The sequence below is a fragment of the Abramis brama genome (assembly GCF_963993115.1).
Source record: "Abramis brama genome assembly, chromosome: 14".
NCBI lineage: Eukaryota > Metazoa > Chordata > Actinopteri > Cypriniformes > Leuciscidae > Abramis > Abramis brama.
Genome location: NC_139976.1, coordinates 19821991 through 19882938, shown reverse-complemented (window position 1 = coordinate 19882938; position 60948 = coordinate 19821991). Strand labels below are relative to the sequence as shown.

At 43.1% G+C, this 60948-nt stretch overlaps 1 protein-coding gene across 7 annotated transcripts; it reads left to right on the top strand.

Annotated features, from left to right (window-relative positions):
* Window positions 1–1194: 1194 nt before the first annotated feature.
* mpp3b (MAGUK p55 scaffold protein 3b) lies at window positions 1195–57563 on the top strand. 7 transcript variants are annotated; one of them, XM_084134308.1, is made up of 20 exons: window positions 1217–1353; window positions 8398–8526; window positions 8924–9042; window positions 9125–9202; window positions 25388–25468; window positions 25994–26131; window positions 26304–26385; window positions 35606–35691; window positions 35808–35882; window positions 35976–36172; window positions 36442–36506; window positions 43234–43254; window positions 43851–43892; window positions 45027–45092; window positions 45400–45561; window positions 45705–45785; window positions 45992–46085; window positions 46396–46504; window positions 52707–52835; window positions 56663–57563. In XM_084134308.1, the coding sequence occupies exons 2-20, from the start codon at window positions 8502–8504 to the stop codon at window positions 56840–56842; spliced, it is 1830 nt and encodes a 609-aa protein (XP_083990434.1). In that variant the 5' UTR covers window positions 1217–1353; window positions 8398–8501; the 3' UTR covers window positions 56843–57563. The 7 variants fall into 7 exon arrangements, with proteins under 7 accessions (XP_083990437.1, XP_083990434.1, XP_083990432.1 ...); XM_084134306.1 differs by having other exon boundaries at window positions 45021–45092; XM_084134307.1 differs by lacking the exon at window positions 1217–1353 and adding an exon at window positions 1453–1544 and having other exon boundaries at window positions 45021–45092.
* Window positions 57564–60948: the final 3385 nt, after the last annotated feature.

Below are 60948 nucleotides of genomic sequence, written 5' to 3'. Positions count from 1 at the left end.
GAGGGAGATTGACCATCATCTTGAACTTCTTCCATTTTCTAATAATTGCGCCAACAGTTGTTGCCTTCTCACCAAGCTGCTTGCCTATTGTCCTATAGCCCATCCCAGCCTTGTGCAGGTCTACAATTTTATCCCTGATGTCCTTACACAGTTCTCTGGTCTTGGCCATTGTGGAGAGGTTGGAGTCTGTTTGATTGAGTGTGTGGACAGGTGTCTTTTATACAGGTAACGAGTTCAAACAGGTGCAGTTAATACAGGTAATGAGTGGAGAACAGGAGGGCTTCTTAAAGAAAAACTAACAGGTCTGTGAGAGCCGGAATTCTTACTGGTTGGTAGGTGATCAAATACTTATGTCATGCAATAAAATGCAAATTAATTATTTAAAAATCATACAATGTGATTTTCTGGATTTTTGTTTTAGATTCCGTCTCTCACAGTTGAAGTGTACCTATGATAAAAATTACAGACCTCTACATGCTTTGCAAGTAGGAAAACCTGCAAAATCGGCAGTGTATCAAATACTTGTTCTCCCCACTGTATATATTGTGTTTTGCCCTCACCCACCCAAATTTGTCAACAACTTACTACTTTGAATGTGAGTGCATTAGCAGGTAGTTGCTGAATCACATGAGTTTCATATATGAGATGAGGACATGCAGCTGGTGATGAGGCCGAAACTTGCACGTCCAGTGCAAATAGGCTTTGACTATTTAATTTTACTTAACTTTATTTTATCTCTCCGTTATATTGAATGATAATGGTTCACTTATGCACTTTTTGAGCACTTGAACTCAACTGAGACGTTTAAGAGGTCGTTGCGTCTACCTTCATTTATTCCAATTTAGAGGTGTTACACTTTATTTCGATTTTAGAAAATAAACTTGATTGCTCTCAGAAATTCAACAGTTTCTTGTTTTTCACTTGTTTTTTTACAAGTAAAATACTTAAGTACTGTTAAAATCAGATTCTCTAAGACTTTTACTCAAGTCATACTGTAATTGTCATTTTCTCATTTAAGGTATCTGTACTTTTCCTCAAGTATGATTTTCAGGTTCTCTTTACACCTCTGGTTAGGAACACCAGGTTTTTGAACTGTAAGTACACGACATTGTCCAGAATCAGGCGCTGCTGATCAGCTCCTGCCATATCACAGCGAGCATCATTAGAGGAGAGAGAGGAAGAGGACCAGTGGGGGGATGGTGATAGAGAAAGAGATTGAAGAGGGAGGGCTGAAGATTGTATGAGAGAGAGAGAGAGAGAGGAAGGGGGGAGGTAACGAAGAACCGAGACATAGATGCCGAGAGTCTTTCCATGAAAGCGGAAACGCTCTCACACACGCACGGGCAGTAAAAGGTAAGAGATACAGAGGCGTTCTCCCTTTTGCATGCTGGCTGTATAATCCGCTCTGCAGACAGAGTGAACAGCAGGGTGGAAGGATCCTGCACTTAAAAGGATCTCAGCATCCAGTGATGCATTTTTCACTGGCCACATTCCATGACAGACAGTTTTGGAGAGACTCTGGGATGCACGTCTGCTGGAATGAGGTAGAGGGATGCGGGGTGTCCCTTAATTTTTCTCAGATTCTCTTTAGGTTGTCACTGTAAATGCATTCAGAAAGCATTACTGAATTGAAAAAATAGTGATGTAAATGTATTTTGTGTGTTTTCTATTTGTTCCTCCTGAGCTTCTGCTTTTATACTGTCTTGAGCCATCTTGAAGGTGTTCCCTTGCACCTGTGATTTGTTGTCATGACTGTGTGTGTGTGTGTGTGTGTGTGTGTGTGGATCAGGTTTTACCAATATTGTGGGTATTAACCAGAACAATGTTTAAATAAACATACTAAATAATATCTTAGTGACAATATAAAATGCAAAAAAATTTTTATATGAGGTGTAGTGGATAGAAAATATAATTTGCTCTCTATAAGACCAATCTAACTTCTAATGCAGTTAGAAGTTAAAGTTGTGAGTGTGCATGATCATGTGCAACCTGTCAACTACTGAATCTGCTTGTAACACATTTGCAGGTGCATATACAGTATTGTGACATGTTTTAATTTGATGGACTGGCTGTTTTCTGATAATTTGCTGAATTTGAATGAATTTGGCTCCATAGGGTTCAGTGACTCCTGCTGATGTCAATTGTGATAATCTTCTCCAAAGAGATTTAATTTGATGTCTTTGCTGCCCATGCTTGTGTCCATACAAGCGTTTATGTGCACAATGCACACACACACCAAGAGAGAGCCAGAGCTGCCAACACTAATGGTGGCCTTTAGCAGTACGTGATAGTGAAAGGGACAGATGGTGCAGAAGAGTGGCTGATTGACCTTGTCCCCCAGCAGGGCACATTTTCAGACTTTCATGAATCATTCTGTAAGGGCGAGAACTGGGCAAAAGACCCCCTGTTCTTCTGGAGAAAGAGAGGATGATAAAAGGTCAGACAGAACAGGCCCAAGGTCTTCAGACTGCAAAACAAAAGGTGGTTTCACTGGGGAGAATAATTTGCAATTTGGCATTCGTAACAATTAGGTTTTGTGTTTGGTGGTGTTGGGGTGGCGTTTTGCATATGACACTTTCACCGATGGTATTTTCAAATGGTAAGCTGGGCTGCAAAGTACTAGCGAGATGACCCTGATCTGACCATATGTCTGGTGAGAATCCCCATAATGCAGCTGCAGCATGTGAGGAAGATGGAGAGACACACAGAGCAGCGTAATCTTTCCATCACGCACGTCATAATCAGAGCGAATGGGAAAGAGAAAGTCTTTTGAGAGAATCAGCACGGATTAGAGGGCTTTAAAAAAAAAAAAAAGTCTGTAGTAAGGTTTCAGCTGGTCTGGAACAAGCTGTACCAAAATTTTAAATCATGACACCCCTCAATATTTCATCCACTGTAGGGTTTCAGCTCCTTGTGTGAAATATTCAAAATTCAGAATGTCTCTCAGATCTAATCTTTCATCAGCACAACAAGGTTGTGATTTCTGAAACCATAGGCCTCATTTAATGCAATCACTTTATGAATTTAAGAACTTCCTGCTCTGATTTAAGAACTTTTTAAGGGCTTAATTTGTGTAAGGACGAATTAAGACCTGCAGAAACCCTGATATAGTGAAAAACGGTAAATGGTTTAACAGTGTATTATTTGTCATTTTACTGTAAAATACTGTTAATGGTATTTGCAAGTAAAATCTATGAATTATCATATAATTAATGGTGAAAACCAGTAGGTCTACATTCCAGGAATTTATATTTTATTTATTTAAATAAATGCATTTATTTAATAGCGTTATTGATTTATTACTTATTTATTTAAATAAATTTTAAAAAATCTGATTTTTACTATCAGTAATGCACATTATGGTCTTTTGTGTTACATTTCCTGTTATTTAGTTAATGTTGATTGCATTATTTTAGTATCACGTTTTCTATTGTACCACCTGTATTATAATGGTGATTATCAGTATATTTTAAGGTACAAAGCAGATTTTGTTATTTTAAGTACTATTGGTATATTGACATTATTTAACTTATATATGAAGAGTTCAGATGCAAAAACCTCTAAGTGCCATCTGAAATTTTCTTCTAGAATGATCATTTTTATCAAGCTCGTTTAAGTTCAGTTATTTCACTTAAATGGCAATAAATAGGTAATTTTCATTGCCATTTAAGTGAAATTACTGAACTTAAATATACAAGCTTCATAAAAATGATCATTCTAGAAGAAAATTTCAGATGGCACTTAAGAGGCTTTTGCATCTGAACTCTTCATACATACATATATATATATATATATATATATATATATATATAATGTTTTAATATATGTTTAAATATATGGTTTTAAGTTGTACAATATACAGGCAACAATATGCCTGTCACAATTACATTAGTTTGGACTCGTTATGTTTCGTCATCGTCTGCCTTCGTCCTTCATTTGTTGTCACAGACACTATGTTCAGCTGTGCACTCATCAATCACCATCATTATCACCTGTATATGTTCAGTACTGTTTCAGTTCAGTGTCCGCTGGTGTCGTCAGTGTTATGGTTGTGTTTGCGTGCCTGTCTATGTTTGGATTTACCTGTGGATACTATTAAAGCCTGTCTTGGATCTTCATCTTCTTTGTTGTGTGCTTAAACAACCAGCCTCGTGACAGAACACCGGACCAAACAAAGTAAATAGTGACGTGTTTGAAAGTTTTCTTTTCTTTTTTTGTGTTCAGTGTTTTTTTCCATTGTCACCCCTTCTTGCACCATGGACTTTCCAGCAGTGAAACTTTTGTGCCTTGAGCAGGGAGAACGCTCCCTTGAGAAAAAGAGTTTTTGGATCTCACCCATCAAACCACATTCCTGGAAGATTGCCTGTGCATGTACCTGCGTGTCGGTCTCAACACTGCCACGCGTGCATGGTTGTCCGGGGAGGTATTTTGAGGAAGCTTCGCAACATATGTGGAGTGGGTGCTTGCATCCTGCGGATCAGCGTTCATCATCGAGGATGCTGCCAGCCCTACTTCCCATCCAAAACCACCCAGACGATAAGGATTGAAGGCCTGAGCCCACGGCAGATAGCGCGAAGGTGACCAATATGACGTACGAGCAGGGCCCATCGCAGAGGGAGTGTTGGTGAGGAGTGAGCCCTGCCCATCCCGTCCGCTATTGAGAGTGAGTTTCTGTTGACTTTAAAGGACACTTGTTTTGCATTTGGAGAGGAGGATTCCCCGTCCCCTTTGATCCCGCCTGAATCAGAATCAGAATCTTCATCTTCAGACCTGCTAGCCCCTCCCAGCCCCCCTCTTCCACAACCTCTCCAGACTATTTTGAACGCTCTATTAATTATTATTATTATTATTTATTTATTTTTGCATTGGTTTTCAGTCTCTTCCCCAGTCTTCAGCCATCTGTGCCACCCAGTTATCACCGTCTCCCTTAAGTCCCTTGGTACCACCTCTGCCTCCTCTCAGTAGCGTGGCACCACCTCGGATCTGTAGGGAGCCATCTCTTCCTGGGCATGAGGAGCCCGAGGCTCCACCTCTAGCCTTGGTGCGCAACGCTATGTCTCGACCCGTCACCCTGGCTCCTGCGCTCCTTCCGCCCTCGACCTCAGCGTAGATCATCGGCCATTCGGCCTTCCCCTTTCCCTCGGCATGTTGGCTCCACCTGGGTCAGACATCGCTCTGTTTCCGCTGCTCTCTGGTCCGCCACCCCTTCGGCTGTGGCTTGCTCCACCCTTCCTTAGGTTCCGCCTCCATCCTCGGTCGCTCCAACTAGCCCTCAGACCTCTGGATCCCCTCCTCTATCTCGAGAGATCGTCGCTGCAGCTCCGTCGTGGCCACCAAGATCTTCGCCATCTCTCCACCACCTCGGCTCATCGACTGCGCGGTGGGCTCCATCTTCGCCGCCATTGCCTTCGGTCATCCCCCATGGCGACCCTGATCAGTGTTCCTCCATGGCTTCTCCCTCCATCAACGCCACTGTGGGGCACTCCCCTGGCTGTGGCCTAGATGAACAACCATCATACCCTGCTCAAGGTCATCCCCTGGCTCACTCCATCATCACCACCCTGGACTTGGTGGTTTGTCCTCCTCACGGTCGTCCGTCCACCTCCACAGCCTCCTCCTGCCTGTCTGTGACATCCCTTCGCCAGCCCTCTTCACCATCCCTTCACCAGGCCCCTTAACCATCCTCTCATCCTCTTCGCCGCCTCTTCTCCATGGCGCGAGGTCACGCCTACCCAGGAGGGGGCGTTCTCACAATCACATTTGTTTGGACTCGTTATGTTTTGTCATAGTCTGCCTTCGTCCCTCATTTGTTGTCACGGACACTAATTATGTTCAGCTGTGCACTCATCAATCACCATCATTATCATCTGTATATATATGTGACCCTAGATCACAAAATATATTTGTGGCAATAGCCAACAATACATTGTATGGGTCAAAATTATCGATTTTTCTTTTATGCCAAAAATCATTAGGATATTAAAGGGGACCTATTATGCCCCTTTTGACAAGATGTAAAATAAGTCTCTGATGTCCCCAGAGTGTGTATGTGAAGTTTTAGCTCAATTTTATTTACAGCACGTTTAAATCATCATTTTTTGGGGTCTGTGAAAAACGCACTGTTTTAGTGCTTCTCCTTTAATGCTAATGAGCTGCTGGTTCACGACACAGGGGGCGGAGCCTAAGCAGCCGCGATCAGAGCCAGAACAGGGAAGATGATAATAATAAAACAGACAATCACAGTAATGGTGTTCATTTCGACCATAAAAATGCCTACAGAGTCAGAGAATATATGCTGTATGGAGTTGGAACAGGTATAGTTTAGTTTAATTACGATTATAACCTATTTGGCATTGCTTGTATACACTATTAATGCAAGCCTGCTGTAGGACTCCGTCTGACGATCTGAATTGTCTGAATGATGACACAAAATATACTGATGAGTTTAATAAAGTTTACTGTATGTCACACAAAAGATGAAGCATCAGTTTTTCTTCAGAAAATCACTGTTAGAGCTGAGTAAACAGTATAAGAAGTGCATAAGTAACTTACATAAATTTCTGTAGAGTTGAGGGAGCATTTTCTTTGAAAACAAAATGAATCCACCTCGTCTTCAGTGGCTGGCAGATTTCAAGAGTAAATAGAGAGATCTATGTGAATGAATACATCCAGCTACAACACCTTCAGCGCTTGGGTGATGCTTCGACGCTTCTCGTGAGTGCATTGCTGCAGCAATGGCTGATGTGTACAACTCGCAGTGAACTCGATCAGGGCGGGTCTAAGTTATAACGGCAGTGTCAGTCAACACTCGTGGGCGGGGCCTGTGGCTTTAGTGATGTCACTAAAGCCACATTCTGAAAACAGGTCGTTTGGAGAGACTGCTTATGATTTATGGGGATTAAAAAAAAAGTGTGTGTGTGTTAAAAAGTGTGTTAAAAAAAAAGGAGTGAGTGGATTTTTATCACTGTAGGGTGGTTGTGTACACACACTGCCAACACACATTTATGTCCAAACACCATACAAAAGTGAATTTTGCATAATAGGTCCCCTTTAAGTAAAGATCATGTTCCATGAAGATATTTTGTAAATTTTCTTCCGCAAATATATAAAACATATATTTTTGTGAGTGAATGCAGCACAATCGCGAACATAAATGGACAACTTTAAAGGCGATTTTCTCAATGTTTTTTTTTTTTTTTGCACCCTCAAATTCCAGATTTACAAATAGTTGTATCTCGGCCAAATATTGTCCTATCAATGGAAAGTTTATTTATTCAGCTTCCAGATTATGTATAAATCTCAATTTCAAAAAATTGACCTATGTGACTGGTTTTGTGGTCCAGAGTCACGTATGTTCTGTTTCAGTTTGGTGTCCGGTGTCATCAGTTATGCTTCTGTTTGCGTGCCTATGTTTGGATTTGCCTGTGGATACTATTATAGCCTGTCTTGGATCTTAATTGTGTGTTTATATAACTAGCCCCGTGACATTGCCATTCCATAATACCTAATACCTGTCACACATTTTAACTTAAAAAGGGTTCTCCAATGTGATCATGGGAACATAAAAGGATATTGTATGAGAAATGTTCTCATATGGAATCTGCATTGCATTCTCAAGAAATCCTGTTTTCGAGCACTACATTCACAGAAATGTTTAGGGCTGTTTTATTTGATTTGTAAATGGGCTAAATTATTTAACCATGCTTGCAGAAAAAAACGAAAAGCATCAGTTTCAGACTCTGTTAACAAGACTTTAAAGTAGTGCAGCGTACACTGTTTCCTGTGATGTATCTCTGGATGAAAAGCAGTGATAAAGTATTGATTGTTGTTGCCATGGGGATTATTTCCCCGAGGACTCGTTTTCAAGAGAAGTGATCATATTTCTACTTACTTCACTCATTTATAGGGATCTGTGTAGACCACCAGAATCTATATCCCCTCTGAAGAGAGATGCTTTTCTTCAATTGACTCATCACAGCAAAATCCTATCCGGATTAAACTGAGATGACTAAGTGTAATTGAATTTAATGCCATGCCTAATGACTATTGTCACATCTTTCATTCTCCCCCTTTCCTCTCTTTTTTTCTCCTTGTTTGTGTAACCTTTCTATTTTGTCTCATCTTTTTTTAAAAGCAAAATTTCACCTAATGGTGGTTTGTTATACTTCATAACATTGCAAACCTAACCATGCAAACAGCAACGGCATTTAAAGCCAAAATGTAATGATCTAGTGAGCATAAAATATTATTACCCTCTAATTGTTATTATTTTGGATTTGCCTCATTGATTTGATGTGCCACATACTTATTGATGTGCCATATAACAGCTATTTACCATGAAATCCATGAAAGGAAAAATTAAAATGTTAACTTGCCAATTTTTTTCTCTCTCTTAAGGTTTTGTGGATAACAGGCTTTTCAGATGAGCCTGCATTTTGAATGATCTAAGAGAAGAGGAGAACCCCTTTTCCTGTGTCTCTCTGTCAGTCTCATGAGCAGCCATGCCTGTTCTCTCACCTACCACAGGTACTTCATACAGCAACTGTGATGCTCTCATTCAATAAACTCACTTGATCATCATATTAAAAAAACACACAAAAAATATTTATACACAAAAAATTAATAGTGAAAGATTTTTTTTTTTACAATCATGTAATTCACGTTTTATTTTACGTGGAAGCAACTGAATACTTTAATATTATAAAACATATTCTGAAACATGGCTAGAGTATTTTTTTTAATGGTATTGGTGACTAATATTTTAAACATAGCTAGAGTATTTTTTCAATGGTATTGGTGACTAAAAATATTTGTTTTTGTGTGATGTTACAGTACAAACACTAATAGGTGTCAGTTATCCTGATGTATCGGTCAACGCAACAACTATTATATTATTCATTATTCAAACTCTTGCATGCTGCAGGTCTACATGAGATGCTAGCCCTCCTCACCTCCCAGCTGCATCCAGAAGCTAATCATAAGGAGGACCTGGTCTTCCTCAGGGAGGTCTTCAGTGAGAGGAGCCTCAGCTATCTTATGAAAGTGTGTAATGCTGGAGAAAATGTCTAATATCTTAATAGTGTTTCTGTGAATGATTATCAATCTGTACTGACCTGTCTTGTAGATTCATGTGCGACTGAGGCAGTTCCAGCTCCAGAGTCCGACCCCAGTGTTCCATAGCGCATCCTGCCTGGCTGAAGACGTAAGTGTGTGTCATCTCTACCCTCATACTGCAAACAATCAAATCCTCATTATAACTAATATACACATGTCTTCATAAGATTATATACAATATACATCCGTTCAAACAGATACTTGACTCAATAGTCAAAAGTATTATTGATTTGACTGCACTTACACTATTGGATGAGAAATGAGCTGGACGATGACACTGTTTTCTGCAGAACTGCTTAAACGATGAAATTAACTTATTTAATAATTGATGATCTTTATAGTGGAACTGAATCAACACTGAACTTCAGCTGAACAATGACACTATTTTCTTTTAAAGCTGCTGTACAGCCGAAAGGAATTCTGTTTGCATCATTGAATCATTTTCCTGTCATTTTCGCTGTAAAGCTGATTTGAAACAATCTGTATTATATAAAACACTATATAAATAAAGGTGACTTGACAAGATATTAATTAAAATAAAAAAAACAGCAAAACAGTAATATGAATTTTTTACTGTTTTCTATTTTAAAACATTTTAAAACATTTTAAAATGTAACTTATTCCAGTGATTGCAAAGCTGATTTTTGATCATTCATTACTCCAGTCATCAGTGTCAGTGATCCTCCAGAAATCATCGTAGTATGCTCATTTGGTGCTCATGAAACATTTATTCTTATTATTATTAGTTGGTAACAATCTTACTGAACCCAAACTTTTTAATGGTTGTGTAGCCTATGTAAAACAGCAACACATTTTTTAAGCAATAAATTTATAAAATTGAAAAACAGTTACAATTTTTTTTTACAAAAACAGTAATTCAGAACTATTTCTATGGCAGAAATAGTAATAGTATGCTAGTGTGCATTTTCAAATTCAGCAAGTGATTAAGAAAAGTTTTTGTACAGGGGCGGATCTAGAAAATAATTTATTGAGTGGCAAGGGGGTGGCATGAGGACTGTGAGCGGTGGCAACACCAAAGCAAGCAAGCATTTAATTATCTACACTAAATCTATTGTCAGGGGGAATAACTAAACAGTTAAACAGTTTATTTAAGACAGCAAAAACAACACAAGAGAGTCAGGATGTCATGGGTGCAGATGTCAAATCCTCAGCAGCACCTGAGATTGCAATGGATGAGATGGAATAGAACCCAGGCAAAAAGTCCAGTGAATAAATTCACAACTGGCGAGGGAAGTATTCCAAGAACAGGCAGGAACTGGAACACAGGAAACAGGAGAAAAGAACTGCACAAGAAAAACAGGACGTGAGCACCACAATGATCCAACAAAGACAGAGTAAACACAGCAACTATAAATAGAGGAGCTGACGAAACACAGCTGACGCCGATAGCTCATCAGCAATCATGATTTGTCCAGCAACGCAGGTAACGGACACACACACAAAACCTGACAGGATGAACTCACAGCTGTGACGAAATCTAGTGCAATATGGGACCAAGGTCTCAAAGGGACAGGCAACGGCTGAAGGAGTCCCACCGGGGGCTGATTGGAAGTCTTACAACTAGCACAAACTCAGCAGGCCAAAACAAAACTATGAATGTCACGAGCCATAGATTGCCACTAGAACCACTGCTTAACCAGAAAAATTGTACGATTCACCCCTGGATGGAACAATGACCCCACCAGATGACATCAGACTGCAAACTCTCAGGCACAAACAAACAGCCCGGTGGGAAACCAGACAGAGGCTTTACCCTTTGTAAGGCATTGTGAACCTTCGACTCAATCTCGCAGGTGACCACAGAAACGATCAGTTTCTCTGACACAATAGAATCGGGAGAGGACGGACGTTCGTAATGATCAAAAATGCGAGACAAAGCATCAGGCTTGATGTATTTAGAGCCCGGACGATACAAAATGCAAAAATCAAAACGACCACAAAATAGAAACTTCCACTAAGCCTGCCTAGAGTTTAAGCGTTTAGCAGATCTAATGTACTCTAAGGCACCCCCGAGCCTTCCAACCACTGACGCAACTCCTCCAACGCCAGATTGAATAAAGAATTGGAATCTCTCCCAATGATTGCTTGGAAGACCGCGGGGGAGTTGGACAGCCCGAACAACATGACCAGATACTGGTGTCAAATACAGGTATTAAAAGCGGTGTTCCACTCATTCCCCTCCCTGATGCGGACCAAATGATACATGTTGCGGAGATCCAACTTCTTGAAAACGGAAGCCCCATGCAACAGCTCGAAGGCTGAAGTCATTAAAGGATATGTATTCTTTGCCGTGATGCTGTTCAAACCCCGATAGTCAATACAAAGGTGCAGGGATCCTTTTCCACAAAGAAGAATCCTGCACCTGCAGGGGAAGAAGAAGGGCGGATGAGTTTGGCTGCAAGAGAATCAGAAATATATTTCTTCATGGCCTCCCATTCTGAAACAGAAAGCGAATATAACCTGCCTTTAGGCGGAGACATACCTGGTAATAAATCTATAGCACAGTCATATGGACGATGTGGAGAAAGAGAAGCAGCCCGAGACTTACTGAACACTTCATTCAGGTCCAGGTACTCAACAAACAGTGATCTGTTGCCAATTGATGTGAGGGTTATGGAGGGAAAGCCAGGGGTGACCTAGGACTACTGGAATGAGAGGAGAATTGATTAACAGGAACCGTATTCAGTATGATTACCAGATGTGATGAGCTTCATCTGACCTGTAGAACTAGTGATGGATGGCAGAGCTTGACCAATGAGAGAGTTGACAGATATGGAATGAGAAAGTGTAACCACAGGAATCTTAAGCTGCTGAGCGAGAGTGACATATATGAAATTACCAATGTCTCTAGTGTCCAACAATGCTTGACTTGTATGGGGAGTGGTGGCCCATTGCAGTCTGACCAGGAGGAGAGTGGCTAAAGAGGATTTTTCAAAAGTCACACCACCCGTCAGTAACCTCGGAACCACCTGCATGGGTTCCGGATCTAGACTGACCGTAATACTGGAACACTTAGCATCTGGAACAAAATACTGATGCACACGCTGATCACGCCGTTATAGACAGGCATCATCTCGAATAGCCAGCTTGATAAGTCCATCCTGATCAGTGGGTAAATCCAGTGCAAATCGATGGCATGGTCTGTAACCGAGTGGTTGCCTTGATGTAAATCCACCAGCACCTGGGCTGTAAAGCGCTCAGTCAAACACCCTCTTCATCTCGTCGACGAAGGCCTGTAACGAGGAAAAGCCTGGATGTTGATTCTGCCAAACCTATGCTGTTGCAAGGTTGTTAATGAATGCTGGGAAAACGGATTACGTGACTCCTTTTTTTACTTTTTAGGATGGCTACCAGTACAATTTAGGATACAGTATAAGATTATGATGTATGTTTTTAAAGCACTTCACGGAATGGCGCCAGAATGCTTAGCTGAGCTTATTAAACCCTGTAGTCCAGGCGTAATACTAAGATCATTGAAAAAAGGTTCTTCTAACTATTCCATTTATTTCCATTCAAACTAGGGATGGAAACTGATATAAAAACATTAGGCTTAAAAGATTCCCTATCCTGTGGCTCCCTCTAATCGACAACATTAATATCACAGCCTTCATAATTCAGTTTAAATGGCTGATAGTTTAGAATTTGCAGTTAGCATCATAAATTCATTAGGGGTACAATTCACCTTTGTTGCTTGTACCCCTAATAACAAAATATCAATATCCAGGGCACCAAGACACTATTAATCACTACAACACATTCTTAAGTTCATTATAGGTCTATCACTACTACATAAAGGAGAGTTTATTAATATTATGTGGGCTACATGGATGACATACAAATCAGACATTTTAGTGCCTCAAGTTTACAAGGCCATACAAATTCCTTTATGCATGCATAACATGTTGTAGAAGACTCTTAAGAAGTCTTAAGACAAAGAGTTGTGAGAGAATGAGATGCATGTGAGATCAGTGTCAGCAGCGGCTGGTTTTAAAGGGCCCCTATTATGCTATTTTAAAGTTTCCTGTTGTTGTGGAGTCTCCTACAACATGTTTGCATGTTTGCATGCATCAAAGGTAAAAAAAAAAAAAAACTGTTTAATTTACTCATAATATACATTTACCCATCATCACATTTTCAATGACTCTCAAACGACTCTCAAACGACTCATCAAATGAAGCGATAAATCAGGCGATATAATCTGCTCTGATTGGCCAGACAGCTCAGTCTGTTGTGATTGGCTTGCCATGTACAGCGAGTCGAAAACAAAAACGCCCATTGCCATAACAACGTCAGCTCTGCTTGTCCTGAGGCTTCCTACACTGTAAACTAAACACAGTAACGAACACTGACGTCGATTTTACCATATCAATGCGAGCGCGAGTCCGATGATGAAACATTGGAATAACTAGTTATTCAACCCGAACCTCCATCGCAAGGACGACTCGAGCAGGATGCTACTCAGTGATACACTACTGAGGTACACTAGCCTGGCTAACGTCAGACCTCTTTCTCTTTGAGACGTGGTCTGGGAACCACATGTGCATTTTCTCGTATTTGAGGCGTGGTTTACGAATGCCCAGAGCCGTTTATTGGGCGCTTCAAATGTCTATCAAATGCGCCTGTACGTAGCTCATAGCCAATCGTTTAAATTATACCAGATGACGTTGTAGAGCGACAGATATTCAACGAAGAAGACGACGATGGGTCAGAGATTTATGTGTACACCAGAGTCCTGCATGGGTCCGATTTTGTAAATCCGCACCCACCCGTACCCGCAGTGCTTAAAACCGCACCCGACCCATTTTCCGACAGCAGCACTAATTAAAATCTGCACCCGACCCGCTTAAAATAGAACCGACACCCGACCCGCACCCGAAATAAAATCAGTTTAGACTATAACATTATAGACACACTTACAAAAAATGTTTATTGCCAGGTCATACAGAAGTTATTACACGACAATTAACACAAGGACAACTTCAGCCGAAGATGTCAAAAGGCCGATGCATGAAGAACATGGCTAACGTTACCACAAAACTGAGTAGCCTTGTAACATTTTACCAGTCGAACAGACGCGGCAACACTATATGCCACGCAATTTCGTCTAGCCTACATCTGACCATTTTGGGTTCAAACACGCCCTGCACACCACACATACTTAACAGTGTTAAATATGAAAAATACCATTCGATAGAACTGCTTTGTTACCACAGTTATCTGCGTGCTTCCTCAGGGATGAAGTTCCACATCTGCGGCTATCCAACACGAAAATGTTTGCAGCAAAGCCTTTCACAATATTTTCTTCAGATAACTCCAAATTTCTCCCACACACTGGACTTGATTTTTGATGACGTATTGTCGACAACTTTACATTCTCCACTAGCTATTCTTTTCTTCAACTCCTCAGCATCTATCTCGACGACTGCAAGCAGATCGCGTGCGCGTATGTTTAGGTTATGAAGAATTTTTAAAAATGAAAGTAGCCTAGGTAACGTTATAGATCCTGGGAGGGCGTGGCGTGTGGGCACAAATTAACTGATGTGGATTTTAAATTATTTTATCAACTTGAAATACAGGCATATTTCCTAAAAATATGCATATTTTTACGTCTGTCATGTTGGATCCATAGATATAAACAAACTGCTTTGGTGTGTCGCATAGATGTCGTCATCGTCTTGCTGCTCCCTCCCCGTTCTGTGATTGGTTCCCTAGCTGAGGCGAAAATCTGGTCCATGGTATCCAGGCTGCCTAGCAGCGTGAATAAAATCGCGCTGCGCTCAAGGCAGCATGGGGAAACCCAGGCTAGAGGTACACTATGAGATGTTGCAACTTAATTCCTCACCATCAGCATTAACAAGTGAATGTCCATCAACAAACCGATTATTTTACTTGTACTAATTTATTTACTAGAGTATTTTTCTAATATATTGTGGTGAACACGTGGAAACTGTATCAATAACAGTGCATGTATACATAAGCTGAGCTCTAGCGTGAATGATCTGATGTAACATAAACGTTGGTAAAACAAATATTTCCTCAAATTAGTGACGACAGACAATCTGCATTAATAGACACAGTTTTAGGTAATAGTGGCCCACAACTGATTAGCAGAAGTATTTCAAGACAGTGATAAAGTGAGTTAGCCAGTTAGCAGGAGACCTAACAGTTACACAATATAAAACTCAGAACTAAGTATTTTGAACACCATCTCGAATCCTTTTGGTTTGCGAATCCTGCATTGAACTCTGAGATTTGAGAAGCAGTCATCAGTGAAATAAAGGGAACACAGCAAAAGTTTAAGTTTATACTGCTGTGATATCGTGGTAAAGATTAACTTTAACCACCGATTCTTCACATGCTCGTCCTTGGGCAGTGAAAAAAAAAAAAAAAAAAACTGGCTTTACCTTAACATTATAGAGCACAACGCTGTCTTCTCGACATGATGCTATCCAGCATCCACAGGAATCAACTGCTGGTTTGAGGTTCAAGTTTTCCCTGGTGTCTGCACACGCAATAAGTGGGCGGGCAATATTCTAATGTTTCGTCTTGATGTCACAACGAAACGGCTAATGACTCGTTTGAAAAACAATTCATTTCATTGACTCAGAGTCGACTCTTCCTTTTGAAAGACAATAACTTTATATACGGTGCACTTTCAGATTTAAAACTTTGCAGGATGTTTTCATTCACTTACAGCTATGTTACACACTACATGAAAGGTCATTTTCAAAAATCCATAATAGGGGCCCTTTAAGACTGCTGTCCAGAATGAGGCTAGGACATACAGGATTAAATAGAACTTTATTTATAATGAAAAAGCATTTTGATGGAATATGTGAATATTGCAATAGTCAAGAGACAATTGAGCAAAGATTGATTTCACAACTTGGTGAGAACCAGATGACATTAAATTTACATGATATACTGCAAAGAGGATCTGGTGAAATTTGTTTTCATTTTTTGTTTTCTTTTTTGAAGATAACTGGGTTATTAAAAAGAATTTAAGTAAGTGTAGGTTGACCTCTTGATCCACACTCCAGTCCAGATGATGGCGGTAATGCACCAAAAAGCTGGTTGCCAACCACTATAGAAAAAGAATAATAAGAAGAATTTAAGACTGCTCAGTCTGCTCTTATGAGGATACTCGACAAAACGGACATTTAAGCATAATTGCGTGTGTTAGTATTTGTTCAACTTCAAGCCAAAACAGAACTCGATCAATTTGTCTTGGCTTGAATGGTTTAAAATTTGTATGAATAAAAGCGCATCATATAATGTAACGCCAGTCAAAGGATGACAGAGAAAACGGATGCAGCATTAATTGCGTTAAATATTTACCACTGAGTCTTCTTTTCCCATTTCTACCAGTGATTCAACTTCCCGCGTCTACTACCTGCACAGATATCAACAGCGCAACTGGGTTGTAGGTTGCCAGGTTGAGCTCACAAATGGGTTGAAATTTGTATGTGTTGATTGTGTGAGTAGGGTGCGTTTCATACAAGATCTGGCAACTGGACAACCTTGGAATAATATTGATGTGATTATTCATATAACGAGGTTTGGACCATACAAATTACGGGAGTTTCACGGGAGAAATAACAAAACAGGAGGGGGGCGGGAGATGGGTGTGAAATACGGGGAGAGTCCCGGGGAAAATGGGAGTGTTGACAGGTATAGCCAGCTCTGCCTAATTGTCTCATCTTTTTCTGCACATAGGCCTATGACTTGAGAAGCAAGCATGAGCGGCTCTCTAAAGTCTTACATGAATTCATATGAGAATTTTTTTTTTTGGTCTAGGGTTGCATCTTTGCTAAAGATCTTGTAGTTTGTGCATGTTATCAGCGTTGTGTAGTATGAGCTGCTAAGACAAGAAGTTGACAAGAAAATTTGTGTTAGTGTGAGCACCACGGCAACTCATGTAGTCTCATAGTTCTGTACTGTGAGCTTGCCTTTAGTGTGATTCCTTTGAATAAGTGCGAACGCTGCCATCCAAACACTGGTGCGCACCAAACAAGCGGACAAAGACTGCTGAAAATATGGGTTTCTGGGCATTTTCACACTGACAGTTTAGTTAGGCCCATGCACAGTTCGCATGAATAATTGGTAATGTGAAAGCTGTCTGTTAGGACCAAACTCAAGGCAGGAAGTTTGTTGCAAACAACCACAGCAAACGTGCCCAGTGTAAAAACGTCCTTGGTCTGCTTCCAAACCAACTTTGGTGCGGTTCGGATGAAATATGAACGCAACACGGATCAAAGACGTAAACGAACCAAAAACAGGAAGCCGAGACCCTAAAAAGGATGGAATGCTCACGCATAGGCCTACCTAATTTTCTCGTCATGATCGTGATGTTGCCATCAGAGTTCAGTACAGGCATCAGAACCGCGTCTCCTCGCGGCAGTATGGTGACCGGGAGGGGTACATGTTCGGTTCACTTAGTTTTGTCGTGGCCACAACATATTATCGTGGGAACGTGATATGTTGTTGCCACGAGATATTAATTCGTGGGAACGTCATATTAATTCGTGGAAACGTGATAATAAATCGTGGCCACGAGATCATTTTGTTGAGGTAACACATCATTATGTCGTGATATTCATTATGTCGTGACTTCATATTTTGAGAGAACGACATCTATTTCTCGTGGCCACGAGTTATGTTGAGGGTACCACACCGGCCAATACTGTAACCATATACATGAATGAAATACTCGGGTCACAAATAAAGTCCCGTTTAAGGCAATAAACAAAAACAAATTATGAGAAACTTAAATGAACAAATAACAAAGTAAATTATGAACGGGGTAAAAGGAGGAGAAGATTCGGTTCCCACATCATGTTATAAAACTGGTAGCCACGAGAAACAGATGTCGTTCCCTCAACATATGATCTCCTGCCCACGACTTAATATCACGTTCTGTTTCATTCTTACTGACCACCAGAGGCAGTGTAAACACTATGGATTATCGCAGCGCCAGCTAGATAGGTCGAGAGAATATACCAACAAAGTCACGTGGCGTGACGTATGCTGAGCCCTTCTGCCCGTTGTGTTTGGGTGTTCAACATCTGCGTGATGCTCTCACGGACTCGTGCATGCACTGCAGCCTTTTGCCTATGTCGGAACGACGGCTCCGTCTTGCCGAGTTAGACCCTAATTCAACAGTGAAACTTGGGCAGTTATATGTAGCCCCTTCGCACACTCGGAAGCGCAGGGCGTCGGCGGCAGCTGGTGCTCCCCTCCCATCTAAGAAGGCCAAATCGCGAGGTGATGAACAGTCACATGTTGAAAAAAGTTCACTTTCTATGATGGTGTTGGCACTTTCTTCAGAGATGGCAGAGCTGAAACGCCTGCTTCACTCGCTTCAGCCTGTCATATCTGCTACACCTGTGAAGATGACACAGGAGGATGAGAATGTTCAGAATCAGGGAGCTGGGGAAGAGTCTCTTGATTCCCCTTGTTTTTCTCATCGTTCAGAGTTTGATGTGCTTTCTACAAGTGCTTCAGATTCCTTTTTTCACGATCATGGGGTTACTATGGATGTTGCTGCACAACCATCACCTCAGGCTGTTTTCACTGGTTACCCAGCAGCGGAGGGGTCTAGTGGGGGGTCAGTTCAGTCATCTGGACAAGCTCAGTCCTCCTCCGATGATACTTTGGCTGTGCTTCGAATGGCAGTTGCTCGTCTAGGACTTGATGAGTCACCTGTCCAATCTGCCCAAACAAATGTGTTTTTCAGACAGACCACAGCTGCAACTTCTTTTGCCATGCAACCATGTAAGGATTTTGTGGCTGAATTCTCAAATGCTCTCACTGGTTCTGGTCAGCCTAAGCGGCGCTCAAAGATTGCTCGAACGCTAGCATCTATGGCTGAAGCAGATTCTATCGGGGTGGGTCGTGCTCCGGAAATAGAGCAGCCTGTGGCAGCTTTGGTGGTGTCTCCTGATGAGGCTCTATGAGGGAATGTGCGATGTCCCAGTGCGCAATGCGGTCATACAGATTCCTTGCTAAAAAAGGCATATGAGTCTGTTGCCTACATTACTCAAGCAGAAAACACAATCTGCCAGTTACTTCTTGCTGCCACCAGTACGCTGGAACCTGCAAATGCGGATCCCTCTATTTCACAATTTCTGCAAACTGCTCTGTTGGCAACAGGCCATGTGACCCGCGAGCTGGGTAGTCTTACAGCCACGCTTCTGGCAGCCCGCCGCCAAGTGTGGCTTGCCCAAGCACGACTGCCGGAGGACTGTAAGAAAACCTTGAGAGATCTTCCATTAATTCCCGGGCATCTTTTTGGTCCATATGTTCCGGTACTGTTGGAAAAGAGGGTAAAGCTGTCTGAAGCCACTCGTCAACTGACACAGGTGCAGCGCAGCGGTTCAGACCCGACATCACTATGCCACATCGGAGCAACGTTTCCGCCGGCACGCTACACCTCAGTCACAGCCCCCTCAAAGACCTCGTGTTCCTGAAGATGCGAGAGTTTTTCACCCACCTCATCGACAGTTTCCAGGAGGACCCCGTCAGCATCCCCCCGCGAACACAAAAAATCGCACACATAAAGCCTGAGACAGTCAGGCCGGCGGTCGATCGTTTTTCAATAGATCAACTGGAGTACTGGAGATCCAACACAGCAGACCCCTGGGTGTTGGCGACTCTGAGCAGGGGATATACTCTACAGTTTCGACGCCGGCCTCCCAGATTTTCAAGAATTGTTCCTACGATTGTCAGAGACGCGGTTCGCGCAGTGGCTCTCTCTCTGGAAATTTGTTCACTGTTAGAGAAGGGAGCCATAGAAAAAGTTCATCCCCTCGTTCAGGGAGACGGGTTCTATTCGACATATTTTCTTGTTCCGAAGAAGGACGGTGGTTTCCGCCCAATTCTTGATTTGAGGCTTCTGAATTTGTTCCTGAAGGTCCTTCCTTTTCGAATGCTGCGCACAGCCGATGTTCTTCGGTCTGTGACTGCAGACGATTGGTTTGTAAGTGTCGACCTGAATGATGCATACTTTCATGTTTCAATTGCTGTACATCACAGAAAGTTTATGCGTTTCAGTTTCCTGAATCAAGCTTACCAGTTCAAAGTGCTACCCTTCGGCCTTTCCCTTGCTCCTCGCGTCTTCACAAGGTGTGTGAGCGCAGCTCTCCTCTTTGGATGAGAGGTATGCGTATTCTTCCTTATTTGGACGACTGGCTTCTCTGTGCCCCAACACAGCAGCAGGCTATACAAGACTCCAGACTGCTTTTGAGACATACGCAGAAGCTGGGGTTTTCCGTGAACAAGAAAAAGAGCCGTCTGATTCCATCACAGACCACTACGTTCATAGGAATGACCCTGAATTCCTGTCTCCCTGTCTCAGGAACGTGTGACGAACATTCTGCAACTTTTGGCTCGCTTTCGCCCGGGGGTGTCTTTGCAGTACGAGGTGGTCCTACGACTGATAGGGATGTTAACAGCGGCTACAGTGGTGATCCCCCTGGGTTTACTCCACCTCAGACCACTCCAGTTATGGAACAACAGTTTGCGGCTAGATCCCACCAGGCATCGCCATCGACTGGTTATAATTTCTCACCGTTGCATATGTGTGTTGAGGCGGTGGAGACAGTTAGAGTTTCTGAAGGCAGGAGTGCCTCTGGGTGTTGTTCCCAACGTGGAATCGGAGGGGTATTTGCGGGCGCTGGACATCGATCCAGGCCACAGAACATATCAACCTGCTGGAACTAAGGGCAGTGTTCTTGGCTCTAAAGTAATTCATGCCGGTTCTGGCAGGCCGCCACGTTCTCGTTCGGTCCGACAATACCTCAACAGTGTTCCATCTGAACCACCAGGGCGGCACGAGATCCCGCAGGTCTCTACGGCTGACTCACGAGATCCTGACATGGTGTCAGCCACGACTCGCTTCACTGAGGGCAGCTCATATTCCAGGAGCGTGCAACCAGACAGCGGATGCTCTTTCCAGGGATCAAGTACATCCATGGGAATGGAGGCTTCATCCAGATGTAGTGCAGGAGATCTGGCTACGATTTGGAAGAGCAGAGGTGGATCTTTTTGCTTCAGAGATGACCACCCACTGTCGATTATGGTTCGCAAGGACAGAAGTGTCCAGCCCCCTGGGCCAGGATGCGTTCTCTCACGAATGGCCGAACTGCCTGCTATATGCGTTTCCACCTATCCTTCTGTTATGGGAGACGTTGCACAGGATCTCCCCGTGCAAACACAGAGTGTTACTTGTGGCACCACGGTGGCCAGCCAGACCATGGTTTCCTTTGTTGCTGAGACTTCTGACAGGAAATCCATGGAAGCTTCCCCCCAGTAAGGACCTCCTCTCCCAGCTGGAGGCCAGTGTCTGGCACCCGGACCCGGCTCGTCTGCAGCTTTGGGTCTGGCCATTGGGCTAAATCCTTCCCTGGAGCGTTGTGACCCTGCTGTTATTCACACCATCTCTAATGCTAGGGCTTCTTCCACACGACAGATTTATGCTTCCCGTTGGAAGCTTTTTTCTGCATGGTGTGAGGAACAGGGGCTCGATCCTGCAACATGTGACATTCCGAGTATCTTAAGCTTTCTTCAACGTTTACTGGAGGAAGGAAAAGCAGCTTCCACGTTGAAAGTGTACGTAGCTGCGATTTCTGCATATCATGTTCCAGTTGGTGGCTCTTCTCTTGGCTCTCACAGTCTTGTCTGCAGTTTTCTGAAGGGCGCGCGCCATCTGAACCCTGCTCAGAATCCTCATTTTCCTGTGTGGGATTTGTCACTCGTGCTTGCATTCCTGTGCTCACCCCAGTTTGAGCCCTTGCAAAGCATTGACATTAAATGGTTGTCCTTAAAGACTTCTTTTTTGTTAGCTATTGCTACTGCGAAACGAGTCAGTGAGTTGCACGCGCTGTCTGTTAGCGAACTGTGCTTGCGCTTTTTACCGGATGACTCCGGGGTGGTTCTACGACCCAATCCTTCTTTTCTTCCGAAGGTCCTTCTTCCTCAGTTCATAAATCAGCACATTGAACTGGCCTCTTTTCAGACTTCTTCAGGGTCTGATTCAAGTGCCCAACTTTTGTGTCCTGTTCGTGCCTTGAAGTGTTATGTGAACTCTACTGTTCAATTTAGACAGTCAGACCAGTTATTTGTCTGCTATGATGGTGTGAAGAAAGGTGCTCTAGTGTTGAAGCAGAGGTTGTCGAACTGGATAGTAGAGACCATTACGCTGGCTTACAAGGCAGCAGGGAGACTACTGCCCTGGGGACTAACTTGCCATTCCACTAGGGCCATCTCATCTTTATGGGCTGTTTTTAGAGGAGTTTCCCTGGTGGATATCTGCACTGCTGCTACCTGGGCTTCTCCATGCACGTTTGCCCGGTTTTATAAGGTCAACTTTGCTGCTCATCATGACGTTAGTTCTGCGGTTCTTCTGGAGCAGCCTTAATTTCATCAGGTGGGTGGCATTCCTCACGACTATGTTGGCATGTGTCATCCATAGTGTTTACACTGCCTCTGGCGGTCAGTAAGAATGAAATAGAACGCTAGTTACGCATGTAACTGTGGTTCTGTGAATTCTGGATGACCGCCAGAGTTCTCAGTCACTCGGAATGCGCGAGAAAGGCGTACCGAGGTAGAGTGCTGAGCTACTGTAGCCTATAAACCTCCAGGGCTCAGCATACGTCACGCCACGTGACTTTGTTGCTATATTCTCTCGACCTATCCAGCTGGCGCTGCGATAATCCATAGAGTTTGCACTACCTCATCCAGAATTCACAGAACCACAGTTACATGCGTAACTAGCGTTCCCACGAGTTTATATGTTGTGGCCACGACAAAACTAAATGAACCGAACATGTCCCCTTCCCAGTCACCATACAGCAGATCTTCTCTTGTGTGTGATGGAGGGATCCCTGTCGGTGTTTTTGACTAACTTCACACATTTTATAAGCTCTTCACATTTTAGAAGTTCTCAGCTGGTCAAAATACCATCATATGTGGGCTATGCACATAAAACGAGTGCATTTAGCCCAGCACACTTAATATGTTGAGGGAACGACATCCGTTTCTCGTGGCCATGACTTTATATGTTCAGGGAACGACATCCGTTTCTCGTGGCTTCCAGTTTTATAACATGTGAGAACCGAATCTTCACACGCAATACGGGCTCCTCCTTTTACCCTGGTCATAATTTACTTTGTTATTTGTTTCTCATATTTAAGTATTTAAGTTTCTCATAATTTATTTTTGTTTATTGCCTTAAACGGGACTTTATTTGTGACCCGAGTATTTCATTCAAGCCAGCAATATCCGACGAAAAAGCCCATAGAGACAGAGCGTATTTAGGCCACGCCCACACCGGGGGGGAAAACAATCCAACCGTCTCCATTTACTTTGCATTGCGAGAGGCTGCCTCCTTGTCATTTCTGACTTATAACAAAAAACAAAACAATGTCGAAAAGCTGCTATGTGACAAGGTGTACAGCAAACAAGCTAAAAAAAAAGCCAGAAATAAGTTTTTATAATCTGTCGACCTCAAAAAACAAGCATTTAAGGACACAAAAGTGGACACAGGCAATTGAAACAGAGCGCAAGGTGTCATATTGATTGACATATGAGAACTACGTCCACTGGAGCAGGGAACGTAATCGGCGACAGTATAGCTTAGCTTACAAAAATATAATATATAAAACTGACATTTGGATATTTGACTTACCAGTGACAAAATGTTTACTGCATTTTTTAGTGCATACTGAGTGTCAGGATCCCAATTTACCCATTCGTTCCAGCCTGTACCCACTTTTGTGTCCTTAAAAGCTTGTTTTTTGGGGTCGACAGATTATAAAAACTTATTTCTGGGTTTTTTAGCTTGTTTGCTGTACACCTTGTCACACAGCAGCTTTTAGGCATTTTTCTGTCTTTTGTTACATGGAGGCAGCCTCTCGCAATGCAAAGTCAATGGAGACGGTTGGATTACCCCCCCCCCCCCCCCCCCAAAGAGACCGCACTATATCTTTATATGACATTTCTAATTCAAAGTAAAATGTTATCATCAGTTATCTCCATCTCCGACTGCTGTATACGGTTACAGTTTTGACTGGTGTGGTACCCTCAACATAACTCGTGGCCACGAGAAATGGATGTCGTTCTCTCAAAATATGAAGTCGTGCATGGCCACGAGAAAAATATATGGTCAACATATGATCTCGAGGCCACGACTTTACATCGTGTGACCACGACATGATGTCGTTACCTCAACAATTTGTTATCACGTTCCCAAGACTTAATATGACCTTCCCACGAATTAATATCTTATGGCAACAACATAATATCACGTTCCCATGAGTTTATATGTTGTGGCCACGACAAAACTAAGTGAACCGAACATGTCCCCTCCCAGTCACCGTAGAAACGAACCAGGCAAACCGAACTACAAGTGTGAACTCACCCTAAAATGCATGTTTGAGCTGTTTTAACTGAAAGCAACTTGCACTGACATAATTATCTTAAAATATGTCACTGCCATTGTTTTGTCTCATGATGCACGCCAGTTATGTTTTTTTTTTTTTTTTAAGGCACGTTTATAAAAGCTACTTAAATGTCTGAATTTAACTAAGGCTTAATCCTGGTTTAATCTAAGACCTGTCTGTGAAACCAGGTCAAAGAGATCGTAAAACTGAAAATGTTTACATTTGAATTGAGCGGTTTAGTCCAAAATTTCTGAAGAGACACGATCGCTTTATATGATGAACAGATTTAATTTAGGCTTTAATTCACATGAATAAAAGCCTAAATTAAATCAATAAATTCCATTTCTTTAGTCAGATCGGAAGGCAAATGTGCCTATATCCATGGCAGTCGGAGAATCTGCACGCCACAAATAGTTACAATGCAGTTAAAAATAAATGAGAAGTGTTGTGGAAAACAATACCTCAAATTTTCCGATTCACAAACACAAATGGAAAAACAATTGAACTGGGCTATGTATCACCTGTTTATGAAGTTGACTAGCATACACAGCACGAGCAGCCGTGCAGCAGACGTGTTTTCTTGCCTTTTTTTTTCGCGGTAGGCTACATCTTTTTATGTCATCATTATGTCAGCTGCTAAAATGAGGCACAGAAAAAAACTGGTTGCTTTTATTTTTATACTGGGATAAATCTGGGATGGCAGATGGGGTGGCAATGCTTTTTTTAGTGTGGCAGCCCGGTAGATCCGCCCCTGAATTGTTGTCAGGTTTTGGCATTTTTGATTACACTAGTCTTGTGGTTTGCACTGACAGGTCGCAGAGGAGCTACAGAACGGGCCACTGGAAGACGATGAGAGAGAGCTATTAACACTTCTTACCACTCCACATGTGAAGGTGTGAAAGTCACTTGTGCCTTCTGTAGAGATTTCCCTAACTGTGTGTATATGTGTCTTTTTGGTGAATCATCTCATCTCTAAATACAATTTATGATATTTTTAGAAATAAGGTCATATGTATATAAACAGTTCCTCCTTTAAATCCATTTGAAAGCCTCAACATCGGTATGCAGATTCTGTTACATATATGAGGCTGACACAATAATTCCTGTTAAATCGGTATTTAAAATAATCTTGGCCTAATTAAACTTAATTCATTGTAATTTTATTGTGTGCAGCATGACAAAATAAAATCAGATTTGCATTTTACAACATTCTAATTGGACTCTATCATTTCCTTCATGTGCCCCAGGCATCGGTTTCCTCTATTTTCTCTCTTTTTTTATTACTACTCTAAGTCAATCCATCTCTGTCTGCATATTAATTATCTCTCCCTTTTACACACATGCACATTCTTTTTCCTCAGCACTAGTGGATCATCCTGTTAACTTTTGTTATGATTATTCTCTCCATGACCCATCAGGCAGTGCTAACAGTACATGACACGGTTGCACAGAAGAATTTTGAGCCTGTGCTCCCCCCTCTACCAGATGATCTAGACGATGAACTGGAGGAAGAATCAGTGAAGATTGTGCGTTTGGTGAAGAACAAGGAGCCTCTTGTGAGTTTCAGAAAAAAAAAAAAGTAGTACTTTATGCATCAGAACAGGTTACATAAAATGTATTTTACAATGGTGGAGCTTTTTTGTCTATAAAATGGCTATTCTGTCCACCATCATCAAGACATACGAAATATAGTCTTATATAACTTTTGCAATCGATTGTGTCTCTTAGGGTGCGACCATCCGCAGGGACGAGGTAACTGGAGCAGTGGTGGTTGCTAGGATCATGAGGGGCGGGGCTGCAGACCGCAGTGGTGAGTGACAGCCTGGTCCCTCCCCTTCTCAGAATAAATTTTTTTTACCCTTGCCAACTGTGTGTTTTTACACTGTGGCCAGAAAACTATCTCAGCAGATTTGATGTAATATAATCTGTAATGACGCAATCAGGGACCATCTAAGTCAAAAACTGTTCAATCTGTTAAACCATGACAGACAACTCAATTTTCAATGGAGAGATAAAGTGAGGGAATTGAATAACCATTTATTCAATTGTTATGCAAAGAATTTACTGAGAATCTCTCCTATTAGAAATAAGAAATGATTTAAAAAAATACAAATCGAATGAAATGAAAATTAGATGTCAGCAACCAAGGAGACTGTAATCACAGCAGAATCATTATTTTCTTGATATTAATAGCATTCATAGCGGATTTTTCTGATCACAAGCAAAATATTGACTAAAATCCATGAGATTATGATTTGCTTTGGGATTACAGATTATACTGAACATATACAGAGCAGATTTCATGGTTGCCATGGAAAATCTGCTGAAATGTGATGTGTGCAAAGTTGTCCTATTGAATAAATCTGTTAGAATGCATGCAATGAAAAACAAAAAAACAAGATTGAGAAATATTTGTAGATAATATGTTTTTCTATACAGTGGGGTCCAAAAATCTGAGACTAATCTGAGATTTTTATTTAATCCTGAAAATAAATAGACAGTTTTAGGATTTACCAAAAAAAAGTTTCAAACAAAGAAATGTTAAAATATATAGGCTACCTATTGTAATTTTGTACTATTTATTTGAATTATTATGAATTATAAAGATAATATATAGTTTATAAAGTATATAATAATGTATAGTATAATGTTATGAAGATCATTTATTATGTAAACTTTAGTATTAAAGGGACACCTCACCACTGGCCACTGGCAAACTTGGCTGCTTATACAGTAGAAAGGCGAGGGAAAAAAATGAAAAAGGTGCTTCCTGACTAGAGAAAATGGAGAAGAAAGGCTGTTGTCTTCCCTTTTGCCAAATCGGTAGAAAAAGGTCAATATCCATAATGCACTGGGCATGTTGCCGACCATGGCCACTCCCACCAGTCTAATAGGATATGTTTACCACCACAGTCAAATACAGCCTTGCTTTAGTAGGAAATACTTCTTAGCCATTTTTTTGTCATTATGGTGTGAACTTGTGTTGTTCCTGGGTGCAAGAATTCAAAGAGTAAACGTTTAGTGCGAGTGAGTTACTTTCTGTTCCCAGTGAAGAATCCGCCGCAGAGATAATGTTCTGTCAGTTCCGCTCAACCCCCCAAGCAAAACGCTGTTGCATACTGGTTAGAAACCGAGATAAAGTTGGCTTGACGTTTGATATTTGTCAGAGATTGAGCCTCGGAAATCTTCAGTAGATTGTTAACGATTAAGCATAATGACAAGAACATGCCGTGTTCTTTTTTTTATTTTTATTTTTATAGGTTTTAAGGTTTTAGGTCTTGAGCACTTGCAACTGATATGTTGCAGCATAGGGACCATCTTTAAAGTATAAAACAAAGAGCATAAACACACAATTATTCCAACCAAATGTTTCACTCTTGAAAAAAGCTAGCAAATAGTGCACAAAGACACTTGAAACATGCACACAAATACACACAACTCTTACATGCTAACATGATAACATAACTTTAAAAAAAGTGGTACAAATAATAGTGTTCCCTTTCATATACAGTTCACTTCGCATTGCATCAGAGAATCTTCTCTGATCGTTATGGGAAAACTCAGTTTTTTCCAAATACAGAAGCCTGATTGGTTCTTGCCTGTGAATTTCACAGACAAATGGCCTTTCCCAGCTCGCACTAAACGGCTATCTAGTCAGATTTCCTCGACTGAAGCGCGAAGATTCATCTCCTTGCTGACTCTGATGCAGCGCCATGAATGTGGCTTATGCAGTGCTACCCTGCATTCCAGGTACATTGTACATTGAGCACTCCAGCCAATTCAGGCAATCAGAGCAGCTTTTTGTGTGCTTCGGAGGCCACTCTAAGGGGCTGCCAGCTATGAAGCAGAGACTGTCCCATTGGATAGTGGACGCGATAACGCTAACCTACAAGTCCCTGATCTTGCAGTGCCCCATAGGAGTGAGGGCCCACTCCACCAGAGAGATGGCCTCCTCTTGGGCGTGGTCTAGTGGAATATCCATGGCTGACATCTGTGCGGCAGCCGGCTGATCATCGCAGTCCACATTTATCAGGTTCTACAGCCTAGACGTACTGGCCCTTTAGGCACAAGTCTTGTTGGCCTAGATCAGGCTCCACCCTCAAGGGTTTTTCTAGACTTGCCATACCCTCAGACTCCGGTCAGTAGAGATGCGCGGATCAGCTCCAACAAGTCAAGTCAAGTCATCTTCATTTATATAGCGCTTTTAACAATGTAGATTGTTTCAAAGCAGCTTTACAGAGATAAACGTATAATTTAAGGTAACAGAGATTGTTTTGGCTTTATAGCGGTTCTTTAATAAAGTTATTTTCCAGCTAAAGTTAGTTTTGATTGATTCGCTTCCGTCACAATGATTATTTGTTATTAAATTAGCGGCCGCCAAAACGACACCATTCTCTCTACACAGACTTTAAACGTGAACCTGTGATAAACGCTGATGGCGTTCACATGCGCATTAAGAATTGGTTCTATAGTTATGTGCGTTTGAATATATGTGCACAGGTTTGTAATTCTCTACAAACCAAGCCTAAACAAAGTACTGGTCTTTCCTTATAAATTTTGATACAGAATTTTATTTTATTTTGTCACTTCGGGGTAGGTACGCAAAACGAATTTCCAGAAAACGCTTTATCTGTAGAGTGGTAAAGGGATCCTCCATAGGGAGAGACTAGTTGGCACTTCAGCACTGCGTTGTCATCGGGTCCAGGCGAAGGTCCTTCGTCAGATCTGGATACGGCCTGGATCCGGCAGGCTGCGGGAAAACCTCGGGATAAACAAAGACACTAAAATTAGCGTAGATGCCATTCTTCTTATGATGTAACGAGTACATCAGGATTTATGGGAAGTGTTCCCGGTTCCGGCTGACCTAATCTATGCAGCCTAACATTGAATTATAGAAGTCTATAATGTATTATGTGAATGCTAGGTCAAAGAGATGTGTCTTTAATCTTGCTTTGAACTGACAGAGTGTGTCTGCTTCCCAGACAATGTTAGGAAGACTGTTCCAAAGTTTTGGTGCTAAATAGGAAAAGGATCTACCACCAGCAGTCGATTTTGATATTCTAGGTATTATCAACTGGCCGGAATTTTGAGATCGCAATAGACGTGAAGGACTATAATGTGTTAAGAGCTCGCTTAAGTACTGCGGAGTTAAACCATTTAGTGCTTTGTAAGTAATCAGCAATATTTTAAAATTTATACAATGTTTAATAGGGAGCCAATGCAGCGTTGACAGAACTGGGCTAATATGGTCATACTTCCTGGTTCTGGTAAGAACTCGAGCTGCTGCGTTTTGGACCAGCTGTAGTTTGTTTATTAAGCGTGCAGGGCAACCACCCAGTAGAGCATTACAATAATCTAGCCTTGAGGTCATGAACGTATTAACTAATTGTTCCGCATTTGTCAATGAGAGCATATGGCGTAATTTAGATATATTTTTAAGATGGAAAAATGCGGTTTTACAGATACTAGACACGTGACTTTCAAATGAAAGATTGGTATCAAAGAGCACACCCAGGTTCCTAACCGACGACGAAGACTTAACAGAGCAGTCATCAAGTGTTAGACAGTATTCTAGATTATTACGTGAGGAAGTTTTTTGTCCAATAATTAGAATCTCTGTTTTTTCAGAATTTAGAAGTAGGAAATTACTAGTCATCCAATTTTTTATATCAGCTATGCATTCCGTTAATTTTGTGAATTGGTAAGTTTCGTTAGGTTTTGAAGAAATATACAGCTGAGTATCGTCGGCATAACAGTGAAAGCTAATTCCATGTTTCCTAATGATATCTCCTAATGGTAGCATGTACAGAGTGAACAGCAACTAGTACTGAGCCTTGTGGTATGCCATACTGAACTTGTGATCGATGAGACATCTCTTCATTTACTGCTACAAACTGATAACGGTCAGATAAGTATGATTTAAACCATGCTAGTGCAATTCCACTAATGCCAACATAGTTTTCTAGTCTATTTAAAAGAATGTTGTGGTCAATGGTGTCAAATGCAGCACTAAGATCAAGTAACACTAATAGAGAGATACAACCACGATCGGATGATAAGAGCAAATCATTTGTGACTCTAACGAGAGCTTTCTCGGTACTATGGTACGGTCTAAATCCTGACTGGAAATCCTTGCAGATATCATTTCTTTCAAGAAAGGAACACAGTTGTGAGGATACTGCTTTTTCTAATATCTTTGACAGAAAAGGCAGAATTTCCAAGATCGACCTGTAATTGACTAATTCTGTAGGATCAAGTTGCGTTTTTTTAACAAACGGTTTAATCATAGCCAGCTTAAATTTTTTTGGTACGTATCCTAGAGACAAAGACGAATTAATGATATTAAGAAGAGGATCTATGACCTCTGGGAGCATCTCTTTCAGTAGCTTAGTCGGAATAGGGTCTAACATACATGTTGTCGATTTAGATGAATTAACGAGTTTGCAAAATTCTTCCTTTCCTATAGCAATGAATGAATTTTTCCTTAGGGACACTACAGTGCACTGCCTGATGTGATACTGTAGTAGACGGTTGCATAGTTATAATTTTGTCCCTGATATTATCAATCTTATAAGTGAAGAAGTTCATAAAGTCATTACTGCTGTGTTGCTTGGAAACTTCTGGGCTTGAAGCTTTCTTTTTCGTTAGTTTAGCCACCGTCTCAAATAAATACCTAGGATTATGTTTATTTTCTTCTAATAGGGTTGAAAAATAAGCAGATCTAGCAGTTTGTAAAGCCTCTCTGTAAGTAATCGAGCTCTCCTTCCATGAAATCCGAAATACCTCTAATTTTGTTTTCTTCCAGTTGCGCTCCATTTTTCTGGCTGCTCTCTTAAGGGCCCGAGTGTGCTCGTTGTACCACGGTGTTGGATATTTTCTTTAATCTTCTTTAAGCGCAACAGAGCAACTGTGTCTAAAGTGCTGGAAAAGAGAGAGTTAAAAGTTTCTGTTGCAATATCGAGTTCTTCTAAGCTATCTGGGATGCTGAGATGATGAAACTGATTAGGAAGATTATTGATAAAGCAATCTTTAGTGGCAGAAGTGATAGGTCTAACATATTTGTAACATGGAGTCGGCTTTGCAGCCTTGGCTAAATGTAATTTACACAAGACTAGATAATGATCTGAGATGTCATCGCTCTGCTGCAGAATTTCAACGGCATCAACATCTATTCCATGTGATAATATTAGATCTAGAGTATGATTACGACAATGAGTAGGTCCTGACACGTGTTGTCTAACTCCAATTGAGTTTACAATGTCTTTAAATGCCATACCCAATGCATATTTTTCATTATCTTTGTGTATATTAAAATCACCAACAATTAGTACTTTATCTGCAGTCAATATTAATTCTGATAGAAAGTCCGCAAATTCTTTGATAAAATCTTTATGGTGCCCTGGTGGCCTGTATACAGTAGCCAGCACAAATCTCAAACGTGATTTATCGTTTACACTATAATTTTTTACATTAAGCACCAACACTTCAAAAGAAGTATATTTAAAACTTGATTTCTCAGTAGTTTTGAAAATATTACTATAAATTACAGCAACACCTCCCCCTTTGTGTTCATGTTTATAACAGTAATTTTGTCGGGTTGACTCATTTAAAGTAATGTAATCGTTTGGTTTTAGCCAGGTTTCTGTCAAACACAGCATATCTAGGTTATTAACTGAAATCATATCATTAACAATGAGTGCTTTTGGAGTAAGGGATCGAATATTCAGCAACCCAAGCTTTAGCATTTGCTCATCTGTATTACAGCTGTTTTTTATTTGTTGAACATCAATTCAATTTTTACCCTTAGATGGGTTTGGACATTTTTGGATTTCCAAATTCGGGGAACAGACACAGTCTCTATATGATGATATCTAGGTGAAAGTGGCTCTATGTGATGGGATTTATCTGACCTTGGTGACGCGAGGCCGCTAGCAGACGGTCGGTTTAGCCAGTCTGTCTGCTTCTTGACCTGAGGCCCAATTTGTCATTTTTTATCTCTAAGACTATGAGCCAAATTACTAGAGAGAAGGGCAGCACCATCCCAGGAGGGATGAATACCATCTCTTTTCAACAGGTCAGGTTTGCCCCAAAAACTTTTCCAATTGTCTATGAATTCTATATTATTTTGCGGAGCAAATTACAGTGCTTGACATCGTACTTGCGAGTTCACACACCTCTTTAATATTAATTTTGGTGATCTCCGACTGGCGGAGTCGAACATCATTAGTGCCGACGTGAATAATGATCTTAGAGAATTTACGATTAGCATTAGCCAGCACTGTTAAATTTGCTTTGATGTCAGGCCCTCTGGCTCCCGGCAAACATGTGACTATGGTGGCTGGTGTCTCTATTTTCACATTCCGTGTGACCGAATCACCAATTACTAGGGCACAATCAACAGAATTCTCAGTGGGTGTTTCACTGAGCGGGGCAAATCGATTTGTTATGGTAATCGGAACGGAAGAGTGTTTTTTTGATCCGCGACTAGAGCGATCCCTCACTGTCACCCATTTGCCTTGCTGCATGGGCTCTACTTCAGCCAGAACCGAGTCATGTAAAGAGTTCACTATGCTAGGTGCATCCAAAGCAGTATCTAAAGCTCTAGCTTCTGAAATCTTCTCCGTCAGCCTAACTGTCTCCTTGCATTTATCACATATAAATCCTATATTGCTGACAGAGAAGGCTACGCTAAACATGTGACATGAGGTGCAGGTGACAATAACAGGACAAGACATTACTTACCATGTTTGTTGACTGATTCTTACTCACCTGAGCTTTTTATGAACTCAAAGGCGGGGGCGCGTGCAAGAAAAAAATAAAAATAAAATAAATAACTGAGCGCACGGGTGGCGCGTTAACAGGCTAGCGAATTACTAGCGTGTTGTGCTAGTAGTGACGGAAGCTAGCGATGTCAGGTTAATCTGAGATGTTGGGTAAGCTGTATTTAGTAGTAAACAACTAGAAATTGTAGTAAATGATGGTTCAAAACAAAGAAATACGAGGCTAAGACGGAGCTTACAGCACTGAAGCAAACAAACTCACAGCAGGCAGCGAGGCAGACAGGAGCAATCGATCAGATAGCATCGATCAGATAGCAAAAACAAATCATCCACCCGCCACCCACTCCCACCAATAATTTTCTCTGATTTAGACATCCGCACCCGATGGTCAAATTACAATTATTCTTATGTGTTAGGCGTGATGATAAATGGATGCTCACCTTCAACAGCAGACTATGCAACGCTAGAGAGCTGATGCGCGCATCTCTAATTGTAACATAATACACTGAGGAATGCTGCTTTTAAATTAACATTTATTTAAAACAAAATTTATTTGACAATTTAATTTTCTTAATGGCATAAACACACTCCCTTGAAACTTAAACTGGAATGTCACTGTTTCTCTCACACACACACACACACAAACATGTTCACTGTTCAGCCCAGTTAATGGCTCGATATACAGTAGGCTAATTTATTAGCACTATCTGTTCGAAATACATATTTATATTATATAACTACTGCAACTTTTTTTAACAAAGTCTTTGCTTCTAAAGCCTACCGATATACAACAAAAACGGGTGTCAACTCAGCCTAAATGCAAACTGTTAATGGCCTAGTCTTACTTAGACTTTTTCTTTGCACTGTGCAAAAACAGAATTGCATCTACTGTGCCAAGGATTGAGGCGATTCCACCTCGTCTTTATATTGCGGCCTGCTGCACTAAATGAGTGTTCGCTCACAGCGCTTGTTGCAGGAATGCACAAGATTCTTATAGCAAGGCTCATAGTAGGGATGCTCATAGCAGCTGTAGGGATTATGTTTTAAACATGCTCATATTTTAGAGAATGTAGTTAATATTTACATTATTAATGATATCATATCCACCCGCGACCCATCCGCAATTAATCAGAATGTTATTTGTATTACTTGACCCACCCTATCCGCGGATGGCCATTCAGTGCGACCTATATAGGCAGTTGGCCCCGTCCATTCTGGTGAGCTGAAAGGCCAATGTCTGTGAAATTCACAGACGTGAACCAATCAGGCTGCAGTATTCAGAGATGACGGAGTTTCCCCATAGCGATCAGAGAAGATTCTCTGATGCAATGGTGTTCCCATATCTCAGGGAACCGATGTTACATGAGTAGCTTGAACATTATTAATAATAACTTACATTTTGGGTTAAACACATAATATTACATTTGTGTACAATTCAATCACAAAACCAAAGGGTGTGTCTTACCACTAGATCTACAAATAACTACTTTCAGTTGGATTTACTTTCATAAGTGATGCAGGAAAAATGCTATTGATATTTAAATGTGCTAATAAATCTATGTAAAATACATCTAAAACCCTAATGGGTGTGTCTTGTTACTGGTTCCTAGATGAACCACCATTTAGATGTTGGTTTTATTCACAGAACTAAAACACAACACTTACTATTGAAATGCAACAATTGAGAAAAAGCTTCCAAAGCAGTAAAGAGTTCCAAAACGCTAAAGAGTTTTACGTTCTAACTTTTAATAAATTCATGCCGTTTTCTCTCAACTTCTAATAGTGTGTCTTGTTATTTGGACCTTGAGAAACATTTCCATGCATGCAGGTATTTCTCTCATTTGTAATTCAGGATAAATGCTATTGAATTAAATTCCAACCTGTTAATAAATTCATTCAAGTTTTCCATCCGACTGTCTGTGGGCGGGGATATAAAAATGCGGAAATATAATGTGTAGTTTTAACGAAAGCCCTGGAGTTGTCAAAAGTCTTTTGCTAAAAAAATAAACAAGAATTTTTTGGTTCAGGTAACACGGAATACGAGTAAACATTGTTCATTTACATATACTACCGACATTGTAACAATACAAAGATTGTAACAATACAAAGCAGCTGAAAATCGGTTACACTTTAAATTAAAGTTACACTTTAAATGAGAAAAGAACGTGAAATAAGTGTTAAGTATCAGACCTTCGGATCCCACTGTATTTTAAATGCACCATGGTGACTCTTGACTGAATTCTCCTTCAGGTCTGGTGCATGTTGGAGACGAGTTGAGAGAGGTCAATGGAAATCTCATTATACACAAACGTCCTGAGGAGATCAGCCAGATTCTGGTGTGTTCACTATTCCTCTGTTGTTTTACAAAAGCTGAGTCATTCCCTTAAGATTCCTTATCTGAAAAGGCACTTGCGTGATTTATTGTCCTTGATTATTGTTTGTCGGGCTGCAGTCTCAGTCTCAGGGCTCGATCACTCTGAAGATTATCCCTGCCATTAAGGAGGAGGACAGATTCAGTGAGAGTAAGGTAAATATAATCACTTTATTTGAAAGTCATAGGACAGAATAAATAGCAGCTGCTGCAGGTAATGTATGCAGTGTTATGTTATGACTCTTTAAGGTTTATTTAAGAGCCCTGTTTGATTACACGCCATATGAAGACAAGGCCACACCCTGCCAGGAGGCAGGACTGCCTTTCACATGTGGGGACATCCTGCAGGTGGTGAGCCAGGACGACCCAACGTGGTGGCAGGCCAAAAGAGTGGGAGACAGCAACCTGCGTGCCGGCCTTGTTCCTTCAAGACAGTTCCAGGAGAGGTACACAACAAAAATCATGTCAACAGTTGGTCAATTTTATAATCAGATTAGCCTCCTCCTGCAAAGTTTAATGTGGTACCTCATATGTGTGTATAATTATTTTTATTTATTTTTTTGGATTAAATGCTTCAGAGAAATTCATTAAAACCACAGTTGATTTATTTTGAATAAATATTTGAGGACACACACTCTCACATTCTGCCGCTATGATTCTTCTAAGATAAACTTTCTTATTGTAATTATATCTTGTCTCTTTCCTAACTTTGCAGACGACTGTTGTATAGGATGAAAATGGGAACACACCAGAGCCCTAAATCACCTAGAGCAACACCATGTAAGTTCTCAGAAACTACTACTGGGTAGCTTAGAGAAATAAGGTACCTACTAATTAACTAGATGTGAATTGCTTGTAAACTTTAAAACAAAATTTCTGAAAATGAGACAGATATTCAGAAGCCAGGTGGAAGTCTTGCATCTTTTTTGAGGTGTGCTGACTAAACCCTCAGAGAAAATGTGAAAGCGTACCTGTCAAAGCCAAATGGAGAAGAACGCTGGTATATTCAGATTAATTCTTTATTTTTTTAATCCCTTCCTGTTAAATTACCCAGGAAATCGTCTCGGTTACGTATGTAACCCTCGTTCCCTGAGTAGGGAACGGAGACGTTACGTCGGATGACGACGAATGGGGTTTCGCTTAGAAAGCCTATCATCTTCGAGTATATAAAACGAGCCAATGGCAAAGAAATGCCATGGGTCTGTGGAATTTGCATAGCGTATCTCCGCCCCCCCCCGTGGGGGTATATAAGGAAGTGCGCTGGCAACATGCAGATATGTCTTCGCTGAGGAGCCGAGACTGAACTCAGGCGTTCCAGCGGTACAGCGGAAGTGGCAGGGAGACGTAACGTCTCCGTTCCCTACTCAGGTAACGAGGGTTACATACGTAACCGAGACGTTCCCTTTCGTAGTCACTCCGAGTTACGTCGGATGACGACGAATGGGGTTCCCAGTGTAATCACGCCACCTCTCGACTGTCTTCCAGTGCCCTGCGTAAGTCTGAGCTCCCTGTCGTGAGACTAGCACGGACGAAGGAGTCCTACTTAACACAGGGATACCAAGGTACACTGGGAAGCATATCTCAGTGGAAATATGCAATTATGCCCAGCCCGAAGGGGGGGACTTGAAATACACATATGACCCCGGGGGGCTGCATATGGAGTATCACTGGGGTGTCCAGCCGCAGGTGGAATATTTCAACCCCAGGGGTGGCAAGGTGGCTTGCCGAGGGAAAGACACATGCTCAGAGAGGCTTACAGTGGAATACACATGTGGGGGTCACCCAGAGGGGGAACCATGCACATTGAAGCACCTAGCCAAGCGCGAAAGCTGCCAGTGGCATAACTCTGGCGTTGACGTCGTCAGTGCTGGAGGAGACTCAGGGCTTATTAGGCTCACCTGAGAAGAATATCGCACGTATCCCGTCCGTGGAGAGGAATGGCGAGCAAGCGAAGACACCTGAGCAGAATCTCTTACCGGTTAGTTGAAGCGAGTACATGAGAAGAAACTGGCTCTACTCGGAGATTGTAAAATCTCGCGAACGTGTTAGGTGTCGCCCAGCCTGCAGCTCTGCAGATGTCTGTTAGCGAGGCGCCATGCGCTAGAGCCCAAGAGGATGCCACACTCCGAGTGGAGTGGGCTGTCACACCAAGGGGGCATGGTCGACCTTGCTGCTGGTATGCCAAAGCAATGGCGTCCACTATCCAGTGAGACAACCTTTGCTTGGAGAGAGCCTTTCCCTTCAGCTTCCCACCATGACAGACAAAGAGCTGGTCTGAGGTCCTGAAACACTGCGTTCTGTCTACGTAAGCACGGAGGGCGCGTACTGGACAGAGCAGTGCCAAGGCTGGGTCTGCCTCCTCCAAGGGCAGCGCTTGCAGGTTCACCACCTGATCTCGAAAGGGAGTGGTGGGAACCTTGGGCACATATCCAGGCCGGGGTCTCAGGATCACGTGAGAGTTAGCCGGTCCGAATTCCAGGCACGCTTCGTCAACCGAAAATGCCTGCAGGTCCCCTACCCTCTTGATGGAGGCCAATGCAACCAGGAGCGCTGTCTTCATTGACAGGAACTTAAGCTCCACTGATTGCAGAGGCTCAAAGGGAGCACTCTGCAGGGCAGTTAGAACCACTGAGAGGTCCCAAGAGGGTACGAGGGGAGGACGAGGAGGATTCAGTCTCCTGGCTCCCCTCAGGAACCTGACGATCAGGTCGTGCTTTCCCAAAGACTTACCATCAACTGCGTCGTGATGTGCGGCAATGGCGGCAACATACACTTTCAGGGTGGAGGGAGACAGCCTTCGCTCCAACCCTTCTTGCAGGAAGGAAAGCACGACACTGATGGGGCATTTCGTGGGTTCTAGATTTTTAGAAGAACACCAGTTGACGAAGAGGTTCCACTTCAACGCATAGGCATGTCTCGTGGACGACGCTCTAGCGGAAGTGATGGTAGCCACCACCGCTGGTGGTAGGGTACTCAAACCTGCCTCGTCCCGTCCAGGAGCCACACGTGGAGGTTCCAAAGATCGGGACGAGGGTGCCATAAGGTGCCCCGTCCCTGAGAAAGCAGGTCCTTCCTCAGAGGAATTGGCCAGGGAGGTGCTGTCGCGAGGAGTACTAGTTCTGAGAACCAGGTGCGGTTGGGCCAATACGGGGCAACCAAAACTACCTGCTCCTCGTCCTCCCTGATCTTGCGCAGACTTTGCGCAGGCTCACTGGGGGAAACGCATACTTGCGGAGGCCCCGCGGCCAGCTGTGCGCCAGTGCATCCGTGCCGAGCGTGCCCTCGGTGAGGGAATAAAACAGGCCGCAGTGGGACAAGTCGTGGGAGACAAACAGGTCTACCTGTGCGTCCCCGAACTGATCCCAAATCAGCTGAACCGTCTGGGGATGGAGTCGCCAATCTCCAGCGAGAGGCCGAAGCCGAGACAGCTCGTCGGCCGCCTGGTTCAGGTCTCCCGGGATATAAATGGCTCGAAGCGACCTCATATGCTTCTGACTCCATATAAGGAGGTGGCGGGCGAGTTGTGACATACGGCGAGAGCGCAGACCACCTTGACGGTTGATGTACGCTACAGTCGCGGTATTGTCCGACCGGACTAGTACGTGTTGACCCCTGAGCAATGCCCGGAAGCGGTGCAGGGCAAGACGTACAGCCAACAACTCGAGGCAATTGACATGCCAAAGGCGCTGGGGTCCTGTCCAGGATCCCGCGGCAGCATGTCCATTGCACATGGCGCCCCAGCCCGTGGTGGAGGCATCTGTTGATACAACAACATGCCTGGACACTCGTTCCAAGGGCACTCCGGCCCGAAGAAAACTGAGGTTCGACCACGGGGTGAAGGTCTGACAGCTCGTAAGCTGTGCGCACATGGCGACCGAGTCGATCTCCATACCGAGAAAAGAGATCCTCTGCACGGGGCAGAGTTTGCTCTTCTCCCAGTTGACCCGAAGGCCCAGACGAGCTAGATGCCGGAGCACAAGGTCCCTGTGTTCGCAAACCTGGTCTCGAGAGTGAGCTAGGATCAGCCAGTCGTCGAGATAGTTCAGGATGCGAACCCCGTGTTCTCGTAGGGGAACAAGAGCTGCCTCGACGACCTTCGTGAAGACGCGAGGAGACAGGGCTAGCCCGAAAGGGAGAACCGCGTACTGGTATGCCTGCCCCTCGAAAGCAAACCGTAGAAACGGTCTGTGTCGAGGAAGAATGGAGACATGAAAGTAGGCGTCCTTCAGGTCGATCGCTGCAAACCAATCCTGCGGCCGTATGCACTCGAAAATGCGTTTGGCCGTGAGCATCTTGAACGGCATCCTGTGAAGGCAGCGGTTCAAGACGCGCAAGTCGAGGATTGGTCGTAACCCACCGGATTTCTTCGGTACAATGAAGTAAGGGCTGTAAAAGCCGGACCTCATTTCGGCTGGAGGGACAGTCTCGATCGCACCCTTCGTCAGTAAGGTAGCGACCTCCGCTCTCATAACCGGGGCATTGCCACCGACCATAGTGAAGCGGACTCCCCTGAAGCGGGGAGGAGACCGCGCGAACTGAATCGCGTAGCCGAGCCTGATGGTCCTCGCGACCCAGCGGGACAGCCTGGGAAGCTCTAACCAGGCTTCCAGGAACTGTACCAGCGGGGTCATGCGGACCACAGACGTACCCTCGGTGGTGCAGCGAGGCGGAATGACCGGCCCAGGCGTGGGTGGCATAGCGGCCTGGTGCGGGGGCACGGTCATTAGCCGCGTCCTGCCAGAGGAGGCCAGGGGAGGACCAGCGTCCCACGGGGGCGTGCTCTGGCAGGGAACTGGCGACAGAGGGGGACGAGAGTGGCGAGGCTCGTGAGCGGCGCGCACTGTCATCCGGACACTCTGTGTGCTCAGAGATGGGGAAGTGAGTTCTTTCTTTAACCACATTAGGGTGCTGCCCGTCGTGGGACGCAGCGGGGTGGGGAAAACCAAGGATTCTCCCCCGGCCCTCCACCGGGGGAAGGAGCGGCCCTGCTACCGTCTCCTGGGAAGAACTCAACGCCATCTCTGAGCAGCCCGTCTCAGGAGCGCCGCTTGGCTTGGCGTTTAGCGGGGCACGGGGCGGGAGAGGGCTGTGGCGCCTTCCTACGACGTCCTCCACGACGCGACCCGGATGGAGGCTGCTGCTGGGGCCGTGCGGGAGGGGCGGGAGCCGTAGGAGGGCGCCCTCGGCGGCGAGCAGTCTGAGGCACCTGAGCCGACGGCTGGGTGGAGGCAGCAGCTGGCCGTCGGGGCAGGACGTGTTTGAGAGCCTCAGTCTGCTTCTGGGCGGTCGAGAACTGCTGGGCAAAGTCCTCAACCGCCCCGCCGAAGAGGCCAGCCTGGGATATGGGAGTGTCGAGGAACCGGGTCCGCTCGGCCTCACGCATATCGGCCAGGTTGAGCCACAGATGTCTCTCCTGGACCACGCAAGTGGACATCACCTGACCCAGGGAGCGTGCGGTCACCTTCGTTGCTCGGAGAGCAAGGTCGGTGGTGGCACGCAGCTCATCAAAGAGTCCTGGGTCAGTCCTCCCCTCGTGCATGTCACGCAACATCTGGGCCTGGTAGACCTGGAGTGTCGCCATGGCATGCAGTGAGGAGGCCGCCAGCCCCGCAGCTCTATAGGCCTTAGCCACAAGTGTGGAGGAGAACCTATAGGCCTTGGAGGGGTGCTTAGGGTCGCCGCGAGAAGACGCACTCTGAGGACACAGTTGCATCGCAACAGAGCGCTCAACCCGGGGAACCCCAGTGTACCCTTTGGCGGCCGCCTGATCGAGAGGAGGCAAGGCAGAGGAGGTCGCCGAGCGATCACGGGAAGACAAGGGTGCCTTCCAGGACCTCGTGACCTCCTCATGCACGTCCGGGAAAAAAGGCATTGGGGTCACGCGCTGACGAGGATCAGCGGCGGCACCCAAAAACCAATCGTCCAGCCGCGAGCGCACCGGACCAGGTGGCGGGGACCACTCAAGCCCGATGGCCGCGGCTGCCCGGGAAAGCATGGCCGTCATCTCAGGATCAGACTCGGGCAATGCTGGGACACCCGAAGGTGGCAGCACAGCCGAATCCTCACTTCCCAAGGACTCCTGCCCACCTTGTGATGCAGCGATCGACATCACATCTTCCTCTGGAGCGCCAAATGAGACCGGCGGCAAGTCAGAGGACTGTACAGCGGGCTCATTTGAAACGCTCGCGGGTTGCACGGCGCTAGAGGACAGTGTGGAGCGTGGAATGGTCGGCGCTTTGTTCCACACCGTAACCCTCAGGTCACCCTGGCCGCCAGCCGAAGTACTAGCTCTCGCGGAGCCAGTAGATCGGGGTGCGGATGAGGGGACTCTACCATGAAGGTCATTGAGTCTAGACCGCAACCGTGCGATGGGCATGTTCCCGCAATGGGAACATGACTCATCCACAAACGCTGCCTTAGCGTGCTCAATACCCAGGCACACAAGACAGCGATTGTGCCCATCAGAGTCAGAAATGAGAAGACCGCAACCAGAAGTGCACGGGCGAGGCATCTTTAAAAAGACGTGCCGCGTGCAAGCTCTTTTAGAAAGGAGATTTCTCCGCAAATGCTGAAGCGACCAGGGAGAGAACACACAAACACTGGCAAATCACTGCACAGATAAGCAGGGAATGTGCACTCGCTGGAACTCGCTGTCACACCAACACTTGGAGAGAGGCTCGTTCGAAGAGAAGAGATGAATCTCAGGATTGGCTTGTGGAGTGAAGTACATCAACTTGGCTCCGAAGCGACAACATATCTGCATGTTGCCAGCGCACTTCCTTATATACCCCCACGGGGGGGCGGAGATACGCTATGCAAATTCCGCAGACCCATGGCATTTCTTTGCCATTGGCTCGTTTTATATACTCGAAGATGATAGGCTTTCTAAGCGAAACCCCATTCGTCGTCATCCGACGTAACTCGGAGTGACTACGAAAGGGAAACAGTGTTATTTGCAAGAAAAAAAATTTGTTTATGTTCAGACGCTTTCAAATGTTTAAAATGTTTGTATCGATTCAGGTTCACAAGCTCTCAATTCGATTCCATTTTTGATTTTATCCATTTAAGCTTTATAATGTTCATTTTGCGTACATATTTTTTATCTGCTAATGCTGTAATTTATACAGGCCAGTCCTTTTAACAGTACATTTAAAAAACAGTGCATAGTTCATTCGTTTCTGGAATGGGACTATGCTGGTTGAGCTCTATGTTTTTGATTCACACAAAAAATCATAAGACTCATAAGAGTCACAATGGTATCTCATCACATTCAGTACTCAATTCACATCTCACCCCATCTGCAAGAAGTGCTGTACAATTCACTGAAAACGTTTGTAGGATTTTAAGAATATATATCGGCATAGGTTAAATGAAGGGTTAGAATTTATACTTTTGACCAGGCCTATCAGAATTGACAATACTAGTTGCAATATTCTATATTCATTTGCTTTTCATACTTGTTCATGTTACAGCAATTGTGTTTGTTTCCTCATTCTGCTTACCCGAGGTGAACAATCTTGTGAAAAAGGTAGGTGATTTTGACAAAATGTCATTAAATATGAAATGTTAAAAGGTAACACTTTATTTTACAGTGTCCTTGTTACACACTTGTAGCCTACTTAGTATAGTAGTTAGAGTAAATTTAAAAAAAGCAACTAAACATAAACCTAAGCCCCTAGTAAGTACAAGTTGTTAATTAGTTCAAATTACTCTAAAGTATTACTTTTTTGTGTGTAATTAATTACACTGCAACCATGACACCTTAAAATAAAGTGTAACCTAATGAAATCCAAATATTTATAAATTCTTCTCAAATTCATTCTTAAGTCTGTAAAATGGTATGACGGGTATTAGTTACTAACTTATAATCATGGCTAGTCCATGAAAATAACTACAAGACTCAACATCTGAATACCCAGTACAGATACTGAAATCACTGCGCTCAGTGCTTGCTGCTTCATTTTGCTGTTGTGGTTCTCTTTGCCTCTCCAATAACTCTGACCTTTGAGTTTCTGACCTACAAAATGTCCTTGTAAAATGTATATATCCCGTCACCCCACTGATTGTCCTCTCCTTCCTGTACCCTTTCATCTGTTGTGTTCTCCTGACCCACCCACCCTCCAGAGGACTGTGACAGTGAGGGCAGTGTCAGTGGACAGCACGTAGGTGAGAGATGTACCCTACACACTGAAATGCATTCCATATGGCTTTGGCTCTGGATGATGCTTTGTTGTGTGGTGTTGTGTGGTGTTAATCACTTTAAATATCATCTGGGTTCATTGTGAGTTCTTCGGTGCACTTCACCACAGCAATCAAGCGCTTGGCACATCCTATGACCCCAGCCATTGGTCACATCTTGACAACCCGCTGCTCCGCTGCTAGCTTTGGACTAGCAAGTTTTAGTCTCAATGGTTTTTAGTGTGTGCTTTTTGCTATAGAGGAAGATTTTTCAGTGCTTACTCTTTGTGGCTCTTACTACTTAAAGGGACAGTTTACCCAAAAATGAAAATTCTGTCATCTTCATGTTGTTCAGTTGAGCCTGAATGCCTTTCTTACTTCTGTGGAAGTAATGTGGAAGAATATGCTTGCTGTTTTTGCCCCCAAGGATTCTGAAGTCATATGGTACGTATCTGTGAGAAACATGTCATGATATACACACATATATATAATATAAATATATAGCAATTATTATAATCTACCCCTTTGCTGTAGATCTCATGTCTCAATTGCACTTTCACATATTCAAATTTCAATGATTTGTCATGTCACTTTGACATAAAACCTGACACATTGCGTCTAAAGGCACCATATTTGCACGCAATGGTGCTTTTTTGTCATTTTGGATTTTGATTGCCCCAGTCCCTATCCACTTTTTTCTTTTTATGGAAAAAAGCAGCCAGTACGTTCTTCAGCATTTCTGTTTTATTGTTCCATTTCCGCCACATAAGAAAAAAAGTCATAATTATGGCAGTTGAAGTTATGAGATAAAAAGACATAATTATGAGATAAAAATACAATTATGACAAACATTTTGAGAATAATTTCAACTTATCTCATATTTATGATTTACCAAAGCATGTATTTTTTTCTTTTGTGATGGAAATGGGCTTCCATAGGGAAAAAAAACAATTTGAAACATTTATTTTTGGATGAACTATTCATTTAAGCACAGGTGCACTGCTATAGCCAGGGAACTATTGCTTTGGGCTAATGGCTCACACAGGCTTTGGCATGGCTGATAGCTCATGATAGTCTTTATAGAATTATACTGGATGTGTGATGGTCTAACATTAGTTGTAGTTTCTCCAAAGTGTAAGGCGGTGGCACCGTCCTGTGGCCAGGCCTTTTCCTGGGAGTTTTACTCAGGTACCACGTTTATTTCATACTTGTAAGGTAAATGGATGCATTGCTGCTTTAACTTATTCAGGGCATATTAAATTGTACAAAGCAGATGAACAGCGTGCTGCTATTTGACCCTGAGATGCAGCTGTGACATAAAATCAGCTGCAGTGTGAGAGACGTGATATTTTTAGTCTGGAGGATGCACCTCTTTCCACCCTTGTCTTTTTGTCTGATCTTTAATGTATCAATTCTGTCATGTCTATTTCTGATCTTCGTTTTTAGATGTTCTTTTCCTATTTTGATCTATTGGAAAATCTCTCTGCTCTCACAGCTGGTCTTAGGAGAAGCTTCAGGCTAAGCCGCAAGGATCATCAGGGTTTTACCAAAGAGTCTCATTCAGCGGAGTCTGCAGAGAATGAGTTCCTCATATATGAAGAGGTGACCCTACATCAGATGAGACCTCAGGATAAACCAAGACTTGTGGTGCTGATAGGTAAGATTTGAGGGATTTCAGAGCAATCTAAATGACCAAATCTTTGCATGTCTTCAGAATGTAATTTCCTTTGGGGGTTCTCTCTCTCTCTCTCTCTCTCTCTCTCTCTCTCTCTCTCTCTCTCTCTCTCTCTCTCTCTCCAGGATCTCTTGGTGCTCGGATCAATGAGCTGAAGCAGAAGGTGATTGCTGAGAATCCTCATCGGTACGGTGTCGCTGTACCACGTGAGTTTACTCTTTCGATTAGTTCTACATTAGAGACTGTGGCTGATACATTAGAAGCTGAATCAAAGTAGAACTTGTTCTTGCTTCAGTTTGATGGCCTGAAGTTAAAGAACTTCTAATCTCAATAACTACATGTCATATTGCAAATTCATATATGTGACATTAACTGAAATGATTGTATACTTTGTATAATCATTTTCTAACAGACACAACAAGATCCAGAAAGAGCCATGAGAAGGAGGGCGTAGAATACCACTTCATCTCCAAGCAGGCCTTTGAGGCTGACATACAATCTAATAAGTATGTTATATGAAATAGTTTTAATATGTTGGATGCATTTTTGGTCAGTATTGTAACACATCTTTGTGACATTTTGTTAAGGGCATAGTTCACCCAAAAGCTTGGAATACTTTGGCTACCATCTATCGTAACTGCATGAAACGTTTCTTATGTGTTCTGAGAAAGAAAGTCATACAGGTTTGGAACGGCGAGCATGAGTAAACAATGAGAGAATTGTCATTTTTCTGTGAACTATCCCTTTGATAAGTGTTATAAAATTAAATTTTACTGGCGTTTTAATTGATGACAAATGCATATTGTGTATGTCCAGGTTTATTGAACATGGTGAATATAAGAATAACCAATATGGGACAAGTCTGGAGTCAATCCGGAGTGTCCTGGCGAGAAATAAAGTGTGTCTGGTAGATGTTCAACCTGAGGTAAATGTAGCGTTCTCTTATTTTTACTATTTTACTATTTCAGTTTTTTATTATTTGCTTTTCTCTGTATTTCTGATCCTCAGATCTTGTGATATGTTGCTATTTTGCCAATTATGCTATTTTAAAGTCTCCTAATTTTCTTTTGGAGTTTTCCTACAACAGCATCAAAGGTCAAAAAACAGTTTAATTTTCTCATAATATACATTGCACATCACCACATTGTTCAATGATTTTCTAACGAATCGATGGATGAATCACTCTCTCTAAATCCCTCCTTTCCGTGATCTATTCTGCTCTGATTGGCCAAATGGCACAGTCTGTTGTGACTGGTCTACCGCATACAGCGCCTGTTGGAAACAAAAACGACCATTACCATAATAACTTCAGCTCCGTCCTGAGGCTTCATACAGCTCAGCGATTGTAAACTAAAGACAGTAATGATGATGTCGATTTTACCATATCAATCCGAGCGAGACTCGAGAGTCCGAAGATGAAACATTGGAAGAACTAGTTATTCAACCTTAACCTCCATTGCAAGGACGACTTGAGCAGGATGTTTCTTAGTGAAACGCTACTCATTTTGAGGTACATTTATAAGATAATTCCTCAGCATTAACAAGAGTATTTCCATCAACAAACCGATGTGAATTTATTGTGGTGCACATGCGGGAACTGTGTCAATAACAGCGCATAACTTAAATTAGACGAGCACTAACGTGAATGACTAATGTAACATAAATGTTTGTAAAACAAATCTTGCTCCATCCTTTATCTTTACTCAAAGTAGTAAGAACGACAGACCATCTGCATTAATAGACACAGTTTTAGGTAATAGTGGCCCTCAGATGTTTAGCAGAAGTATTTCAGTAAGACAGTGATAATGTGTGTTCCCTATCGTCCGGTCACTACGATGTACGTAGGAGATCAGCGAGAGCTTCCGCCAGGCAAAACCCGACGGGTCTCTCGCTCCTCAGCGTGTCGTGTGTGCACCTCTCGCTCCTCTCTAGGTGTGCAGTCTCCTTGTCCTTGGAGAGAGAGCCTCCCGAGCCGAGCCCCTGTGTTCCACCTCGCTGCCCCACTCCGGGTACGCCTATGGTCCCTTTGGTCCCGCTTGTACGGTCTCTGCGAGCCTGGTTAGCGTTCCTCAGTCTGTCTCGCTGGCTCATTCGGACCATCAGGCTCGGCTATGCGATTCAGTTCGCCCGGTATCCCCCCAAGTTTCGGGCCATCCACTCCACTACAGTGAGAGCAGCCGATGCCCATGTCTTGCGCGCGGAGATCGCGGTCCTACTGGCGAAGTACGCGATAGAGCCGGTCCCTCCAGCCGATATGAGGTCAGGACACTACAGTCCCTACTTCATTGTACCCAAGAAAGGTGGTGGGTTACGACCGATCTTGGATCTGCGAGTTTTGAATTGGAGCCTTCACAAGCTACCGTTCAAAATGCTCACGCAGAGACGCATTTTCGAATGCATCCATCCCCGAGATTGGTTTGCAGTGGTCGACCTAGTGGACGCGTACTTTCATGTCTCGATTCTCCCTCGAAACAGGCCGTTTCTGCGCTTTGCGTTCGAGGGTTGAGCATATCAGTACAAGGTCCTGCCCTTCGGGCTGTCCCTGTCTCCCCGTGCACTCCCCCAGCACTCACCGGTTGGCAATCACACCGGAGTGCCACCAGACCTTCAGTCCGTGGTCAGACTTTCCCTGGTGCTTCGAGCACTTCAGGATGCTCCCTTTGAGCCTTTGCAGTCAGCAGACTTAAAGCTTCTCTCCTTGAAGACTTTGCTGCTGATTGCACTGGCCTCGATCAAGAGGGTAGGGGACCTGCAAGCATTTTCGGTCGACGAATCGTGCCTAGAGTGACAACCATGTTGTACTGAGACCCCTCCCTGGCTATGTGCCCAAGGCTCCTACCTCTCCCTTTAGAGATCAGGTAGTGAACCTGCAAGCGCTGCCCCTGGAGGAGGCAGACCCAGCCCTGGCTTTGCTCTGTCCCGTTCGCGCTCTGCGTATGTACATGGACAGAACTCAAAGCGTCAGGACCTCAGACCAGCTCTTTGTCTGTTACGGAGGCCAGCAGAAGGGAAAGGCTGTCTCCAAGCAGAGGATGGCCCACTGGATAGTGGATGCCATCGCCTTGGCTTACCAAGCTCAAGGTGTGCCCTGCCCGCTCAGGTTGCATGCACACTCCACGAGAGGCGTTGCATCCTCCTGGGCGCTGGCATGTGGCTCCTCGCTAACAGATATTTGTAGGGCTGCGGGCTAGGCGACACCTAACACGTTTGCTAGATACTATAGTCTACGTGTAGAGCCCGTGTCCTCCCATGTTCTTACCCTAAACGGGTAGAAGCACTGTGAGTACCGGCTCTGTCGGCTTGCTGCACCCTACTGTGCATCCTTATTGCTCCAGAGTCAAACCTGTTGAGTCCTCCAACACCCTCGGCCCGGACATGGCGGAGCATCCGGTGCCAGGCCTTTATCCGCTGAATCCTTGAGAACCGGGTCTAGGCTGGGTCCCATATGATTGACCCTACGGGGATCCCATGTGTGTATATTCTCCACGGCTGCTCCTAAACGGAAGCTCGTGTCTTTCCCTTGGGCTAAGTCACCCACTATTCATATGCAGTATAACCCTCGGGTTAGTCCCATATGTGTATTCCCACATAACTCTCCTTAAGAATGTGGCTCCCACAGCCACATTAATCTCACTGTATGGGTTATCACGGAACAACAGTGACAGATACTCTCGGTGTAAGCCCTCTCCTATCGTCCTTCCAGGCAAGAAGTTGTGGAGGCTTACACAGGGCACTGGATGGGGTGCAGCAGCTGTGGCACTTTGGTAGGGATTCCTATTCGTCGATCACCACGACGTACGTTGACGATAGGGAACGTCTCGGTTACATATGGTAACCCTCGTTCCCTGAGGGAGGGAACGGAGACGTACGTCCCGTCGACACATCTGCTGCGACCCGCCGGGGCTCACCGGCTCGGCTCCTCAGCAAAAAACTCAAGTGCAATCGCATCAGCTACTCGTTAAATACCCGCGCTACGAGGCTGCACAGCTGATGCAAATGATTGCACGCCAATATGCATTGGGTTGTTTAGTTTCACTCGAAGTAGACTGGCCTCTCTAGCGAGATTCCTATTCGTCGATCACCACGACGTACGTCTCCGTTCCCTCCCTCAGGGAACGAGGGTTACCATATGTAACCGAGATGTTACCCGGTTACCCGGTTACCCGGAGACCTACACAATATAAAATACAAAACTATCTATTCTGAACACCGGTAGAAAATACATCAATAAATATTCATACTTACAGTTTGTGATTCTGAGGAGCAAGCTGGTCCAGATAAACTGGGTACTGACCCATCTTTCAAGAGCAAGCGTTTTTCGAATCCTGCGTTGAACTCTGAGATTTAAAGGATTAGTTCACCTCAAAATGAAAATCTCCTGATAATTTACTCACCCCAATGCCATCCATGATGTCCATGTCTTTCTTTCTTCAGTGGAATAGAAATTACGTTTTTTGAGGAAAACATTTCAGGATTTTTCTACACACAACGGAGTTCAGTGGCAACCAGAATATTAAAGTTCAAATCAATGCAGTTTCAAAGGGCTTTGAAGTGCTTCAAAGGGCTCTGCACAATCCCAGCTGAGGAATGGGGTCTTATCTAGTGAAATGATTGGTCATTTTCTAAAAAAAATTACAATTTATATACTTTTTAACCACAATTGTTCGTCTTGTGCTGGTCTGCGATGCGCCACGCATTGCGTCATCACGTTGGAAAGGTCACATGTCACGTAATCTATCTAAGTTATTTGTCTGTGTACTCCGGTTCAAAAAGGTAGGGAAGGGCGAAAAATTCCATCTCATTTTCTTTTCCAATTTCAAAATCGCCCGACATCTTTTTATTTATTTATTATTATTATTATTTTCTTCTTTTTTTTCGTAACCTTTCCAACGTGATGATGTAATACGTGGCGCGTCGCAGACCAGCACAAGACGAACAATTGTAGTTAAAAAGTATATACATTTTAATTTTTTTAGAAAATGACAGATCGTTTCGCTGGATAAGACCCTTATTTCTCGACTGGAATCGTGCAGAGCCCTTTGAAGCATTTCAAAGCCCTTTGAAACTGCATTGATTTGAACTCCGTTGTGTGTAGAAAAATCCTGAAATGTTTTCCCCAAAAAACTTAATTTATTTTCCACTGAAGAAAGAAAGACATGGACATCTTGGATGGCATTGGGGTGAGTAAATTATCAGGAAATTTTCATTTTGAGGTGAACTAATCCTTTAAGAAGCAGTCATCAGTAAAATGACATTTGAGGGCTATGTGTAACAACGTACACACTGCGGGTGGACAACGTACAATATAGGCGGGCATTTTGCAATAGTGACGTAGAACCGTAAAGCAGTTGGATTCGAAACACAAACAACTCGTAAAGGTGGTTCAGAGTCGATTCTTTCTTTTGGGAGACAATAACTTTATTTATCTTGCACTTTTGACTTTACAACTTTGCAGAACGTTTACATTCACAAACAGCTATATTACACACTGAATGAAAGGGAATATTCGAAAAACCATAATAGGGGCACTTTAAGGTGCTTAGCAACCAAGTTGCCTATGGTGGGCTCTAACCATCTGGGGTGGTTATCACCATCTTACCACTTCCAAAGTGTCCACTAGATTCTTTAGTGCTTCCCTTCCTTAGCTGTGCAGCATCAAGACTCCTCTCCCAAGTTACTCTTTGCAGTAATAAGGTTTATTAGCGGCCGGGAGTCAATTCAGACACAGCAACTCTAAGACCAGAAAAATACACACAAATTTATATCTTGCAGGTTATGTTAAAAAATAACCAAGTTACACGCGGTTTGCACGAGCTGAACAGTTTCTTAAATTTGATTGGTTATACTCATCTGGGCTGACACTGGCAGCTGACACCTAACTGGTAGAGTTCTCAACGGGCCTGAAAATTAGAACCCGACCTGACCCGGCCCATGGCTTTTAAAGCCCAGACCTGATGTAACCCGACACATCAACATGAATTATCTGCTCGAACCCGGCCCGACGCCGCCGTATATATATTTAAACTTTAAATATATAAAAACCCTGTTTTTTTCTGTCATATTTCATCAGCACCTTGCATTTTGAGCATTGCACATAACCTGTAGAATTTCCATCAGAATCCAGCACCACTCCAAACACTTTCCAGACCTCTGATTTTCCCACTCCTGTAGTAGCGACGGTGAATTCACCTGCGGCAAGTTTACTTTTCACCAACTCCATCTTCTTCTCCAGGCTAAAGGCGTGCACGCAGCGGCGTCAGGTCTGCCCCCGCCCCTCTCCATGATGCACGTTGCACGCAGCAGCCAGACTTTCTTTACGGTGAACAGCAGCGATGATTAATAAATGGTTTTTTTTTTTTTTTTTTTTTTCACTGAGCGGAAAAGATTAAGCCCGAGGTCCGACCCGACCCGAGTCATTTGCTTATATTTTCGACCTGAACCCGGCCCGAACCCGCGGATCCCGTCGGGTTTGTCGGGCCGACCCGACCCTTTGAGAACTCTACTTCCTGGTGTCAAACAATGATGTCTAGACTATTTAATCAAATCAGATTTGATCAAATAGACAATTTAATCAAAATGACATATTTAAACATTTTTTTCTGTGAAAATAATTTCTTCATGGCTTAAAATAGCTTGAATTTAACTCTACACCCTTGCTTCATGTAGTATACGCCAAACCATGAACATGCAAATTAGCTTTTTAGTGATTTTAAGAAGGGATGTGATTTTTCTGTATACATACAGATTTCCGTACCTGAAAAGTATGACCCACGTGAATGCGTAAATCCTCACGTAAATTGCATAATGCATTTGTATTGTATTGAAAAGAATAGCTTTGATATTTTGAAAAATAACTCCCTGTTCCATGGGAAAAAGTCATGTGGTTTAGGGGTAGATTATTGTATAATATTCAGATTTGTAAGTCACTTTGGATAAAACTGTTTGCTAATAAATAAATGTAAGTGTAAATGGTGATCTCTTCCACAGTGGTAAGGTTTCTGCTCAACCTTATCTGAATTTTAATCTACAACTTCTGTTATCAGCAGAGACTCTGGTCTTGATTTTTGCCGAGCACATAATTGAAAACCCATGCTATCATTTTTATTTCCTTTTACTGTAATGCTCAGGCTCTGAAAATCCTCCGTACGGCAGAGTTTAAGCCCTATGTGATCTTTGTAAAGCCACGCATCCCTGAGATTCGTCGGCAACGGAGCTCTCCCACATCACCAGGAAGGGGTGACAATGGACACATCACGGTGAGACTGATTTATATCACCATACTACCCAAATGGTGCTTGTCAATCTCAGTCATTCAACTCTTAAATTGTACACAGTTGACAAAAACGTTTTGGGTTACTTGACTGTAACCCTGTTCCCTGAAAAAGCAGGAATGAGAAGCTGTGCTTGATTTAAGCGCTATGGGAAAACATCTTTGTTTGACCGGTTGTGAACACGTGTAGCAAACATGCCAAGAATTTGCCACTGATGATGACGTCATCGGAATGCACACGTCAGAGGCTATAAATAGAGGTATATTTGTCTAAAGAACATCCTGGACAGGCCCCCAGTGCGGCAATAAAGTGCAGCATCTTTTTCCTGCTTTTTTTAGTGAACAGGATTACAGTCAAGTAACCTCAGACGTTGCCTTTCAAAAGCTACTCTCAATGCTGCACTTGATTTAAGCACTATGGGAACTAGAATAATTATAATAACGGAATACCAACGTCGCCGCACTGTACCCCTCAAGATTGTGTAGTTTGTGCGCACAAACACGAGTAGGGCCTCGGACATGAACTTGGGATATCGACTCATGGACATGTAAGCCCAGAGTAACATGAACATCCAAGCTATAAAATCGAATAAATGTGTGCGGAGAGTACCAGCCTGCTGCATCACATACTTGCTGCAAGGGGGTGTCTCTTGCTAAAGCCCTGGAAGATGCAACCCCCCCTGGTAGAATGAGCCGTAACACCTAGAGGCAAAGCTTGACCGTGCATCATAGGCTAGAGCAATAGCATCCCTTACCCAATGTGACATAGTCTGCTTTGTGGCGGCCACCCCCCAGTTACAGTTTTACTCCGACGGGTGGTCTCAGTTGCCTAGCGAGGTAGGGAGCTCTAGCACTGGGCCATGGCGTCCAGACCCAGGGGGGCTAGAGGAGTCAGTGAGCAGTAAAGGGGACATTGTTTCTTTTGAAGCGAAGAGGACCACCTCTGCTTCATAAAATCTTTCCCAGATCTGACTGACCACATCGGAATGGAGCTTCCAATCCCCATGTATGACCTCCTGTCTGGACACTAAATCTGCTCCCACATTCATGCTTCCGGGAACCATTTGTTCAAGCAGCATGAACGCAGTCTGTCCTGGCAATTAATGTAAACAATTACCGCCGTGTTGTCCACCTGCATCAGGACATGGTAGCCCCTAAACTTCCGGAGGAAGTATTTCAGGGCCAGAAATACAGTCAACAATTGAAGGCAATTGATGTACAAATCAAGATGGCAGCCTCTTTTGACCCCTTGGGCTGGACAGCCATCTAAGACCGCACCCCAGCCCGTCAGGGAAGCATTTGTCGTTAGCATACTGCGACAACAACATGCACCTAGAGTGGGACTCGCGGTGAGGAACCGGGGTCTGAGTCACATAGAGAGGGGACAAAGCCTGCAGCATGTAACCCTTACCATACAAATGGATTTTAGAAATGGCACGAAGCACTCGGCGTGTGCCCTTACTCTTATTTGCCTTCTGAGCCACAGCTGAAACAGTCTCATGTGCAGAAGGCCCAAAGGTATCACAGTGGACAAAGCTGCCATAAGACCTAAAACTCTTTGAAAGTGTTGTAAAGTAATTTCCTGACCTAGCCTATTATCGCTCAGGTTAAGATGGACTTGACGCATACGGGGGGCAGCTGTGCCCACATGGTGACCGAGTCCCATACAACCATTAAATACGTTGTCCTCTGGGCAGGAGAACAATGCTCTTCTTGGCATTGAATCTCGACCTCAGAGATACAAGATGAGTGAGGATGACATCAGATGACGAAGCGCAAGTTCTTGAGACTGGGCCAAAATCAGTCAGTCGTCTGTGTAATTTAAAATATGTATGCCTTGGAGTCGCAACTGAGCCAAAGCCTACATCCATGCATTTTGTGTATGTGCGGGATGACAAGGCTAGGCCGAATAGAAGAACCCGATATTGGTAAGCTTCGCCCCCGAAAGCAAACTTCCTGTGTTGTGGAATTTCTAAATGAAAATTGAGGTCAATAGTGACAAACCAATCTTTGTGTTGAATTTGAGACGCATATCATTTTGACTGTCAACATTTTTAACATGATGAACAGACTGCGAAGGTCTAGAATTGGTGACGTGGAATGTGGAGGACGATGCACAAACTGTATTCCTTTTCCTACGGTTCTCAATACCCAAGCAGATATGTTTGGCAGTAGTTTCCATGCTGCCATCTTCTGCGAAAGGAGCACCAATTTTGATGCAACGTCTGGTGACGCAATGATGGGGGAAGGTTAAATATCCTGTGTCCTGGAAAACGGCAGGAAGCAACCAAATATTTAACATTTCTCTGGAAATTGCTGCCCCACGAAACACAGAAGGTGGCAGGGATGGAACAGCGGTGCAATGAGGGTGTCGGGAAGGACTTAGTATATTTTTACATGCCCCATCTCGCGGGGCTTTTTTTCCCTAGCAGGTCAGCTTGGTGTGCCTGCCATGGTGTGCAGAGTGGCACCAGCATGACCCAATGACATCCCTACCACCGTGAATATTGTTCTGCACGGCTTGGTGGGGAGAGCTGACTTTTTAAGTGACGATGAGCTCTCAGGAGAGAAAACCCACGAGCGTCTCTTCCAGCTGGGGCATCATCGTATAACCATGTGCCCTTGCATCCACAATAGTTGAATAAGTCGACGTCGAGTGCACAAAGATGTGAACAATCAGGTTTCCCCCATGAAATTTGGGTAAGTCGTCATGAAGGTCCTTGAAGAAGGGGAGAGAGCGTTGCTGAGGCCCCTCCCCCTGGCCACCGTACAGAAATCTGCTCTAACTTCGAGTGCTTGCTCTTTCTCCTGTGGCCAGTCTAGCTGTAATTTGGCCACTGCATGAGTGACCACCTCGGGTAACTGCTCATGTGTTTCATCACCGTGGGAGTAGTGCTCAGAGGTGGCGTTCTCAAAGTCCATCTCCAGATGGCTATTTCGAACAGCCAGACAAGATATTAATACAAGCATCTAACTTTTCAAATCAGATAAGTATTAAATAATTTCTCATAATTAAATGCAGCCAAATATCAACCAGACAAGTAAAAACGGTCTGGATGTAAGGCTGAATATAGTTATTTTCATATTAGAGCAGTTTCAACAAAGAATCATGAAATCATAGCTTGCAAACACACACAATTTCTTTGAATGCGATCATAGGAACAAGAGAGAATGGGAATCTCCCGTCTACTCAATTCCCTTATTTACATATATTTACATATATTATTTACATATATAGTGGACCGGTTATCTGTGCGCGAGATCCGAGCCACTAGATTCTTTATTGACAAGAGAACCCACGTCCTCAGCCCGCTCTTGAAGAAGCGCCGTCTTCAGCAGCGGACGAGAGCATGTCGCGATCCTGAGAGAGAACGAGAGAAAGAGAAGGACCCGTCACCCTCTCCTCAGCCAGATCAACTCGCGACATGATTCTCTTTTCTTTTTGTTTTCAGAGAAAGAGGAAGAGAGTGAGAAAAGTCTTTTTCCTGCTTGACAAAACTAACTCCTAGCAAAAGGAATAGTTTGAGAACAGATTTGAATAGCACAGACAGCACACAATGCGGTTCTGAAGACAAAGGAAACCAATGAGCGCACCTGTCACGTCTATTTACAGCCTCTGACGTGCTCATTCCGATGACGTCATCATCATAGGTTATTTAAGCCAAATTCTTGGTGTGTTTGCCACATGTTCACAACCAGTCAAACAAAGATGTTTTCCCATAGCGCTTAAATGAAGCGCAGCATTGAGAGTAGCTTTTAAAAGGTTTTTTTTTTTTTTTTTCTATACCTCTTTCTCTCTCACATTGTGAAAAGGATGAAGACCTGCAGGAAATGAGGCAGTCAGCCGAGCAGATGGACCAGCAATATGGCCATCTAGTGGACAGGGTCCTAGTAAAGGAGGACTCTGCCAGCGCCTGTGTAGAGCTGAGGAATATTCTGGAACGACTTGAGAGGGAGCCGCAGTGGGTGCCTGTCAGCTGGGTCCGATCATGATCCTCCCTCCCTCCTTCCTTAAATTTAAACACTCGCATATGGTGTATTGAAAACATAGACCTCTCTGCCTCTTTCTGAGTCTACTGTCTGCCAGTTTCTGTTTCATCCTGTTTGACATAAGTAATATAAAGCAAAATAAAAGTGCCGTCTGAATTGTTGAAAGTGCGCTACTAAGATTTCTGTTGATAAGATTTTGCATGAAAGTACCGTAGCATTGACAAGAAATGTTTAACTATTAGCTGAAAGAATTAATGTTCTGTCGAAAAATAATGGTTGTCCTTATTTCTGTCGAGTGAGCTGCACAAATAAACATCAAATGAGGACAGGACCACTTGAATGAGAGGACAACACTGACTCAGGTTTACTCACTGTGTCAAAGGCTGGTTTCTGCCAGGCAAACCGTCTAGTGTGAAAGTCTATTGTTTTATCTTCATCTTATGCTGACTGTGTATGTTTAGTCAAATGTAAATGGGAATGATGTAAAATAGCATACTGTATATTTGCAAAAGTGTTTATACCTGTGTAAAATAAAATTTCGTATTTGGTCACAGCCTGTCATAATTTGGTTGTAATTGTCAATGTTTTTGTATAAAACTGATGACTGTTGATGTCTGTGTAGTTCATTTGGCATGTCAATGTTTTTAGGGCCATACAGTACCGTTATGAATGTGTACCATTTTTGAATGTGAATTGTTATAATAAAAATAAAGACTGCATCTCTTTTTTGAATTTTTTTATCAGAGAGAACAACATAAAAAAAAATTATTAAATAATATTTAATTATATTATTAAAATATCTATTAAATAATATATATTATTTCCAAGGAGGAAAGACATCAGCAATGATCTTAGAGAAGCAATTATGGCTGCCATCAATCTGCAGGGTTGTACAGCCATTTTCCTACAATTTGAAGTCCATTGTTCTACAGTAAGGAAGATTATTCACAAGTGGAAAACATTCAAGACAGTTGCCAATCTTCTCAGGAGTGGATGTCCCAGCAAATTTACCCAAAGGTCAAACTGCAGTGCTCAGAGAAATCGCACAACACCCAAAAACTACACTTCAGACTCTACAGGCCTCAGTTCATGGCAGTACAATTAGAAAAAAAAAAAAACAGGACAGTGTAACGTTTTGGTTCATGTCAGTCATGTTTCATGTCCTTGTCATGTGATTCCCTGTTAGTCATGTGTTCCCACCATGTGTTTCCTTGTCTGATGTGTCATGGTTGTCATTGGTGTATTGTATCATTGTTCACATGTGTCCCTTGTCTTGTCTTTAGTCTGTGTATTTAAGCCCACGTTTGCCATGTGTCTTTGTTTTGTATTTTGTTTGTTTGAGTAGCTGCTGTTGGTGAGTCTTGTGTGCCAAGCCAAGCCAAGCCAAGTCAAGTCAAGTCAAGTCTTTGTTTTGTAGATTGTAATTTGTATTTTGTTTTGTTTTTGATCTTTGAATAAACTGCTCTTGGGTTCTACAAACTTGCCTCCAGTGGATCCCTATGTTACAGACAGGTATGGCTTCTTTGGAAGGGTTGCCAGGAAAAAGCTTTTACTCTCTAAAAAGAACATGGCAGCACAGCGTAGGTTAGCAAAGTTGCATCTGAACAAACCTCAGGACTTCTGGAACAATGTCAAGTCACCTTTATTTATAAAGTGCTTTTAATACAAATTGTTTTTAAAGCAGCTTTACAGTGATAACAGGAAAATAATGCAACAAAGTTTGTTTCTGCTGTACAGCAGATCTAGAAGAAAATAGCGTCATAGTTCAACTTAAGTTCATTGATGGTACATTTTTGTTGTAAACTTTATTCGTTTAGTTCATTTATATATACTGTAGCCGCTCTGGAGAAAACAGTGATGTGATCGTACAGCTCAGTTTAGTTCTCATATAATGGTGTCAGTGCAGGCAGATCAAAAATATTGTTGAATATTAAGTGTCCCCAACTAACAAGCCAAAAGCGACAACGTATCGACATGACAGCCATTGACAGCGACAGTAGTAAGGAAATAAAACTCCATCAGGTGACAGAATGGAGAAAAAAAAAAAAAAAACAGTTGTCCTCTGGCCAACGAACGAACAGTGTATGACTATTATTAAGGCAGCATTATAGGTCAGAAGTCAGATTGGATTGGAACATTCAGAATATTTATCCAGTTCTATCTGGTTGAAGATCAGAGTCATCATGCCGGTATGGAGATGGGTTTGTTGAGGATCAGTGCCAATGTCTGTCGTTTTGATGAGGCCATCACAGGGGACAGTCTAGTTGACAACCTCTGCTGACACTTCAGGGATGCATTGTGGTCGTGTCTAGGTGCAGGTCCTCCATCTGATCTGGATACGGTCCGGAACCAGCTGATTACATCATGCGTTGTGGTCGTGTCTAGGCGCATGTCCACCATCTGATCTGGATACAACCTGGATCCAGCTGACTACATCATGCGTTGTGGTCGTGTCTAAGCGCAGTTCCACCATCTGATCTGGATACGGCCCAGATCCGGCTGACTACAGTAAACCTCGGAATAAACAGAAAGACTACTGTAACATTAGCATAGATGCCATCCTTCTTATAATGTAACGAGTACATCATGTGTTATAGGAAGTGTTCCCTGTTCCTTTGGACAGACAAGACCAACGTGGAGATGTTTGGCCATAATGCACATCAAGTTAGGCTAAAACTAAACGCAGCATATTAGCACAAACACCTCATATCAACTGTCTATCACGCTAATGGAGGGTTGATTATTTTTGGCTTGTTTTGCAGCCACAAGACCTGTGCACCTTGCAGTCAATGAGTTGACCATGAACTCCTTTGTATGCCAAAGTATTCTAGAGTCGAATGTGAGGCCATCTGTCTGAAATTGTCATGCAATAGGACAATTATCTCAAGCACACCAGCAAATCTACAACAGAATGGCTGAAAAGGAAAATAACACTGTGGGTGTTACACTGGCCCAGTCAAAGTCCAGACCCCAATGCGATTAAAATGCTGTAGCGGGACTTTCAAAGAGCTGTGCATAAACAAATGCCAGCAAAACTCAATGAACTGAAGCAAAGTTGTAAAGAAGAGCAGGCCAAAATTCCTCCTGTTACTTTCACACAGAAAAGGATTCCTTCAACTTATTGCTGTTAAAAGTGGCTCTACAAGTTATTGAATCATAGGGTGTACTTAGTTTGTCACCCATGCTTTTATTTTTGTTAAATAATGACATGGTGTAATATGTAATTTGTTGTTGTTCATCTGAGGTTGTATTTACCTAATTTGAAGACCTGCTAATGAACAGAAGATTTTTATTATGTTCTGATACGTAAAACCATAAAATTATAAAGGGTGTCCTTTCTTTGTCCACATTATTGTGTGTGTGCGCGTGTGTGCTCTTCTCTCTGGTCTTGATATATCCTCTATAGCAGGGTTCCTCAAACTCGGTCCTGGAGGGCCGCTGTCCTGCAGAGTTTAGCTCCAACACTGATCAAACACACCAGACAAAAGGAATCGCCGGTGCAGCACAGATGTCTACTAATTAAAATATTTATTTAAGGTGCATAACAATGAATGACTAACGTTTTGATGTAAAGTTACATCTTCATCAGAGTCCTTGGAGAGAATGAGCAATGAAGCCATTAATAAGGATCATCAACAGGTGTGATTAAGGGGGCGTTGGCCACCCAAAAATACACCCCTCTAAACCAAGGTGTCACACTCATAAATCAATCATTAAAGGGCAAGTACCCACATACAGATCAAAAAAAGTAATAACAAAATAAAAAAATAAAAAAAAGTAATATAAAGTATATTCATCTTAAATACTGTATTTTAATATGCTTAAGTGTTTAGAGAAAGCATGTTAAACTCAATTCTTCATTTAGACCTAAAGGTTCTCGAGTGTTAAGTGTATGTATCCAAAACGCTTCCCTGCATAGGAAAGTTTATTGATAATATCACCACCTCTGGGTGGAGGTATGATTTTCTCGATTCCCCAAAACTTCAAAGATGCAGGGGAACCATGATTGGCCTGCTTATAGTGCCTCGCCATGGCATATGTTAAGTTCTGGGTACGAATTGCTGTTTTGTCTTCAGCTATCCTTAGTTTAAGTTGACGTTTTGTTTGAC

Bases quoted from the DNA above. Each gene is read 5' to 3' on its own strand.
- mpp3b (XM_084134306.1), top strand. From the start codon at position 8,502: ATGCCTGTTCTCTCACCTACCACAG. The intron at 9,203-25,387 runs GTAAGTGTGTGT...TTGCACTGACAG, and splicing joins CATCCTGCCTGGCTGAAGAC to GTCGCAGAGGAGCTACAGAA. The intron at 35,692-35,807 runs GTGTGTTCACTA...GTCGGGCTGCAG, and splicing joins AGGAGATCAGCCAGATTCTG to TCTCAGTCTCAGGGCTCGAT.